This window comes from Malus domestica, chromosome 13, assembly GCF_042453785.1.
Source record: "Malus domestica chromosome 13, GDT2T_hap1".
Lineage (NCBI taxonomy): Eukaryota > Viridiplantae > Streptophyta > Magnoliopsida > Rosales > Rosaceae > Malus > Malus domestica.
Window position 1 is genome coordinate 13,884,177 of NC_091673.1, and position 69,094 is coordinate 13,953,270.

At 37.6% G+C, this 69,094-nt stretch overlaps 9 protein-coding genes across 13 annotated transcripts in view; 4 read left to right on the top strand and 5 right to left on the bottom strand.

Moving 5' to 3' along the window:
- The window catches only part of LOC103452995 (uncharacterized), a 2,985-nt gene extending 274 nt beyond the window's left edge, over positions 1 to 2,711 (bottom strand). The window contains exons 1-9 of the mRNA XM_008392522.4: positions 2,446 to 2,711; positions 2,233 to 2,336; positions 1,963 to 2,135; positions 1,589 to 1,682; positions 1,279 to 1,389; positions 1,073 to 1,162; positions 854 to 939; positions 277 to 341; positions 1 to 178 (exon numbers count right to left, since the gene is read on the bottom strand). The exon at positions 1 to 178 is cut by the window's left edge and continues 274 nt beyond it. Of these exons, the coding sequence (XP_008390744.2) occupies positions 72 to 178; positions 277 to 341; positions 854 to 939; positions 1,073 to 1,162; positions 1,279 to 1,389; positions 1,589 to 1,682; positions 1,963 to 2,135; positions 2,233 to 2,336; positions 2,446 to 2,635 (1,020 nt within the window). The 5' untranslated portion in view covers positions 2,636 to 2,711 and the 3' untranslated portion in view covers positions 1 to 71. The remainder of the gene's footprint in view (positions 179 to 276; positions 342 to 853; positions 940 to 1,072; positions 1,163 to 1,278; positions 1,390 to 1,588; positions 1,683 to 1,962; positions 2,136 to 2,232; positions 2,337 to 2,445) is intronic.
- Positions 2,712 to 6,931: 4,220 nt separating this feature from the next.
- LOC103452994 (probable serine/threonine-protein kinase At1g54610) lies at positions 6,932 to 10,972 on the top strand. Its single transcript, XM_008392521.4, has 7 exons — positions 6,932 to 7,767; positions 8,079 to 8,363; positions 8,487 to 8,804; positions 9,004 to 9,231; positions 9,414 to 9,514; positions 9,929 to 10,040; positions 10,370 to 10,972. Exons 1-7 carry the CDS (start codon positions 7,387 to 7,389, stop codon positions 10,664 to 10,666), a joined length of 1,722 nt encoding a protein of 573 aa, XP_008390743.2. The 5' UTR covers positions 6,932 to 7,386; the 3' UTR covers positions 10,667 to 10,972.
- A 16,644-nt stretch (positions 10,973 to 27,616) lies between these two features.
- LOC103452992 (inactive beta-amylase 9) lies at positions 27,617 to 30,183 on the top strand. Its single transcript, XM_008392519.4, has 3 exons — positions 27,617 to 28,045; positions 28,454 to 28,936; positions 29,037 to 30,183. Exons 1-3 carry the CDS (start codon positions 27,821 to 27,823, stop codon positions 29,916 to 29,918), a joined length of 1,590 nt encoding a protein of 529 aa, XP_008390741.2. The 5' UTR covers positions 27,617 to 27,820; the 3' UTR covers positions 29,919 to 30,183.
- Positions 30,184 to 31,477: 1,294 nt separating this feature from the next.
- On the bottom strand, positions 31,478 to 34,653 carry LOC103452991 (tubby-like F-box protein 3). Its single transcript, XM_029091594.2, has 6 exons — positions 34,136 to 34,653; positions 33,360 to 33,447; positions 32,973 to 33,102; positions 32,705 to 32,884; positions 32,000 to 32,473; positions 31,478 to 31,765 (listed from the first exon to the last, which is right to left on the bottom strand). Exons 1-5 carry the CDS (start codon positions 34,442 to 34,444, stop codon positions 32,002 to 32,004), a joined length of 1,179 nt encoding a protein of 392 aa, XP_028947427.1. The 5' UTR covers positions 34,445 to 34,653; the 3' UTR covers positions 31,478 to 31,765; positions 32,000 to 32,001.
- Positions 34,654 to 39,204: 4,551 nt separating this feature from the next.
- LOC103452990 (uncharacterized) lies at positions 39,205 to 46,144 on the bottom strand. 2 transcript variants are annotated; one of them, XR_003767902.2, is made up of 13 exons: positions 45,719 to 46,144; positions 45,219 to 45,441; positions 45,002 to 45,088; positions 44,680 to 44,726; positions 43,402 to 43,459; positions 42,822 to 42,935; positions 42,268 to 42,393; positions 41,696 to 41,807; positions 40,903 to 40,991; positions 40,346 to 40,429; positions 40,011 to 40,132; positions 39,664 to 39,816; positions 39,205 to 39,521 (listed from the first exon to the last, which is right to left on the bottom strand). XR_003767902.2 is itself a non-coding variant. In XM_008392514.4 (13 exons), the coding sequence occupies exons 2-13, from the start codon at positions 45,298 to 45,300 to the stop codon at positions 39,469 to 39,471; spliced, it is 1,188 nt and encodes a 395-aa protein (XP_008390736.2). In that variant the 5' UTR covers positions 45,301 to 45,441; positions 45,719 to 46,144; the 3' UTR covers positions 39,205 to 39,468. The 2 variants fall into 2 exon arrangements, 1 of the variants encoding a protein (XP_008390736.2); XM_008392514.4 differs by having other exon boundaries at positions 39,664 to 39,877.
- Positions 46,145 to 50,270: 4,126 nt separating this feature from the next.
- LOC103452989 (sodium/hydrogen exchanger 1-like) lies at positions 50,271 to 55,013 on the top strand. 4 transcript variants are annotated; one of them, XM_070811139.1, is made up of 16 exons: positions 50,324 to 50,444; positions 50,542 to 50,617; positions 50,941 to 51,184; positions 51,400 to 51,518; positions 51,962 to 52,059; positions 52,294 to 52,353; positions 52,436 to 52,482; positions 52,570 to 52,764; positions 52,867 to 52,913; positions 53,084 to 53,150; positions 53,252 to 53,352; positions 53,469 to 53,570; positions 53,695 to 53,833; positions 53,924 to 53,986; positions 54,206 to 54,289; positions 54,390 to 55,013. In XM_070811139.1, exons 3-16 carry the CDS (start codon positions 51,008 to 51,010, stop codon positions 54,768 to 54,770), a joined length of 1,680 nt encoding a protein of 559 aa, XP_070667240.1. In that variant the 5' UTR covers positions 50,324 to 50,444; positions 50,542 to 50,617; positions 50,941 to 51,007; the 3' UTR covers positions 54,771 to 55,013. The 4 variants fall into 4 exon arrangements, with proteins under 4 accessions (XP_008390734.1, XP_070667240.1, XP_070667242.1 ...); XM_008392512.4 differs by having other exon boundaries at positions 50,271 to 50,617; XM_070811141.1 differs by having other exon boundaries at positions 50,426 to 50,617; positions 50,941 to 51,302.
- Positions 55,014 to 55,498: 485 nt separating this feature from the next.
- Positions 55,499 to 59,015, bottom strand: LOC103452987 (vesicle-associated protein 2-2-like). The gene is made up of 8 exons (XM_008392511.4): positions 58,614 to 59,015; positions 58,392 to 58,462; positions 58,109 to 58,190; positions 57,599 to 57,714; positions 57,335 to 57,517; positions 56,665 to 56,997; positions 56,084 to 56,161; positions 55,499 to 55,817 (listed from the first exon to the last, which is right to left on the bottom strand). Exons 1-8 carry the CDS (start codon positions 58,666 to 58,668, stop codon positions 55,701 to 55,703), a joined length of 1,035 nt encoding a protein of 344 aa, XP_008390733.1. The 5' UTR covers positions 58,669 to 59,015; the 3' UTR covers positions 55,499 to 55,700.
- Positions 59,016 to 62,320: 3,305 nt separating this feature from the next.
- On the top strand, positions 62,321 to 65,058 carry LOC103453004 (acyl carrier protein 1, chloroplastic-like). The gene is made up of 4 exons (XM_029091884.2): positions 62,321 to 62,549; positions 63,593 to 63,700; positions 64,328 to 64,450; positions 64,778 to 65,058. Exons 1-4 carry the CDS (start codon positions 62,493 to 62,495, stop codon positions 64,904 to 64,906), a joined length of 417 nt encoding a protein of 138 aa, XP_028947717.1. The 5' UTR covers positions 62,321 to 62,492; the 3' UTR covers positions 64,907 to 65,058.
- Positions 65,059 to 66,127: 1,069 nt separating this feature from the next.
- On the bottom strand, positions 66,128 to 66,556 carry LOC103453003 (classical arabinogalactan protein 27-like). The gene has a single exon (XM_008392534.2). The coding sequence runs from the start codon at positions 66,554 to 66,556 to the stop codon at positions 66,128 to 66,130; it is 429 nt and encodes a 142-aa protein (XP_008390756.1).
- Between the last annotated feature and the right edge of the window lie 2,538 nt (positions 66,557 to 69,094).

Genomic DNA, 69,094 nt, shown 5'->3' on the forward strand with positions numbered 1-69,094 from the left:
GGGTTGCCTTAAACCAATGCTTCTCAACACTAAATCAGATCCCAACAATGCGGATAGATGCTGGCAGTAATTCAGATGCTCTCGAGGAAGTGTGCGAAACTGGGGTACTTTGGCTCCCACCCTATTTCCTGACGAGTTTTTGAGTTGTTTAATCTCTTACCCAAGGGATCACTGGTTCCTGCACAAACAGCATCGATTGGTGTGAGGTGTATTTCAAAATATCCTAAAACCGGAATCCCCTTTATATTCTTAATGGAATATTAGCAAGAAGCTTACCCGTAAAGGCCTCAAACGTGTTCGAGAATTTCCCACTTTTAGCAACCAAGTCCATCACTTCTTGCCTGCAAAGATATTGGCATGCCCACAAATGCTCGTGTCACTAGTTCACGTAGATAATTAAGAAGAAAATAACAAAATGACAGTATCTGGGTATCAACTGTGATCTAGCAGTCAGTGTGTGTGTGTTTGCGCGCACGCGTGTACGTACGTACAACTGGTGCAACTGGGTGCTTTGCAGGCAAGTGTAGGACAAGATCAACTGACATCAGTGCAAAACTTGCCAGTTTTAGGTTTGACTCAACCATTGGATTAGCAGTTTAATCATGCACATAATATGTACCGACTTCAAAAAGATACAATATAGAAAACCATTATATGGAAAAGATTTTGACTTAGGGGTTATTGTTTAAGCCCAAAAACAGAGTAATCCTTCAAAAAATTAAAAATAAAAGTGAATTGATCGTAGCCCTCACACACACACAGAGAAGACCAGCAACAGTTGATCCTGTTGACGATGTGATAAAGTCAATGCAACTGAACAATATTGAAAGATGCAATGTTCAGATTAGAACACCTGGACAATGGATGATTGTCACAACCCAAGAAGATCTGGTTACGTATTCTCTTCTTCAAGATTACAACAGAGAGGGAAGCTGCATCCTGGCAATGCAGTGAACCAGGAAATATATTACTGACAGTGACAAAGTGTAATCATCTAAAACATGATTTGAACTCCTACCAAATTTAAATAGAAAAGAAATTATACACAAATACAGTAGGATGATTCTATCACCTCATAATGTATAAGATTCAGGAAATGATCTGGACGAGCTTCTACGATCCCCTTCTTTAACCAATAAACATGTGCACCTCTATCTGATTTGTAGGCATAATTAAGGACACTTTCAAATATAAAAAATACCAAAATCCCCCAAATCCTGAAATGTTTTCCTTTTTGGTACAAGTAATCTTTCAGAGTTCAACTTTCATAAAGGATATGTAAAGCCCCGCCAATCTAAGAACAACACCGCCAAACTCCAGCACAACTTCTTCTGCTTTAAGTAGGACATCGGTCCTGGGGCTCCTCCCTATTGGCACTACTGGAGTGTCCTGCAAAAAGGAATACGACCACTATGACAAAAGAGAACACTCCAAATTCCAACTCCAACATGACTATGAAATCCAACAAGTTTAAAGAATATTGCTAAAGCAACTTGGCAGATTGAGTACAATAATGTAGACACGGAAACCTCTCTGTGCCAAAGAAGAAAGTAAAGAAATGGCAACACCACCAGAAATAAGTGTCTACCTCGTCACATGGACCATTGTCGTTGCAATCATAAGGTGCAGAGCTTGATGTAAACAGAAAAGAACCTTCACCGTTCCAGTTCAATGCAGCCATTCTGCTTATTAAAAAAAAAAGTCCAAACCAAATCTCTTACACTAAATAAACCATTTCCAGCATTACAAGCTATTCTACTACTTACTAATAATTAAAAAAAACCAATCTCTCACTACCCAGGTATCACTTCCACGAGCAATTGTTTAGTAAGACCGTCACACTGTCATGCGAGCTGATATGTCTTGTACTTAAGCAACAGGCTAGTACACATATATACTTAAAACGTGTCGATTGGTAATAAAACTTGACGGTGTGAGGCTTGAACTGGAAAAATTACTCACCTAACATCACCAGGGTAGTCTGAGGTTCTCGATGGTGGCGCACAAAAGATGACATAAGGAAACTTGTGGGTCATTTTAGTCCCCTTCAAACATGGATTAATACCCTCCTCACTCAGCTCCTCGTGGTGATCAACGGTCACTGTTTGCCCATATATTTCACACCCAGGATGCTCCTACAAACATTAATACTTAACCCACTAATTCATTACTAAATTAACTTAATCACTGAAATAATCACATACGGATAGGCTAAGATAATGAGATCAGTACCTCCCGCCATTTTTGTGCCACCAAGCGCCCAAGAACTCCCGGCCCCACAATCAGCAGGTCATCGGCTCCCACCTTCCCAGAAGAAGTTACCCCCTTCTCTTCACCTGGCTCCGACCCATCAAAAAATTACCATAAACAAATACAAAATTACTGAAAATTCACAAGCTTGGGAAGAAATTAGGGGAAAATGTAGAAAGTAAAGTGAGATTATACCAATGGCGGATGACGGCGACGATGCGGCGGCGGAGACATGGAAAGGCGCGGCCGCCATGGCTGTGTGGGGGGTGGTTCTGAATTGGGAAAATTTGAGGGAAGGGCAGTGAAGATTCGGGAAATTCCCGACGAGTCCTCGAGGTCTTGTCAACGGAGTTGTTGTGAGGATAATGCCAGCAATGGTGCCCATCGTCTTCCAGCTCGGAGGCTTCTCGGAGGATTTGATAATGCAAGCCGAGGTGTGGATGGGTTATCCGGCATTTCTCACCACCAATCACTGATCGCAACGTGGTGGAAGAGGAGGTGATCGTGGCCGTTGGTTTGGGAGATTTTTCATCGGACGGTATGGGAGGTATGGTTCTCTATCGTTTTGTTTTTTGGTAGGTGGGATGGGTTAGTCGACCGGGACCCACAAACGACGTCGTTTGATCTTTGTTTAATTGGGAACGTGGCACTTGGTTCTTGGTGTTAGTGTTTGCCGTCACGTTCAAAGCTCGATTAAGATGGAGTGCATGTCAAAACTTCAAACTTCCAAGCTAGAAATCAAATATTTTTTGCCTTAATTTTTTTAGCTTAACCTTCTAAATTTGAATTAACTCCTAGTTGTTCATTTACCAAATTTTTTAATCAAGACTATATAATAAAGTTTTTTTTAAATGTAATATATATATCATCACACATTGATGACATATTAATCTTGCTTCAGTTTATTACTCATTAAACAACAACGTACTTTTAACCTTAGGGTCAAATGGTAAACCAAAACAAAGTCGATCACCCCAAAAAATGTCTTCGTATGAGTTCAAACTTGAATGGAGGGTTTCAAACTTGAGGACCTAATAGGGACTTGAATGAAGATTTAAGTATTAGTTGACACAATGTTAAAGCTTATTTGAGCATATGTTGTTAGCTTAAGTGGTGAATATGAGCCCGAATAAAATAAGGATTAGTTAAGAGTTCATTGTCTTGCAATGATCCAAACCGTCACTTCTTGGGATCTTCTTTTGAGAAATAAATCAACCAATTCAATTGAGACACAGATGAGTGCTTGTGGTGAAAATTTCAAAAGGTGATTATGGAGGGAGACTTTGGTTCAAGATTTTTTGTTAATAAAAAAGTCTTTGTTTTACATAGCTCAAGAATAAATTCGGGCAAAGTTAACTGGAACCATGTGTGTGAATATTAATAAAAAAATAAATTCACGTTTATAATTTAAGTGGAATTGTAACGCTACATGATAATATTTTAGATACATCGAAAAATTACTCAAGTTCTTTTTGGCCGTAATGTTATATTAAGTAATTGATATGCATCTTTTCTTTACTAATATTGGAGGAAATTGTAGGAATGATTTTTTAACTTTAACTCAATTGGAGTAACCTCAACCAAAAATCTATGATCCTTGCTACCTTTACTCATCATAACGTGCAATTATGTTTTTTTTTGTCAACTCTGTTAGAACTTCCGTCAAAATGAATCATGTGTCACGATTGTGAGGTTGAATCAAGTGGCAAATATAGAAATACAAATGAAAAAAATTGTAGTTTCGTCTCTCAACTTTGACCCAATTGGGGAAATGGTTCATCAACTTTAACCCAATATGAGTAATAGTCTCTCAATTACCAAATTGTAGCAATGATTTTTTCTAACATAACTCATTTTCAGAAAATTATGATGGAGTTGACGAAAATGATTATAGCTACACTTTTTAACGAGTTAAGGAACCAATAGCCATGAATTTTAGTTGAGGGATCATTACTCTAATTATGTTAAAATTGAGAGACAATTTCTACAATTTTCTAGTGATTGTCCTATTTTTTGAGTAGGTCTATAAGCTGCTTCAAAGTCAAGATTTGATATCCTACACCTAGCTACCTTAACAACCTTCTTTCCATGTCTCTTGTACTCTCCTCTGCAAATAGAATTTAGTCCTCCCTTCAAAATACAAATTAGTAATCTGACTAGCGATGACCTCAATTTAATTAGGTGGAAAATTTCCAAAAAGTGATTTTGGGGTGTTGGGGGGGGAGACTTTGGCACGACTTGTGATGTTAATTTCGTAATCCTCAAGTTTACTAACGATAATTAACATCTAATCTCATTATTTTACGTAATAAACTCATGCTGTTGTTTTGGCTTTGGTGTTAAATGAGGTTTCTTCTTTGGTGTTAAATGAGGTTTCTTTGGCAACAATTAATCTCGTTATTGTCCTGTGTTTTGTTTACGTCTAACTTGCTTCAATGTTAACATCATTGAAAGGGATAATTATATGTTCACCTATTACCTACCTTAACAACCTTCTTTCCATGCACGTCCTTGTCTAACCCTCTTCCTTTTGAAACTAGAAGTTAGTTTTACTCCTTTGAAAATACAAATTACTTGTCCTCCCTTCGAAATAAGATAATCTTAATTACATAATTGCATATATAAACATTATCAATTTAATCACCACGTGGCGACTTCGTGGTTGGGGACGAATTCCAAGTCTGTCTTTCACACGGCACATCTTGAGTTCGATTACTAGCACTGGTGTATCGCACGATGGTGGTTAAGGGAGGTTGAATGCCTTTGTGAGTCTTTCCGACCTCAAAATGGTGGATTGCCGTGACCAAGCCACCAGCTAGTTTTTTTTTTTTTTAAAGGAAAAAAAAAAAACATGATCAATGCAAAAACTTGGGTTTGACGATCAAATTGTCACGTTCACATAAAATTATTAATTTACATTTTTTAATGTGAATCGTCGATTTTGTTGATATTAACAGATCACGTGAGATTATACAAATGTCTTAATGAAAAATGTATATATCATACCATATAACAAGAGTGACGTTAATGAAAATTGTTGTATTATCTACACTCTGTAAAAGGCTTGTAGTTGGTAAAATATATGAATGTGTTCGTCACACAATCACATGACTGTATTATTAATTTTATATTTTAGGTTGAATTGATTTACCTTAAAATTCCTCCTTGTAGCGGATACTTGTTCCTTAATTATAATTAATGATGGATCATAATATCATGCAGCGAGATTCCCATGCAATACGGTGGACTAAATAATTGTGTGTGTACGTCAAGTTCTTTTAGCTTTTAGTAAACTTCACTGTACAAAAAAAATCTAAAGATAAATTGTAAATTGGCAAGGAGTTTGCTAGGCAGACTGGCCTATAAAGCAAGTCTTGAGGACTCACCATACACGTGACTATTGGTGTAGAACAATTCATTTAGAATCGATTTCGGTGAAGTTGATTTTGGATTACACAAGCACATAATGTGTGTTTTTGAAAGAAGCATAGTATATGTGTTTCTTGCAAGATACACTTAAAATGTTTTTTCTGGGATCCACTTAGATTTTACTGAGGATAAGTTTAAAAAACTTTCACCAAAAACATTTTTCAATCGTTTTAAAAACACTTTTAACGAGCCCTGAATTCCCCGTTTGGACAAAAAAAATAACACAATAAAAGGGAGTACATTTTTACCTAATCAATCTCAAACAAATTAGATGAGCATTTTTATACGTATCTCCATGAAGAGCATTTGAATATTTGGCAAGAGAGTTCAATCAACATGGGACATTCATGTGGAACCCATCGCACCTTCTCACCAAACTACAACAAATGACATTTAGCTAACCTTGACATGAAACATGATTTGTTATATATAGATATTTATCAGATATTTTCGAAACTTGATCTTATGTTTAGACCATTCAGGTTAGGAGTTGTTTAATACGTCAAAATTTTGACATTAAGTGTGCAGGTCAAGTGATCAAATCTTTACCCTTACACAACGAATTCAACATGATGTCATATGTGTGAATTCCTTTCTCTAATATCGTTTGTATAAAAATAAATGTTTGCAATAAACCAGCAAAGAATATAGACTCCCTTAAAAAAAACCCATAAATTGGCTAGAATTTAGACATTTTGCTACCAAATACATCAGAAGGAGATATATATTGATCTGATAAATTGAGAGAGAGAGAGAGAGAGAGATGATAGAGACAGAGAGAGGGTCAAAAAACACAGAAAGAGAAAGTGCATAAAATTTGAAAGGAGGATCCACATGAATCCATGATCTTTTACTCTTTTCTAACATTCTCTTTTACTAAATCTTTGAAGTCCAACTTCACCAACAAATTAAATTAAACTATACTTTAATTTATGAAAAAAATATATACAAAAATTAAAGCAAAGTACAAAATTTTAATTAAAATATTTTTTTTTCAAAATTAAAATGAAAGTTAGAAATACTAATCATATGTAATAAGCCTTGATTAAACTACAATTTGACGTCAGTTTGTTATCAGTACCATATTTAGTGGAGTAATTTCTGCATTCCCTTTTCACCTTTAAGTAAAAAAAAAGTGTGAGAATCACTTCTCATCAATTCAAATACGAAGAAAATCCAATAAACAAAATCGTCATCTTTCTTAGCCCCACTCTATCATGAACATCTTCTTTGTAACATGCTCTACATACTCGACCACGGAATGCTCCTAATGAAATTTCTCTCTCCAAAAACACAAAAACAAAATCAACAAATTTTTGGTCTCAAAAACAAAATCAACAATAATTCTACTCTTTTTCTTCCTTTTGTTTTTCCTGCTTTTATTTCCTTTTTATGTAGTGTTTGTGTCCCCATAAATTGTGGGCAGCTCAGCTCTCTCTCTCTCCTCTCCTTCCAAATCATTGCTCACCTCCACTTTTGTCTCAAAAAAGCTAAGCCCTTCTCCTCAATTCCCACTCTCTTTAATCAAAACCCCTCTTTTCCCCTTCTCCTCTTCCTTCCTCCACACACCCCACATCCCACACCCCATTCCTCCCCCCAAGTCATTAGGGTTTTTTCCTCTCCCCTTCCCCTCCTCTGCTCTGTTCTGACTCCATAGCTGCAGAAGCAGAATGTGCAGAGAGGAAATGAGTCAATGACTGAGAGGAGATGGGGTGCGTCTTCAGCAGACATCCGTCCGCAAACCCTGTTGGGAATGACGGAGATGGTGAAATTAGGGTTTCCAGGAAAGCAGAGTCCACTGCCGCCGCCGCCGGCGAGGTCAGTGAGGTGAGGAATGGTGTGAATAATAGTATTAGTAACGATGATAGTAACAGTAATCGGAAGGAGAATGAGGAGGAGAGGAGTTCGAGGCCTAAAGGGGAGAAGAGACGCTCCTCCAAGCCCAATCCTAGGCTCAGCAATCCGCCCAAGCACCTCCTTGGCGAGCAGGTCGCCGCCGGTTGGCCCTCCTGGCTCTCCGCCGTCGCCGGCGAGGCCATCAATGGCTGGACGCCCCGCCGCGCCGATACATTCGAGAAGCTTGATAAGGTGAGAGCTTATATAGTGTTTGATGGTTTTTGGAGCTTCTTAATTACCGTTTGGTTGTAAAGAAAATGCAAGCAGACAAAAAGGGTTAATGTGAAATTATACGAAACAAAAGTTTGAATCTTTCTTTTTTTTTTTTCATGGAACATGTTTGGTTTCTAATAGTAGCAAGTAACTCAATTTGGTAAGTTTCATTAGCGAATGGATTACTTAAGCTTTAAATTAAGTATTTAGCGATTTACTTATTAAGTTCTTACCTTTCCCGGAAATGAATGGCTTAGTAGTTGTACTTATACATGTACTATCTTGATCAGATTGGGCAAGGGACGTATAGTAATGTGTACAAAGCTAGGGATGCTTTGTCGGGGAAAATTGTTGCGCTGAAGAAAGTTCGGTTTGATAATTTGGAGCCCGAGAGTGTAAAGTTCATGGCCAGGGAGATCCTCATTCTGCGCCGTCTTGATCATCCTAATGTTGTAAAATTGGAAGGTTTAGTGACCTCAAGGATGTCATGTAGTTTGTACCTTGTATTTGAATATATGGAGCATGATTTGGCAGGACTTGCTGCAAGCCCTGCAATCAAGTTCACAGAGCCTCAGGTTTTGCAAAAGTCTCTTGCTTTTATTTTATTTAGTTTAGTTGCCATATAAAGAAACCATTTTTTCCCTTGTGCTGGGAAAATGAGCAACTTCTCTCTTATCTGTTATATGTAACTATGGCAGGTTAAGTGTTATATGAACCAACTATTATCAGGGCTGGAACACTGTCACAACCGCTATGTGCTTCATCGTGATATCAAAGGGTCCAATCTTCTTATTGACAATGGTGGTGTCCTGAAGATTGCTGATTTTGGATTGGCTTCCTTCTTTGACCCTAATTATAAGCAACCAATGACTAGTAGAGTGGTCACTTTATGGTATCGACCACCAGAGCTTCTTCTAGGTGCCACTGATTATGGTGTAGGTGTGGACCTCTGGAGTGCTGGCTGCATTTTAGCTGAGCTGTTGGCCGGAAAACCGATCATGCCAGGTCGCACAGAAGTATGTTTTAAATGCTTCTGTTTATTCACTGAGTTCCTTCACTTCACTGTATTTGGCATCGGAAGATCCTTTGCTTAGGTTTTCTTTGATGCTTTTTTTATTTGATTCATGGAATTATTTAAATTGTTGGTGTTCTGACTATGTTTGTGCATAAAAGGGATGTTTCCACTCCACCTAATTTATCTTTTACTTTAAATAGGTGGAGCAGCTACACAAGATATTTAAGTTATGCGGTTCACCTTCTGATGATTACTGGAAAAAGTCAAAGTTGCCTCATGCAACCATTTTTAAGCCTCAGCAATCATATAAACGATGCATTGCCGAGACATTTAAAGATTTTCCACCATCATCATTGCCACTAATTGAGACACTCCTTGCAATTGACCCAGCTGAGCGTCGGACTGCCACTGCTGCATTGAGGAATGAAGTGAGATTTTATATTTCACTATTAAATTGATCTTGTTCAGTTTCCTTTCTTCTTTAGTGCCTTGTATGGGATCTTGAGTAGTTTCTCATCTTAATGTAGTAGTTTATCATCCTGAGCCTGTATCTGCTTACAATTTGTTATATGTTGAATATTTTCATGTGACGGTTGTCTGTCTTTTGCAGTTCTTCACAACCAAACCTTATGCCTGCGAACCTTCTAGCCTCCCAAAATATCCACCCAGCAAAGAGATGGATGCTAAGCTACGGGATGAAGAAGCTAGAAGGTTGAATTATTTTATTTTTCTTCTAACCAATTTTCTTTTAGTTAGATTAATGGCGCACAGCTCACATGAACCTTTACAGTATTATTTAGAACCATTGCAGAGTTTTAAACCACCAAATCTTAAAATGTACAGAATCATCCACACTAATATTTTGTTGAAGCGAATGTATTGCCTTGACCATTGAATTTCCATGTATGATTGTATGTTGGTTTCCACATTTGTCCCTTTGGATTATTGATTCGTTTTTATCTGGGTTAAATTTTGATATTTATCATCTCAATGATGCTATTATTTTCATGTTTCTTTATGAGGTAGTTGTTCTTTCATCATTTTTCTAATCGCTCTAATTCACCTCCATCCAAAAGGGAAAAATTGATTGTTATATGCAACCTGAAATGAGTTTCATGATTGTAGATTGAGAGCTGCTGGCAGAGCTAACGCAGATGGTGTGAGGAAATCTCGACCACGTGATCGCAAGGGAATTCCTGCTCCAGAAGCCAATGCTGAACTTCAAGCCAATCTTGATGTATGTCATCTAATCAGCTTCTTTAAGCTACAATATTTGCTTTTGTAGGTTTAATAATTAACATAGAATTAAGTTTGCGACGGTAAATTTATCAAATGGTATCTCATACGTTTCTCTCGACAAGTGAAAAATGTTATCTAAAATATCCTCTTGGCGTGCTTTCAGATTTCATACTTGAAACTAAAATCAATGAACTTGGTTCAATATTCAGTTACTGCAGCTGATGGTGACCTTTGACTGTGTATTCACTACTTGGGGAGTTAAACTGGTTTTTTACCTAAACTTGAGCACTTGCTAGTTGTCATTCTTTATGTTTCGTCTTATTGCAGAGGCGGCGTCTAATCACACATGCAAACGCAAAGAGCAAGAGTGAGAAGTTTCCTCCTCCACACCAAGACGGAACACTTGGCTATCCTTTGGGTTCATCAAATCACATTGATCCTGCTTTTGATCCTCCGGATGTTCCATTTAGTTCCACAAACTTTTCGTATTCAAAAGAATCCATCCAAACTTGGTCTGGCCCATTGGTAGACCCTGCTGCAGTAGGGGCTCCAAGGAGAAAGAAACACTCATCCGGACAAATTCATTCACTGTCGAAGCCCTCGAGGAAAGACTCAAAACGATGAGGGTTCAGCTCGGATCAGTTAGAAAAAATGGCATTTAGAACAACTTTCTGTCATTTGGTGAGACAATTTCATGAGGCTGCAAATGCTGCCGATTCGTCCGAGCCGGGAAAGCCATACAAATTGCATGGAGAGGTGATATACAATTATGTATCTTGTAATTCAGTTTCTCATTTGTTCTGTATTTTTTTTGTACGAGATGCTTATTTATATTGTATATTTTTTTTCCTCATATTTCTCTCTCTGCCTTCGAACACTTGTATTTTAGGATATAGTTGTAATTCCAATAAACTTGTCTTGGTAACTTAATTTTTTGTTTCATTTTCGTCCCCAATTTTGTTATATGTTGCAAGATGTGAACTACATTTTCTAGACTCGGCACAAAATCAAGTGTAGTGGCGTTTTAGGATTTGTACAGCCGACGTCATTTAGTGAGATAAAGTAATGTTATTGTTGGTAAAGAAATCTCAAGTTCAGCCTGTTAGACTAGCCAGATTTTGGTTCGTTTATGTGTAAGATGTCAAATTAATCTCGTGGTGAGGGAGGGGAGGGTAGGGTGAATGGGTCGGGATTAAATTTACACGAGATTCAATTAGAATTGATTTTTGCATTCTTGTATTCGTTTTTTGCGTTTCTTTATGTGTTTATATATATTTTTTTATTCTCTTTTGATTTATTCAATTAAACAACTAAAAAAATGCATGAACGTAGAAAAAGAGTGCGAAAATTATTTTTCTTATAATTTGCAGTTATGTTTATTGTGTATTTTAATTGTAGTGGCATTAAAAGTGAATGAGGTTTGAGAGGACAAAGTGTCGTACAAAGGGAAGAGGATCCTCTCTTGAGCTCAAGATGGGGATCCTCCGGATCACGAAATCCAGACCGTTCAAATTTAATCCAACGGTTGCAATTATTATAACTTTTAGAAGGTCCCTGTTTGGAGCCGTTGGATTAAATTTGAACGGCCCAGATTTCGTGGTCAGAAGGATCCCCATCCTAAGCTCAGGAGAGGATCCTCTTCCCATAGAAAGGAGGAAACATGTTGAGTGGTCATGCTTAACAAAGCAAGAACAATTTGTCAGGGTTTTGCCAAAGCAAAGCAAACACATTAAGAAAAGAATGAAGGTGATTTTCTAATTCATAATTGTCATCAACATGAAGGAAAGCTGACCGGACAACTAACTAGAGAGTAGTGTGTTCTTTTTTCTGCGCCTAACTTCGGTATTAATTTAGTATATACCGTCTCTTGTATCTGAAGAAAAAAACTGAGTCGCTTAAAGCATCTCCAATGGAAGTCCCTACTTAGGGACTCTGACCACCACCTTTGAGGACTCATTTATGAGCTTTAGAGGAATATTCGAGTCTCTAAAAGAATATTGTCTACAATAGAAATTCCTTATAGTATAATCCCTAAATATAGGGACTAAAATATTAAAGAATTATGATTCATTTCATTGAAATATTATAACCATCAATAAAAATAAAAAACTATTTTTACCATTGATTTTTCAAGAATTAGAAAAAAGGTAAATGAGAAGTTGCCCCACTTGTGTGGGGTCAAAAAACAAGGAAAAAAACATAAAGAGCATCGCCATTTTCACTCAAAATTAATATGAGTAAATTGTAGGAATGGTCCCTCAACTTTAATCAAATTGTAGTAATGGTCCCTCAACTAAAAATGAATTATCATTGGTCCCTCAACTTATCAAAATGTGTAGCTATAGTCTTTTTCATCAATTTCGTCAAAATTTTGTCAAAATAAGTTATGTTGGAATAACCATTTATATAATTAGGGTCCCTCAACTCATCAAAGTATGTAATTATGGTCTTTTTCGTCAACTACGTCAAAAATTTTGTCAAAATGAGTTATGTTGGAAGAACTATTGCTACAATTGGGTTAAAGTTAAGGGACCATTTCTCCAGTTGAATTCAAGTTGATGGACCAATGGTAATAGATTTTTAGTTGAGGGACCATAGCTGCACGTTTTGATGAGTTGAGGGACCAATGGTAATGGATTTTTAGTTGAGAGACCATTGCTCCAATTCAGTTAAAGTTAAGGGACCATAACTATAATTTACTCAAATTAATATGGAGTCCACTATTTGAGTCCTTATAGTCCTTTTATTTGAGAATTCTTTTGAAATATCCGACGAGTCCCTATGTATTGAAATACTTTGAGGACTTCAATTCTGGCCAATTAGAAGTCATTTGTCCTTATATTTAGATACTATATGGTTGTAGGGACTTTATTGGAGATGCTCTTGGTACTATCTCTAGTGATATTCTACGTTATTTGAAAGTGTGAGGTTGTGAGTTCGACGCTCACTTGTGGCAAGTTTACTACTAAATTATTATAGCATGCAGGTTGTGTGGCTTAGTCTAAATTTCTTAATTTTTCTTAGTAAATGTATTATTGGATAAAAATAAAATAGAGTAAATTACATAAAATTACTTCAACTATTGGGCCAGTCACAATTTTATACCCCATCTTTAAAAAAATTCAATGTCATACCTCATCTTACGAATTTGATACAATTTCCTACCTTCCGTCAGTTTGTCTGTTAATTCTTTCGTTAAATAATGACATGGCTTGATACGAGGCCCACTCTATTTAAAAATTAATTAGATATTAAAAACTAAAAAAATTAAATCATTTAATTTTTTTTTTGCATGGGGGACCCACCCCTTATCCCCCTCACCCTTTCTTCCCTGCTCCCGGCTTCCCCAAACCCAAAATTAGATCCCACCCCTCTCTCGTCTTCTCTGCGCTGATCACTACCGCCACTCTCCTTTAGACCTTCCCCGCCACATCTTTGGCTTTGTTGAGCACCTTCAGCTGTCACTCACCCACCTCACCTGTGCCACGCCTTATCCCACTCACCCACCCCTTATCCCCTCACCCTTTCTTCACCATTTCTTCCCCAATTTCACAACCTAGAATCTGATTGAAAACCCCCAATTTTCAAAATTCACATCGAATACAAGATGAACTGACGTCACCACTTACTGTGAAGTGAGCTTGCTTCATGTCTCTGGAAAGATCGATGATCTTCTTACGAAGATCGATGATCTTCTTACGAAGATCGAATAGGTTGAGGTCCTGAACCAGCGGCGTTGAGGAGGGCGAGCCAGTCGAAGATGGTGATTGTGTGGTCGCAGAGGGAGGAGCAGAGGGAGAGGCAGTTGATGAAGATGAAGATTTTGCCCTTGGTTTTGTAAAATGATAGAGTTTCAAGTGCAAAGGCGAGGTCGACTGCGATGCCCTTGAGGGTGGTGTGGACGAAGGAAGGGAGATAATCGAGCGATGGCGTGGCGTGGGTGAGTGGCAGTTGAAGGTGGTTAGCAAAGCCATAGAAGCAATGGGGGAGGTCGAAGGGATAGTGGCGGTAGTGGTCGACGCAAGATATTTCGGAAGCGGGGTGGGATTTGGTTTTGGGTTTGGGGAAGATGAGAGCTGGGAAGAAAGGGTGGGTCCCCCATGCAAAAAAAATTATTAAATGATTTTATTTTTTTAGTTTTTAATATTTAATTAACTTTTTAATAGAGAGTGGATCCTGTCTCAAGTTACGCCACTATTTAACGGAAGAATTGACAGACAAACTGATGAAAGATATAAAATTGTAACAAATTCGTAAGATGAGGTATGACATTGAAATTTTTTAAAGATGAGGTATGAAATTGTAACTGACCCAATAGTTGAGGTAGTTTTATGTAATTTATCCAATAATATAAAAAGAAAAAAAGCAGTGGTTACCTATCTCATCAATCATCATCCAGTTAGGGCTTTAGCCATCATCCTCAACTGACTGGCTGGCCCACTTGTCTCCCACTTCTGGCCTCACTTTTTGATTCCCTTGAGCCACCTGGCCCACCTACTCCTCCTTCTCTGTCTCATGGGTCGGGATCCTTCTTCATTGCTTTACTTGCAATAAATACAGAAAAATGATCACTCTCATGGAGGGAGAGAATGATTACACTTGCTCATTCTTTTTCTTGTTCCCCTAAAGTATTCTAAGTTAATTACTTAGCCCTATTTTCCAAATAGGTTAGTTTGATCATTGACTCATGATCGTTGATTGATGTGGATTTCATAGATATTAAACTTGGATGTGTGATTAATTGTTCACACGCATATGAATAATTGTCAACAGATGTACGTGAGATTTTAAAATAGTAATGAAGCTAATATTTGTCTAGAAAAGTACAAAACTAGCCACATAATGATATATTTTAAGCAAATCCAAAATCAATTGGTAATTGGTTGAGAGACTTAAGATCTTTTAAGAACTTAATTCTTTAAACAAAACGATGTTCTTATTAGAGCAGTTCCAGCATTGGCTGGTGCTCAGGGGAAAGGCTGAATAGGGCTGTAGAGCCCGAGTGAAGTGCTCCAGCATGTGGGAGCCTGAAGGACAGGACAGGCCAGGCCCGAGCAACAAGCATGTGAGGAATTGCCAGCCCGCGAGCCCGAGTGGATGTGACGTCAGAGCTGACGTCATCTTGGCGTCAACCCAATTTTATATATTTTTTTCTGTCAGGTGCGTGCACCTCATCCGCGCGTGGGGGCGCGTCAGCCGACACCTTTTCAGAAGTCGAGCCCGCGTCGCAGTCTGCCGATGTTACCGTTAGGAAGCCACGTGGCTTACCACGATCCGTTCGATCTCAACGGCTCTTTAAATTGGACCGTCCGATTTGCAACGGTAATAAAAATAAAAATAAACTTATTTAATATGAACCGTTGGATCTGAGATCAACGGTTGATATTATTTTGCTTTATAAATAAATAAATAAAAGAAAAAATAGTTTTAAAATTAAAAAAAGGTACCGTTGTGACACGTGGCACTATCTGAAGTGTTGGAATTCAATTTTTTTTAAAATCCAACGGCAGAGATTAATTAGTTCAATAAAAAATTTTAAAAAATTGTTTTTACTTTTCTATAAATACCTTCTCATTATCATCTACCTTACACCACAATTTCATATTTTCTCAACTACTTTCAATCAAATTCCTATCTTTCTCTCAAAGTTTCAATCCAATTTTTTTCAACAAAATGACTACTGCTACAGGTACGAATTGGTCGCTTCTTGAAGATGTTGCGTTGTGTACTAGCTGCGTTAAAGTTACTCATAGTTCACTTACGAGTAATGAGATGCAGTTGCGAGAAATGTGGAGTCTTATTCATACCAATTATCTTAAGAAAATGGGTGGGACAAGAACCAAAGAATCGATGTCCAATCGTTGGAAATTACTTAGCCAATCGTTTAGTACGTGGACGCCTTGGCACAAGCTAGTACTAATCTTCGAAGTGGGGAAAATTACACAGATCAGGTAACAATATATTATTTATTTGTTTGTACTATACCCAAATTTACATTATAATTATTTGTTTGTATTATTTATTTGTTACCTACTTTCATTTTAATTATTTGTTTGTATTATTTATTTGTTACCTACTTTCATTATAATTATTTTTTCTTCCGCATTGTGTAGCAACTTCAAGCACAAGCTTGGTATGGTGCCAAAACCAAAAGCAAAAATAAATCATTCAACCGGTGGGAATGTTGGAATATTGTCAAAGATTGTCTTAAATTCAGAGTTGTGTTTGTCAGTCCAGAAGTTTTCATGAACAACACCCCTCTACACTCTACACCCGATCATGGCTTGCATGTTCATGAAGATGATGCATAAGAAGTGCCCGAAACGCCCCTCCCTGAACAAGCGTCGAGTTCAACCCGTTATCCAATTAGGCCTGAAGGTAAGAAGGCTTCAAAGAGAAAAGGGAGTGCTTCCAAGAATGATTATGCAAAATACATGGAAGAACTTGCTTGCCAAGGTGAATTGACTTTGGCGCAGGAAATGACGAAGTTTGAGGCTGATAAGGCTAGAGAGGAAGCAAAAGCTGCAGCTATTGTGAGAGAATTTCAAGCTAATCATAGAGAAAGAGAGCTACTTAGGCAAGAAATGGAACATGCTAGAGAAGAAAGAATGGCTCAACGAGATCGTGAAATTATGAACACGCCTTTAGAAGGGAAGTCTCCAAATTCTAAATATTTTTGGAAGTCAAAGAAAGTGGATGTGGTGCGAATGAGGCGTGCAAGAGAAGCGAGAGCAAGAGAAGATGGTCCTAGCACGACAAGAGAAGATCATCCTAGCACCATAAATTGGTTAAGTGATGATGAATACAGTAGTTTTTGTAATCGGAGCCCATAATTTTCCAATCACTTTGGGTTGTAATTTATTATTTATTGAATAGAGTACTTTATGTTGTTTCCAATTTATTGAATTCAGTACTTTATTTAAAGTGAGATTAAATTTATTTAATTTGGTAAGTTATTTTTACTAAGAGAATATTTATTCAAATGACAACAACACACCAAATAAAATTACATAAACATACCAAATAATAAAAAAAATGAACTAAAAATGAACTAAAAAAACACACCAACTAAAATTAAATAAACACAACAAATAAAACCAAACACACTAAATGAACTTAATTATCTTCAGCTTGTTTCAATGCCTACTGGTGCTCTATCAAGTCATATAGCCGGGCATTGTGCATATATTGTGGAGCCAAAAATAATCACAAGGCGACACGTGGATTTTTGGACAAAAGAGGACAAAAATACCCTTGAGGTACAACAAGATTCCTACGCGCGAGCAGCGGGCAATCATCTCTCAGCCAAGTCAAAAGTGCCCAAAAAAGGTAACAATTCAAAAACCATCTCATCAAATCCCTCTTCAAGGTAATTCCCAAAACCTACCTCATTCCATATATATTTACCTCTTTCTTTCCTTCTTTTATCTAATTAATTAAGTTATCATTACATAACCTCCCAAAACCTCCCAAAACATTTCTTTTATTATGATAATTAGCCAATTAATATATTTATACCTAATTAATATATTAATTGCTAATTGAATCACCAAATAACACCCCAAAAAACACTCAAATGCCGGCCACCTTTTCTCCAAAGGGGATCGGCCACACTCCCCTATAAAAGCCATATTCTCTTCTCCAAAAGACACTTCCAACTCTTGCTAAAATTCTCTAGAATTCTCAAACACTTTTCTCTCTAAATTCTAACTTTGGCATCGAAGTTTCTTCAGCCAAAGCCCCCCTCATTCATCGTGGGCGCATGAGGTTCTTGACATTGACCGACGGTGTTAATCGTTTTGAAGGTGCAATTTTGTCCAAGATCAAAGAGGAAGAAATTTGCATCCACAAATTGGTGCTTTCATTGAAAGTTGAGATTCATACTCGTAGAAGACTCTCGCGCAAAAATGTTTTTTTCTCTATTTTCTAGTCCACTTGTATTTTTCGTACGTTCTTATTATTAGAATTTTTTCTTTGCAAAAATTCTTTGATAAAACGTAAAAGAGAAATACAATGGCTAGAAATGTAAAAAACTCCACAAGTGAAAATTCCAATATTCAAGAAACGGGACCACGGCAATCCACGAGACTAAATGCAATCTTAGGGGGAGCGGCACCACCACCACAAGGCTCCACCATGGCAACCACCACGATGGCCACCACGGCAATCACCCGCTGCGAGGTCTATGGCTCCACCACCACGGCCCAAGCCGTGCTATCCAAGGCCCACGCCACTAAAGCCATGACCGGAGCCATGTCACTCCATGCCTAACACGAGCCCAATGCGTTGCCAAGCCTCGCTCAAGCCTCGCATTCGCGAGCATCGTACGCCGAGCAGCCCACTCTCTTTGCCCAGCCTGCTCCCTCCGAGCATCTCATTTTCGTGGCCCAGCCTGCTCCCGCCAAGTAGCCCATTCTCGTGGCCCAGTCTGCTTTCGCGGCTTAACCTGCTCCTGTGGCATTCCAAGGAGCCCAAATCGGCCCAAGACTATCTCAACCATCCGAACCAACCATCGAACTGGGGGCATTTCCACCACGTTTCTTCGTAGATTTGACATTTCCCAATTCAAATCTCGCGCTCGGAGCCTACCACACTTCCACTGCTCAATGAGGCACATTCCTTCCAAGCTCTTCCAATCTAAATGGCGAACAACACTTGTCTCGACAAGTCATAGAGTTGGCGAGCGCCCTTACACAACAGACGACTTTGATGAATCAACTCTTGCAGCGCACCAAGATGCAACGTACCGCAAACGAGGTGTCCCAAAGTAGGACAATGGCAGATAAAGAACCTTTCCAGCAGCATCCCGGTAAATAGCCACTCGACCATTCATGAACCGAGCGTTTGGGCAGAGTACACTCCCGATTGGGCCCTCGAGATAACGTATTCTTTCATCTTAGCGCGCTAAGGAGTGTGCACTATCGATTAGGCCCATGGATAAGCATACATTCACGGTTGAGGACGCACTCCGATAATCAACATGAGCAGTCTTCCAAGTGAAGTATTCGTTCGCAGCTAGGCCCGCAAGGAGTATCCTTCACATCACATCGGAGCAGGCAGCACAACAGAATGAAAGAAACAGCCACTCAATCCGGCTTAAGTTCAACCAGCAACCTGTGAATTACACGCTTGGCTACTAAGAACATACCACACCCACCGCAGCCGTGGCATAGACGAACCGAACATATGGAAGAACAGCTTAGACCAGCACATCACGATCGGGGGCAGTCGAGAGCTCTGCCACCCCAACAAAGAAAAATTCAGGAAGAAGTAGAAAGGCTCCTAACCAAGCTATTACATAATTTCTCGCACCAACCAAGCCTAAAAAAGGCACAAGATGAAGCACCTAATGATGGTACAATAATTCAAGGAGCAGCTCACTGCGCTTATACCCTTACGTGGATTCCACAAACAGTTCGAAGTCTCAAGTAGTTCGCCAAACAAGACCTCGCAACATGAGGATTAATTCAGTTGTCCACCAGTCCAGCTTTCATCAGCTGCACTCACGACAACGACTTCCATGCTCTCTAGTGTGAAAGGATAAACTAATTGCTCTCAAGTGCGAAAAGGTAAACCAATTCCCTGACACCAAAAAGGGTCTATTCTCCAGTGCGAAAAGATAAACTAATTGCTTTTCAGTGCGAGAGGGTAAACCAATTCCCCGACACCCAAAAGGGTCTGCTCTCCAGTGCGAGAGGATAAACTAATTACTCTCCAGTGGGAGAGGGTAAACCGATTCCCCGACACCGATTCCCCGACACCCAAAAGGGTCTGCTCTCCAGTGCGAGAGGATAAACTAATTACTCTCCAGTGCGAGAGGGTAAACCAATTCCCCGACACCCATATAGGTTTGCTCTCCAGTGCGAGAGGATAAACTAATTGCTCTCCAGTGCAAGAGGGTAAACTAATTGCTCTCCAGTGCGAGAAGTTAAACTAATTGCTCTCCAGTGCGAGAGGGTAAATTAAATCCCTGACACCCATCTTGGTAAGCTCTCTAGTGCGAGAAGGCCACATAGTTTAAAAGATCGAATGCTTGAAGATCAACTAGGCAGCAAACGGTCAGGGGGCAGCATCCACTTTTGCACTTAACAGTTCACTCATCTGACACTTCATCTTCAGCAGCTCCGATCTTGGCAGCTTTATACTTGACTGCTCCATCTATGACAGCTGAGAAATCAAACTCAAGCAGTTTCCTCATTTTTAGCAAGTAGCCCATATGTGGCACCCCAAACCGTTACCCATGCCACGCCACTTTCTCGGCCCATGTAGAGCCAATCTTTAGCTTCAATCAAGCCGAGCAGCATAAGTAATGGCCCATGCCACACCACCTCATTGGCCCATGCCAAGCCGACTCCTGGCCCCTGCCAGCCGATGTGCCGCGCCACCCTGACGGCTGCCCCGTGGCAGCAGCTCCCAAGAAGAAGACAAGGAAAATTAAATTTTTCTTACGTTGGTGCGGCACGGAGAAGACAAAGCAAGCAATGAAAGACGATTCTTTGCACAGGCAAGATGTGAAAGATGGCTAGAGGAGGGGGAACAAATATCCTCTAAGCTTTTTCTCTCTTGTATGGTAGAATAAATCGCTCTTAAAAGTTGATTTAATAATCGACTTAAGGTAGACTTAAATAAGATTTGAGAGAAATTTATTTCCATTTCCTAGAAGGATCTAATTTCATATTAAAAAGGGAATCTACATCAAAACAAGAAGCAGTCATAAGTTTCCTAGAACAAGAAGATCTTTACACATGCTGCGCTTTCCTATGAGCAACCCAGCAGGTGTAGGGGCATTTGTGGAGCCAAAAATAATCACAAGGCGACACGTGGATTTTTGGACAAAACAGGACAAAAATACCCTTAAGATACAACGGGATTCCTATGCGCGAGCAACGAGCAATCATCTCTCAGCCAAGTCAAAAGTGCCCAAAAAAGGTAACAATTCAAAAACCATCTCATCAAATCCCTCTTATAAGGTAATTCCCAAAACTTACCTCATTCCATATATATTTACCTCTTTCTTTCCTTCTTTTATCTAATTAATTAAGTTATCATTACATAACCTCCCAAAACATTTCTTTTATTATGATAATTAGCCAATTAATATATATATACCTAATTAATATATTAACTGCTAATTGAATCACCAAATAACACCAAAAAAAACACTTAAAGGTCGGCCACCTTTTCTCTAAAGGGGACCAGCCACACTCCACTATAAAAGCCCTATTCTCTTCTCCAAAAGACACTTCCAACTCTTGCTAAAATTCTCTAGAATTCTCAAACACTTTTCTCTCTAAATTCTAACTTTGGCATCAGAGGTTCTTCAGCCAAAGCCCCCCCATTCATCGTGGGCGCATGAGGTTCTTAGCCTTGACCTAAGGTGTTAATTGTTTTGTAGGTGCAATTTTGTCCAAGATCAAGGAGGAAGAAATTTGATCCACATATATGGCCTTTAAAGTGCAGTATATTGTTGAATGACCAATTCATTGTAACGTCCATCCATTTCTAATGGCTCATGTTGCACGGGTTCTTCGGTGCCGTCATGAGCATAATATATATGTGTTCTTGAATTGTTCATCGTGTCTGGCTCATATTCATCAATAGGATCATAATCGTACTCATCTTCCACAATCATGTTGTGAAGAATGATGCACGTCATCATGATGGATCGGAGCGACTCTACATCAAACATTTTGGCAGCACCCTTGACAATCGCCCATCGAGCTTGGAGGATACCAAAACAAAGCTCCACATCCTTCCTGCACCCTTCCTAACAGCTCGCAAAGTGTTTTTCCTTTGCACTTCGTGGACGTGGCACTGTTTTGACAAACGATGTCCACCTTGGGTAAATGTCGTCTGCTAGGTAGTATGGCCCGTCGTAAATACGTATGTTGACCTAGTACGTGACTTTTGGTGCCTTTCCTTGCAGGACATCGTTGAACACTGAGGATTGGGCGAGGACGTTGAGGTCATTTTAAGCTCCTAGAACCCCGAAAAAGGTGTGCCAAATCCATGTATCAAAAGATGCCACCGCCTCCAAAATGATACTTTTTTATCATTTTCTGTCCCCAGAAGCGCCTTGCCATGCACTTGAACAATTTTTCCAAGTCCAGTGCATACAGTCAATGCTTCCAATCATCCCTGGAAAACCTCACATCTCTCCCTTCTTCATAAGCTTTTCCAAGTCCATATTAGTAGGTGTCCGGAGGTACTATGCGGTGTAGATAGATTCGATTGCCGAGCAAAACCTCATTAGGGACTCAAGAATGGTTGATTTTCCCATCCTTGCTATCTCATCCACTTGGTCTGCAGATGCTCCATATGCAAGCATCCGCAAGACAGCAGTAATTTTTTGCTCAGGTAGGAGACCCATAGCACCAAAAGCATCCAACTTTTGCACAAAGTAAGAATCATGGTTGCAAACAGCGCCCATGATTTTGTTGAACAAATGATGTTCCATTCTAAAACAACGTCTAAAGTACGGATCAGGGAATGCACTGTTACGGACAAAATAATCGTCCAAGAGAGTTGCCTATCTCTATGTTTACAGCACGGCTGGGCCTGCAGATCTGAGCCACAGCTTGGATGACTCAACGGGAATGTGAGGCTCTTGCCATTCTTGATTCGTCGTCTCTCCGTCTACACTCCTCATCCTTTTCCCTCTCATTTTGGGCCGCCTGACATTTGAACATTCCTTCTGATTGGTTAATCGATTCTTTCTCTTACTAATCGATTTCCCACATCATCCTTGAGGAAGAAGAAGACATTGTAAGAAGGAAGCAAAAACTATGAATAATGATAGAGATTTAGGTGAATAAGGAAGCATAAACTATGAATAATGATAGAGATCTTGAGAAAATTGGTGTGAGATTTGTGAGGATCGATGGTGGATTATATGGAGGATTCAGAAAGAATTAGGTTGTAGATAATGCCACGTGGCATTCCGTCATTCGTTAAAAATCTGATGGAAATCTATCCTCAAAGATTGTAAACATATTATGACATGTGGCGCGATGTGATTGGTTAATAATCTTATCGGAAATCCATCATCAATAATTGTATTTTTTGGATAATGACATGTGGTGCAACGAGAACGATTAAAAATCTTATCGGAAATCCATCACCAATAATTGTCTTTTTTGGATTATGACACGTGGCGTAACGAGAACGATTAAAAATCTTATCCGAAATTACAAATAAAATTATTTTGTATTATTTTATAACTTTTCGGATTATGACACAACGAGAACGATTAAAAATCTTATCCGAAATTACAAATAAAATTATTTTGTATTATTTTATAAATAAATAAAATACGAATATTTTATTACCTATTACCAGGGGAAGGGCTCCCACACTACTGTTCACTAGGTGGATTGAATAGTGAATTGCTTGGAGGGAGGGCTCCCACTCTGGAACTGCTCTTATATACATAGTAATTTGTATAAAAATGATTCGAACTTGAATACAAAGGATCACACACTGCCATAATCAACTGACTCAACTCATATTTATTATAATATTTTAAGCACTTAATGCAAGACTTTAATCTCTTAGTTCGATCGCTCTCACTACTAATTAGAACAAGAGAAATATGAAAGATGATACATGCTTTGCCATAATATGTGCATAGAAGAAGGAAAGCGATAGTTACATTGCATAGAAAAAGTACTAATGCAACATTTGCCGACAGTTTGCCAATCCCTTATCCAACGTAAAACTCGTGTCAAACGTCAGAGCTTACCTTTCTTGACGTTCTCGTTGTCACCATTGCAATTGGTGTTATATCATTTTCATCATGAAATTATTAGAAAGACGACTCACGTTTTGCATCACAATCAAAATTATAACGATAGAAATCAATCAGCAATATGCAAAGTAGCAATGCAAGTTTCCTTTGCCTCTCGCTATATGTGATTTAGCTCCCAACACATATAACCTTGCATTATTTGTACCAAGAAGTTATCATATATTGTAAGCAGAATAGAATCTCACATCTGGTATATGACAAAATAACATATAATTAATATATGGGAGATTCTACAACTGCTAACACCAAACCCTATTATGACAAACCTTACATGCAGCGATAGGTAATTAAGTAAAGACAATACCGATGATGCTGGTGATAATTGAACCCAGTAAGCTAGAGATGAGGAGATATGGTAATTAATACAACTTTTTGATCCTAATACTCGTGGGTTAGCTAGATTTATATATATGATCTCGAAGAAAGTTCAGATTTCATCGCATTGATAGTAAAAACAATGCACCAAACCTTCCACAAACACGTCGAAAACAAGTGGCTGATCGAGGCTGATATCATGTCGGAGTTTGCAAGTTAAGGCTAAAAATACATGTTCCAGAAGTTTCACTCAAAACTGCAGGCATCAGTTGGGCTAATTGCAAGCATTATTTGCTTTGTGATGACTGGATATGTGTAACCAAACAAAATCCAGATGCTCTCTCTTTTATTTATTCCTACTCCGATCCCAACTTTTCAAACCCACAACCACAACATCTCTGAGGGCTGGTGATGCTGTGGGTCATGTGAAAGTGAATTTTTCTTTTACAGATTTTCTTATGTGCGCATGATCTGAATTGATGACATATCACTACTATATATATTATTAATATGGTCAGAGGTGGAACCAGGATCGTTTTTTAATATGGTGGAGTTACGGTGTCAATACTTTATTTACATGGATCGTGCGCAAATTATGCACACAATTCATATGCACAAATGAGTAAATCATAAAAAACTTATATTTAACGCATTTCATTATTGAAACAAAGCATCATCATAACGATAGTATATCATACACGTTCTTATCACGGAGACGTGTGCGGTTGGCAATTAATCAAACTCATCCGAAAAAGAGAAGGAAAAAAACAAAAACAAAAACTGAGCATCAAAAATAGGAACTCAGTGTGTCCATGAAAATAAAATAGGAAGCAGTCTGGCTTGGAGCTGAGTCAGCACCGCAAAGAATTGCTTGGCTTCCTGAATTATTTACCAGTTGCGACGCCACGCCAATCCAAACATCCATTCCAATATCCCAAAACAAGATACAATGATTGAATAACTTCTGAATAAAAATAAAAAGAGAAGAGAAATGGGTTTTTTGTGGTTGATGGAATTTGGAATGAGGTGGCTGCCTAGTATTCCATGTAAACCAAGACCACCACCCAACTCAACTTAAAATCTATTATTACGCTGGATAAATGAGTCGTGTTTGTCGTGTTTATGTTGTTTTTGTGTCATATTTGTTATTTTAACGGATCTTGTCGTGTCAAACATGTTATCTTAACGGGTTCTTAACAAATGACCCCGTAACTACGCAATTTGTTAATGGGTCGCGTCAGGTTAACTGTCATGCAAGAAATTGATATGCTTAGTATCTAAATCAAGCAAACGATATCGTATCGGGTGAATCGGTAACAACCCGACTAGTTAACAGGTCTTAACGGGTGACCCGATAACAACCAGACTCCTTAACAGATTAATTCGAAACATATTATATTTGTGTCAAGTTAACGGTTCATTCAAGAAATTGCTCAATCTATATATGACTACTTGACTGAGCTCTCTGTCAGAGTGAGAGCCTTTACTAAAAACAGCGTCCTAATTTCAACCCATCCCGACTTCTCACTTTACTTGTTCTTTCTGAAAGAGCTCCAAACCCTAGCATCCATGGCGCCACTGGCCCTTGCTTCGGCTTAGGCTAGTGGCACCCTCTCCTCTCCTCCTCCTAGCCTCCTCCCCACCTTCCTACACCTTCCTCAGCCGTCTTTCTTGATGTCCTCTTCTTTTTTCTTCCTTTCCTCCACCGCTCCAAATCGGCTCCGCCGGTTTGTGGGTCCTTGGCATGCCTTTTCGTTTGTGATCACCACTCAAATCTCTGAGTTTTTGTCTTAGATCTCTACCCACTTCTCACCCAGAAGCTGCTCTCTGCCTCCCCATTTTCCCTCACCTTCGCACCCACTTTTTCGTCCTTCCTCTGGCTCCCACTCTTCTTTTCCAACTCTTAACCACGATTTAGATCATGGAGTTTTGGGCTCTTCTTTTACTCAAGACCAAGCCTTCCCATCCCACTGCCGAACAGGCTTGCAGGAAAATTTGGGCGAAGTGTGGAACGATTTTCTTCGGAACAAGGGTGTTTTACACACCCCCTTTGCCCTCCCCCTCCTCCTGTTACATTTTGTGACATTCCTTGCAGGTGTGGATGTGGAGGCTTTGTTTCTTGGTGGACAGATTCTGCACAACCCTCTCAGATCAAGTTTATGGTTCGGGTTTTCTTTTTCTTTTAGGGCGACGGATTTTATTGCAGTGGAAGCTGCGGTGGCGACAGCAGCGGTCTTTTAGATGTTGAAGATTAGGGTTTTTGTTGCTTTTCTGCTTTTACTGCCTACGAGCCTAATGATGTATGGGTCTCCCTTTGTGTTTTGGGTTGGTGCTCTACTTGGTTTGGGTTTGTTTTACCTTTTATGTCCTGCTTTGTTTTATGTAAGGCTTTGTATTTTGTTTGAACTTAGGTCCATCTCTCACAAATTGTATTTTCCCTTACATTAATGGAATGTTTTCTTTGTCCCAAAAAAAAATGACTACTTGACTATGACTACTCTCCCTCTAATCTTTGTCCATGTCCACAAATGATATCTCTCCACATATCTATGTATTCCACACCTCAACTCACAAAATTATTAATTAATTCGAATTCTAGTATGGGATGACAATTTCAGAATTTTTGGTTAAATATATTCAGTTTTTCTTACTGCTTAGTTGTATGAGAAATAAATTGTGAAAATTGACTTTAAAAGATCGAACAATGAAAAATATTTAAAAAGTCAGACTACTTGGTAGACTATATTATCAAAGACAATGGGTTCTTACGCATTACCTTTGCTTTCTCTTAGGCTGGCGATGTTAATCCTCATTCTTTAGCTTTGTCTATTCGTTCTATTTTTCTCACTCTATCATATATTTCCAATGTATCACAGACAAAATCTGTATAATATCTCTTTATATACCATGATTGACAGATGACAACGTGAATTCTTAATAATAGTATCAAGATCCATCAGATGTACACAAAATTTTGTTGAAAGGATATTATTTGTTTTTGGAATGACAGAAATGGATAAACCAGTTCTAAATCTTAAATGAGATAACACATAATCTCAATGCCACATATCAACACACCCACAACCACATGACTGTCCTATATTATTAGTAACCTAACAATACCATTAGGATTGGATAACCAAAATTTATGTGGAATATTTTTACTCGACACCTTCAGGTGACGATAATGCTCACCATAGGTGAATTTAAATTGGAAGATTATGGAGATATGTGTATTAAATAGAAATAAATAATAAAATTTAAACTCATCTAACGATGATAAATAAGGTGTGAGCAAAAATGCATCCAAGCACAAAATTTTGAAAGATAAAAAAAAGTAAAGATAAAAAAGAAATTTTCAAACCACCTATATGGCTTCCTGTGCGATCGACACGTGGAAGATTCTTTTGGCATTTCAATTTTTTTCTTTAAAAAAAAAAAAAAAAAAAAAAGACGCGTATACATTTGGGGTGTATATAAATATCAGCTTCCAGGTTGCCGTTACTTAACTTCTCAAAACTCGTCATCATCTGCATTCGGAAGCTCTCAAACTTTCTGGATTTTCAGAAGTTAAAGCCACAAAAACCAATCTTTCAATTGTTTCTTTTCTGGGTTGTGAAAAGTTTGAGTCTTTCGGATAGCCGGGTGTTTGGGAAATGGAGGTTTCGGTGTTTCGCGGCTCTCAGGCGGCAATCGGAAAGACCGAGTTGGAGCGAACGGAGCTTGGGTTTTGTGAATTGAACGGAAATTTGAAGACCAACGTCTGTTTTGGTCAGAGCACGAGCTGGAAAAATCCCCGGCTTCAGTTTACTGTGAGGGCCGTACAATCCGAAACGGTTCGGTCCGGTAAAGTTTCGGGACCTGCCAGAAAATCAAAACCGGTAAGTGGTTTCTTCTTCAATTTTGTTGTGTTAGATTTTCGTTTGGTTTCTGAGAAATTGGAGGAAAATGGAACAGGAATTTAAATTTCAAATAACTGCTTAGGTTGGAGTTGTTTTTGTGAGATTGTGGTTAAATTTAAAATTTTGATTCATATAATTGACCTTTTTTTATAAAATTATATATTTGATCTTAAATTATGAAATTATAAAAGGAATTTAAGGTCCTTAGTTCGTTTGAAGACTAGAATTTCAGTTGGAACATGTTTTCGAAGCAAACAAAACAATCCTTAATTTAACTTTAGTATATAGTTGTTCATGTTTGAGAAGTCTAATGTTTTATTTGTTGATTTTCCGGCATGATTTGTGTAACTTAATTGACTTGTTTTTCTGATGTGCTATACTATGCAGAACGATGGAGTGAGATTATTTGTTGGGCTACCTCTAGATACGGTTTCAGACTGCAACGCGGTGAACCATGCTAGAGCGATTGCGGCCGGATTGAAGGCTCTGAAGCTGTTGGGGGTGGACGGCGTTGAGCTCCCGGTCTGGTGGGGAATGGTTGAGAAAGAAGCCATGGGGAAGTATGAGTGGTCAGGCTATCTTGCCGTTGCGGAGATGGTTCAGAAAGCCGGCCTCGAGCTCCATGTCTCACTCTGCTTCCATGCTTCTAAACAACCCAAGATCCCACTCCCTGCGTGGGTATCTCGCCTTGGCGCGTCCCAGCCTAGTATCTTTTTCAAGGACCGGTCGGGGCAGCATTACAAAGAGTGCTTATCGCTTGCTGTGGATGAACTTCCTGTACTGAATGGAAAGACTCCAACCCAAGTTTACCAAGACTTCTGTGAAAGCTTTAAATCTTCGTTCGAGCCTTTCCTGGGTTCCACAATCGCGGTAAGAAGCCATGATGCTTAAGCTTTATAACGAAACATTAGTTGTCTCACGTTTTGTATGCGTACTAAACTGTCAATCTCTCCCGTTTTGTCAATTTCAGGGCATCTCAATGAGCTTAGGACCAGATGGCGAGCTTCAATATCCATCTCAGCGCCGGCTAGGCAAGAACAAGATTCCCGGGGTTGGAGAATTCCAATGTTATGATGAAAACATGCTTAGCATTCTTAAGCAACACGCTGAAGCAGCCGGAAACCCTTTGTGGGGTCTTGGTGGTCCTCATGATGTTCCTAGCTACGATCAGTCCCCAAACGCAAACAACTTCTTCAAGGATGATGGCGGTTCATGGGAGTCTCCATATGGTGATTTCTTCCTTTCCTGGTACTCAAACCAGCTTATTTCTCACGGAGACCGCCTCCTCGACCTTGTCTCTTCAACTTTCAGTGACACTGAAGTGGAAATTTGTGGCAAGGTCCCGCTAATGCACTCTTGGTACAAAACAAGGTCTCACCCTTCTGAGCTGACTTCTGGGTTCTATAACACATCCTCTAGAGATGGTTACCAAGCAGTTGCCCAGATGTTTGCAAGGAATTCGTGCAAAATTATATTGCCTGGAATGGACCTATCGGACGAACATCAGCCACAGGACTCCCTTTCGAGTCCCGAGTTATTACTATCACAAATTAAAACCGCTTGCAGAAAGCATGGGGTTGAGATTTCAGGCCAAAACTCATCAGTTTCGGGAGCTCGCGAAGGCTTTCAACAGATAAAGAAGAATTTGTTGGGAGAGAATGCAATCAACCTGTTCACTTATCAGAGAATGGGAGCTGATTTCTTCTCGCCCGATCATTTTCCTTCGTTTTCTGAGTTTGTTCGGAGCCTTAACCAACCGCAGCTGCAGTCAGACGATCTACCAATTGAAGAAGAAGCTGTTGAGTCCGTACCTACGAATTCGGAATCAGTCGTCCGCATGCAAACCGCTTAATACAAGTTAGAATTTGTGGTTGTATTTTTATATATAAAACTTGTCTCCTATACGTGTATCCGACTCAGAATTGTATATAATTCAAGGTCTTAAAAACACGCTAGGCGCTAGTCGGGCGGGGATTAGGGCCTAATGCCTAGGCTCCTAGGTGGACTAGACGGATTTAAGTAAATGTATTATATTTCGTGTAAATAATTGTGTGTCTATACTTAAAATATATATAATTTTATCGTAAACTACAAAATAGAATGACATATATTATGAAGTATTGGAACATAATGAAAACATGGAAAACAAGCATATAATGTGTGTTCATTTAAGTATTCAACAAGTCTCTTATAATTTATTGAAAAAATAAAATACAAAATGAAAGTTTTCCAATTTTGTCTAAGTGAGTTGCAACCGAGATGAGTTTGGATGCGCTAGGCAGGTGCCTAGGTGGTCAAGGTGGGCACCTCAGCAGGTCTAGGTGTCATTTCTTAATTTTTAAATGTTAATTTTTAAATGTTTAAGCATTAATCAAAACGGTGATTAACCGCTTAGCGCCTAAGTCGGGCCTAGGTGGCGCTAGTTGGGGATTTGTAGAACAGTGATATAATTCAAATCATAACAAGAACAGCAGCATATCACAGCATTACGTTGTACCAAAAACTATGGTCATATGAGCAAATTTAGGCTTTTATTCTCTCTGGTACAAGCTACTATTGGAATCCCACATTGGTGGGTGCAAAAGAAAATAATGGGTTTAAATATGATTACCCTACTCTAACTAATACCGAGATCTTTTGTGGTAAAACTCCACACCTGACAGATTAGGCAGGTAGTAAAGTTGGGAACAGTATCAATGTTATTAGAGTGAGGCTCTCCCGGGCCTGTCAATCTAAAATTTTTTAATATGGTATTAGAGCCAAGGTTCGGGCCCCACTCAAATCAATGAACTTGTCACCAAGAACAAGCCAGGACTATTAACAGAGAGCCACTCAAATCAATGAACTTGTCACCAAGAACAAGCCAGGACTATTAACAGAGAGCCACTCAAATCAATGAACTTGTCACCAAGAACAAGCCAGGACTATTAACAGAGAGCCAGCCTCTAAGTTTCATTGAAAACAAGTCTGGACTCTTAGCATAGAGCCGACCTGAGTTTCAATTGACGATGTGTGGATCTTCACGTGTGAACCACTAAATGGGATTACACGTGAGGATGAGTGTTGGAATCCCACATAAGTGGGTGCAAAAGAAAATAATGGATTTAAATATGATTACCCTACTCTAACCAAATGGCATGCAAACACTTCACAAATGCTGGAGTTTGATCAACAAGTATGCTGTGCCTCATCACTCCATACAACCCAACTCAGTGCTGTTCAGAAAACTCGCAAAATCGGTACCACTGTCAGAAACACACGTCGTTCCATTAACATAGCAAAGACTACAAGAAAAGACGGGCAAGGTTTGGGACAGCGGTGGAAGAGCCACAGTCCTTCATCGACGAAGCTTTGCAAAGCAAACTAGTTATAAGGAAGTCTGAATCCAACGGGGGATTGAACAGCCTATACTTGGACGAAACGAAATGTACATATAAAATCAAATGTGGTCAAATTTCAGGTAAACAGGGTTTTGTAAAAATAGGCTACTATGTACATTTAAGAAGTAAAATTTACAGCAAATGGTGGATGACAAAGGACCGAAGCTCTCCACCTTCAAATTCCGGGACTCCTCCGGGGTTTGGCAAAATCATGATCCAAGAAGGGCTGGGGCGTCTGAGCATGCTGCATGCCTGCCAATCCCAGCACTACGACACCTTCAGCGAACAGCCTCATTGAATCAACCCACTATAGCTGCTCCTGGACCGCAAGAAAAAGATAGGGTTAATCATGCTCGTTTAAACAGATATTGGCACCTAAAGATCAACCAACTCCATCAACATTACAAACACAAACAATCGTATGGACTCTGGAAGTGTTACGAGTGTCTAGGGTGAAAGAGTTGTGTTCAAGCATATAATAGTTGGTGAAGTTAGGTTCAAATTTAACTAATTACTATCACAGAAAATAGCTTTCAAATTAATAAATCAATACCTTTATTCACAAGCAATCTTGGTGTCAAAGCTACTGAGGCAGATTGAAAATGCCTGGAATGCTGATATTGGATACCGGTAATCCATGGTAAATAAATCCTTGCCAACTTTCCCAAATTGGAGGATGATCTTCTCGTGTTCTGGTCCTGCGGGTCCATTTTCTGGAGAAGCCACCAACTGAAAGTTTTTCACTGAAGCAACTGTTACTCGTCCATGAAAGTTCAAACACCAACACTGAAGTTGCTCATGCCACCGAGGAGACTTGTTTCTTAACACCAGCACCCCATCTTTCTGTCTGGCCAAAGGCCCTGACAGGAAACTCTCCACGCGGTTTGATTTCGATCGGAAAAATGGGAGGGATGGAAATAATTCTGCATTATTATGTGAAAACTCTGCCTGTGTGGTGGCCACTCCTCCAGGTTCAACTGAAGAGGATGGAATCGAATCCATGGTACACTGCATTCTCCTTGGACCCCTGCTTATAAATATTTTCTTTAGTATCCTCAGTTTGTAAAAAAGAAAATGCACCCTAAGTGTACCGAAAACATTATGATCACACACAATGTTGTTGTGAGTATTGCGAAGAATTATAGGAAAAAAAATGAAAGCATCACCTATGCAGATGGAATACTAGATCTAGATGTACTCTTATAATTTCATTTCTAAAGTATGGTTCAATAACTTGTCATAGAAGCATAAATTTTACCTGGAGCCCATCATATTTAGTTCATACTGGATTTGAGCCACTGGATAGTTGCCAGCAGGGACCCTAGGGGAAACTTGTTTCAAATTGACAAGCCTAGTGGAGCGGCTTTTTGCAATCTTGTCTCCCAAATGACTCGGCTGCCCATCAAAGATTGTGAACTTTGTTCCCAAAAAGTTTGATCTTCACAGAGAGAGGGGGGAAAGTGTGTCAACAATTATGTTCATGGGGAACAAGAAAAAAGTTAAATCATATACATCTTTCAGCACACCTCAGTTTCCCGATATAGTTACTGCTCCCCTTAGACATATTATCAACATGTAGTGAGACGACATAATCAGTGCAGGTGGGGCGTTTAAACTTTCGCGCAGCAAGTAAGAACTTTCCTTCGTCAGTTAGAGCTGCCATTGACACCAGACAAACAAAACAGTTAACAAAAACTTATAGCTGAATGAGGAAACCAGAAGAGGACAGGTCCACTATTTACAGAAAGCAAAATTGATTTCTTAAGAGAGGAATCAATACCTACAAGACCTAACAAAAAATTAGAGCAAATATGGAAAATCTACATCTTTGAAAGACAACCTAGAAAAGTTTCACGTAATTCAAAATGTACTCAAAACAATGGAACTTCCTTTTTCGGTTAGAAAATGCTCACCATGGGTCAAACCAAGAAAAAGATAATATGTTTGGGTGGAACGGTTCCGTTTGATAAAGCATCGGACGAGGTCATCCCTCGGACCAGGCTGCAACCAGAAAAGAAAAACATATACTGAGCATATGTACAACGGCGATTACGAAGGTAGTAAACAATAAATCAAAAAATTGGAAAACCCAAGATTTTCCAACCCGAAAATCCAACATAATTAGAATTCGGAACATGATTCACATGATCTTACACCCTTCCACTCGCCTATTAATCCATTTACACTACATGGTAACTAAAGACTAAAAATTGCAATTTTAGCCACTTAAAGCTAGAGGTGGCAAATAAACCCATATGGTTGTTAATGGGTAGCCGTTAAGACCCGTTTAATTTGATATCACCATGATATAGAGGTGAGATTGGTAGTGGTGATGATAGTCATTAACAACCCAATGGGTTGATTTGCCACCTCTACTTATTGGCTAGAAATTTGCTTTCCAAACATTACAACGACTGAAAATTTGGCTAAATTTGCATGTAAGGGCCAAGAATTATGCTAAAAGTTTCACTCCAAATTCCAATCACACTCCAGAAGCATCCCAAACAAATCAAGTAATGAAATTTCGACCGAAACCCAATTGTAATGCAGTCATAATCAATAAATCAATAAAATTTGCACCCTAAATGTAAATATTGGACACAGACTCAAACAATTAGAGAAGAAAAAGAACTCAATCAATATAAAGTTTTTCCTTTTTTTCCTAGAGAGAGGGGGGAGAGAGCGAGACCTGCTTGACGGAGATGGGGAAGGTCAGCTTCCCAGAGAGCTCTGGCGCCTTGACGATCTCCTTGGTAAGGTGCCTCCAACTCCGGCAGACACCGGCGCAGGCGACCACGCTCTTCCGCAGCGGCCAAGCGTCCTCGGAAGCCTCGATTCTAACCAGCACCTCTCTGAGCAACTCCTGAGGCATCTGAGCCCAGCATACCTGAATCAACGGCTCCCCCACCGCCTCGCCGGCCGGCCTCCCCGCCGAAACCTGCACCACCCGCTGCGACCGCGAGAACCTGATGTCCTGGATTAAACTCCTTATCGACATTTCCCAACTGATTCAAACTCCAGGACAAAGAAGAAGACGATGAGATGAGAAATTGGACTTGGATTTCAAATGGAGGATGTGGGAATTTTGAACAAGAATCCAGCGGGCAGAGCACCTTAGGCGTATTTTTTCATAATTTTTCTCAGTTATCTTATACTGTTTCTAATTTGTTGTTTGGTGAGTGGGAAAAGCTTTTGTTTTTCTTTTCTGGGGTCCATATTATTATACTCTCTAATTATTATTATTATTTTTTTTTGGGTGGTGGGGGGCGGGGGATTTTATAATTTAATTATTCAAAATTGTTCAACAAAAAATGAAATCTGTGAAATGGAAAACGTGATTTTGTTTTATATTCTTCCTGATGTGGGAAAAAAATGGATTAGGCAATGTCAACCATATTTTTATCATGTCACAAATAATTTTCTTTTATATAACATGCACCTTTCAATTTCTCTTTTTCTTTTATTTATCCAAGTATACGTATGTGAATTTTTGGTGTAACCGTCATAACCAACATGTTACAAACTACTTATGTTAGAATGCATATTTTATTTAGGGACAGTGGTACGTACACCAAATTCATGTACCAATTAATGTAGCACATTCGACATCATATAAATTTCAAATTCCAACTTAAATTGAAGTATCAATTGGCTTTGTGCCATACTATTTGATGCACAAATTTAAAGTGAAATTTTTTGTGACTCGCATTATTCTTTATTTATTAAAATCATACTCTTAAATATAAAATTTTGTTTACCATTATGTAATAAAGGAATTAGTAACATCAAATGATAGCACTTGTACTCTAATTTTATTCCAAAAATGAATGGATGTTTAATTAGGTTGGACTTCAGCGGTAGGTAAGATTATTGAAGTCCAATCAATTTAACCAAACTAATTCACCAAATTAAGTGCTATCTAATCTAATCTAATCGGATTTGGTTAACTTTGGTTTGGTGTTTGAATAAATAATCAGTATGTTTTAATTTGGGGAAATTTGTTTCAATGCAAATTAGTTGATTTCCTTCCTACTTTAATGTTAATGAAGAATATCTTCCCCCTAAAGAAAAAAATTAATTACATTTTCCCCGTTTGTAAGACCATCTCCAGTAATACTAATTAATTTTTTTATTATTGTAGCTAGCTAAATGAATTAAATGTTGTCACTTAATATTTACGGTTTAGTGATATTCCTCTTCATTTGTAAGTGAAGGGTCTTATGTTCGATTCTCGCTAAAGACGAATTTGAATCACATTATTGTTAGTCCATTGTGAAGTTATACCCAATCCCTCCCCTTAGTGTAAATACAATCGTTTATTCAAAAAAAATCAAATGTTAATTTGGGTTTCACCAATTTCAGCAATACTAGCTATTTTAGCTTAAGTTAATGTAGTATTATATTTTTTTCAAAACTTGACAACCAGACCCCATTTTCTTCTCTCGAAACCCACAAACAATCTAATTTTATAGTTTTTAGATATTTAGCAAAAAATTAACGATCTCTACTCATAACAAAGTCTAAAATATTGATGATATCAGAAATATCGATAGTCTAAAAATATGAAAATTTCGATAAAAATATCGGGATATTATTGATATCGATAAAAATTGAATAAAAACCACGGAAATTGTAAGAAAAACTTGGTAATTTTTATTGAAACTTTGTAGGATGTTTATTTAGTCAATTATCTATTAGTTTATCATAAAAAATTGGAAGGAAATGCATTGCATGATGAATTTAACTGATTTAAGTTGATTATATAGCGAGCTGGCAAACATTGTGAGTGTAGAAAATATGTAGTAATTAATGAAAGAAGTTTAAACACATCATAATCATTTATATATAATGAATTAGTACAATATTTTACACTTTATACATTGCATGATAAGATACATGAGTGACTTAATACCACATAGAGTTCCTATCAAAGTCTAAAATATCGATGATATTGGAAACATCGGTAGTCCAAAAACACGGAAATTTCGAAGGAAATATCGGGATAATATTGATATTTTAGACCTTGCTCCTAACTATATAAGATAGCTAGTCATTTACCTAGCCCGTTGGAGCTTGATTTTTCTGCATTTTTTTGTTAAAGCAGCCAAAAGGCCTCATTTAGCCAGGGTGTTGAAAATACTCTAAGCAAGACAAAGCCTAACCCATATTTCAACTAATAATTTGGTCTCCAACCAAATAATAATAATAATAATATGGTCTAATAGCCTCATTTAATTCAGTTGCTGCCTGGTGAAAATGCAATTCAAGAAGTCAGATGGAAATTTTCAAATTCAATTCGTACTTTATACATCTTGTTAAGTTCCTTGAAAATGAAATCCGCAAGCTCGGTCAGGCGATAAAATCTTAGGCAAGATTATCGTGAGAAAGTCGTAAGTAAGGTTGTCACATGGCGCGGAGAGACACAACGCCCAAAATGGATATATAATCACAGTCTAACTCGATGGGCGGAGCCGCGGATAGCACAAAGTTGCCGGCTGATCAAGTAGGTGGAATCTATGCAATATAAAACAATTTCTACAGACTAATCCACAAATTGGCTTTCCCTTGCTCTTTATACACACAAGAATTTTTGTTTTCTTGCAAAAGTAGCATCCGAAATTTACGTACTCTACGAGTGTGACAGCCCTTATTTTTGTTTTTCATATTACCTAGGACCCTAGTACAAATTCTGACGGGAATCTCTAACCTAAATTCCATATTTTATCTTATTGTTTAATTTCTTTTTATGAATTTTAAACTCGACCTTTGTTCTCACGGGAACAACTTACATAGAATGAATTCATCACATCTTTAGCACCTCGGTCCAATACGGATTGTCACGTAAGAAAAAACTTACGCACGGCAAAGCATATTGTTACGTCGAAATCTCATGAACCAGGGAACTAGTTCTATGTAAGTTCTCTCCACAAAAGACTTAAAACGGAAAACAGAGTTCGTAAAGATAAAGGGATGAAACAAAAGGAAACACATGAGGGGAAGAAAAAAAACATGTGTAAATGAAGACACTTGAATTGGAGAGGAACACGTAGTTTGTCGGTTGTTAAACGGAGACGCTTGAAATCAGAAACCACCAGACAAACAAACTGGCAAATGCTAATGCTTTGAGACACATATGAGATCCCCTTTGGGAGGAGCCAAACCTGATGTGAAGAGGAACAAAATTGACCTTTTTCTCCCATGAGAGGATTTAGGATTTAGGATTTACACAAAGGTTTGTATTTTACTCTTGTTTAAGAATATTACATTAGAGACATCTGCAAATCACAGTCAGATGCAAAAACAGGTCATTACGATCACAAAAAGAAAAAGTTACAAAAACAGGTCATTACAATCACAAAAAAAAAAAGTTTCTAACACGTCAAATTGTGATTTGTCCACAACATAAAGGGGTGTTGATACCCTCAAAAACCACCCACTCTTCATTTATTTGCTCACAAAAAAAAGTGAGAGCCCCACATAACAATTGGTAGGATTAGGAAAGTGACACTCCCCAACTTTTTAAATGGGGGCACTATTGCAAAAAGAGGATGCCAGTCTTATTAATCACATGACCAGCATGATATTCTCAAAGCATCCTTCACCTACACCTACATCAGCCTTAAATCATCTTTCAATCACTTGGTATAGAATTTAAGGAATTCTTATTGACACTCCAAAAAATTCACCATGCACTCTCTGAGACGCAACTTCTCCTGTGTGTTTTCCCAAGTGAAAAACACAGGATAAATTTTTTAGAATGTAAATAATTGCTCCTGCAAGTTGTACTGATAAAGATGTTGATTAACAATTTCTTGTTCCAATAAACAAATGAAAGCATCAAATTAAAGAGATCCAAGACATGATTAGCATTTCTAGGTAATTCTTTTATCTTGATATCTAGACATGCTTTTGGAAACAAGATCCATCACACACCTAAGAATAGGGACGGCCATAATTTAGCATTACTTTAACTGACATGCCATTATATCTAAAGAATCAAAATATCTAGAATATAATTATGGCATATTTGTCGATTTGTTCCCAAACTTATATATAGCTATCCATTTCCTCTTTGAACTTTAATTTTAACCGAGTAACCCCTAAACTTTTGTAAATAACCAAATCTTCCCTTGATGCTAGATTTTCAAAAAATTTCATCCAATTTTCCATTCATTTTGATCACGCAGACAACACATGACAATTGTATGAGGGCAAAAAGAATGAAAAATTGGATGAAATTGGTTATTTATAAAATTTTAGGGGCGTAATCGATGAAAGTTAAAGTTCAAGGGGAAAATTGGCCAATTATAAAAGTTCAGGAGCGTAATTAGCTAAAATTAAAATTCAAGGAGAAAATTGGCAGCTCCATACAAATTCATGGGGTGGGGGAAATTGACAAATACCTCTATAATTAAGCAAGATATTTAAAAATATCGTACCACAATAACAAGAAGCAGCCTAAATCTGTTGCTGTCACAGACGTCTTGTGCTGTCTGCTGTTATCACGGATTAGGCCTGTGCGTCTTTCATTGCATAAATGTCAAATGGAAACTTACCAGGGCCCCACCAACTGAGAATTCCCACTTAATTTCAGATTGAATTGGAGCAACATGTCTCCATCTCCACCAAACTTTCCATACCCACAGGCCCACGGGAGAGGAAAAAAAACCGATGAGGTGAAATGTTTCTCCATGTAACAGATCGAAGAGTGTACAGAAGAATTGTAGTAAAAGGAAGACGATATTAACGAAACTAATGTAACACAAAGAATATTGCATCAATTAAAACATTCCAAGCAGTCATATTTACAAATTCAAGAGTAGCATTTGTTCGACGGAAACTTAGGACAGCATGCACAGCAAGTGATATACAAACATGGTTCAGTGTTGACTATTATGTAGAGGCCTAGAATGAACATTTTAATGATGAGTTTAGTCAATTTCGAAATGAAACCTAAGTCCTAGCCTCAAGTATTAGGTCAAAATTAAACCTTAACCGAGGCAAAAATTCCTACCAGGACTCCTATATAACGGGAACGCTGCCAGTTTTCTGTTGCATGGTCCCCAATGATTGTCCTACAAAACCAATGAAACTGTCTGGGTGAAGGATTTATTTACCATTGTGGAAGTAGTTACAGAACAAACAAGTATGATCGAATCTAATGTACGCTTCTAACGAAACACTAGACTAAACATCTTACAAAGGATTCAAGAATACCTGAGTTACCCGCAAAAGAATAAGGTTTTGAAAGAATTTTGCTTCTTGCTAAACCAACGCCAGCCACCTGAGGCCTTGGAACATTATCCACAGGAAACTGATTTGAGAAATCACCATCAGGCAGGCAACCTATTGAGTTCTCCAAACAAACTTCTGAATTTTGTGCGAGAATTTGGTCAGGTTTCCGCAAAGAAGGCAAAGGTTGTGAGTCTCTCTGTTTTACAATAAGTAATTATATCTCAGAGTAGCTGCCTGTCACTAAAAAGTTTGATGGAAAAAGGAGAGGGGAGACAATTTTGCGTATCTTGTTTTGATACTCATTTAACACCTTAATACTAGTGACTCACCATGTCACCACAAAGCTCCTCAGTTGATGCCATTGCCTCATGGTATAGATGACTAAGATCTGATCGGAGCCGATTGCCTCTTTGAGAGTAATATACTTTAGTAGCCAGGGGAAGAGGACAATCTGATTAACACAAAACTCTTTGTCAAATAGTGTGAGCAGAGAGCACGTACAGTAGATTATTGGGAAAGAATGGTCATCAGGATAAACTTTCCCAAGAAGTTGATTGAAGTTCAAAATGTACATATGATGATCCATCTTTAATCCAAGACCTTATTGTTAATCTTTGCATCGAAAGTAAAAGAACTGACCAAACGGACACTATTATTAGCATACCTTTAATTGGCAGGCAGCAGTCAAGGGCTTGCCCGGACTTCTTATATTTAAGAGCAGAAATGGCTCCTTTTGGAGAATCCCTATCTGCACACATTCAAGAAATACATACCTAGTGAATACACCATAAATTTAGAAGCAACTAGAGAATCAATAAAGTTTTAGTTACGCCAGAGGTGATAGTTACCATATTTATGCATATATAAAATAATGAAACAATGAAATCCATTTGTAGTTTATTCCCTATTTCAGTTCTTCGTTTCCTCTAGGGTGTGGGGTGGAAATCAAAAAGTTCTTTGAATTAATGCGTAATGAGAATCAAACATCAAAATCAATTATATCCAACTTCTCATACTATGAAAAATGGTTGCGATATACTCATTCCCAAGTAATGAGGATAGCTATACATGAAAAGTTATAAATGCAAAGACCCTCTATTTTAAATTTTAAGAGTAGGGAGGATTTAAAAGTATAATATAAAATACAGTGATTGGATATTCGATAATTGACAAGCTACATAAAAATGTAATATAAAAATTCCAAGAATTAAAGATCCTCACAAGGATATGCATCCTCAGTACTTGCAAGTTTTGATACAGCAGATGCTGTTCCTATATCATCTGATAGTGGCAGCTGATGACCTGGTATCCTACAAGTGGGGAAAAAGGCATTTTGCATCATTTAATGGAAAAGAGAGACAAATATCTAACAGCATATAAAGGCTTCTTCTATAATAAATACAAAAATAAAAAATAAAAAGAAATAGATCAACTGAACATTTCCAATAAGCCATTGCATTTGACTTATATAAAGGATGCAAGAATGTATCCCACTTTTGAAACTTTGCAATGTCACCCTACCCACCATTGGTAGGTAGCTAATAAACAAAAATAAATAAAGATTAAAAAATTTGCAATTTAAGGCATCAACAAAAGTAGCAACTCGGCCCTTATCTCTAGAAGAAGCCAAAGGAAGCACAGGTTCAGGAACGATTAAAAGAAGAATTCACCTAGATCACATTCCTAAGCGCACATTGTCTAGACATTATTCTAACCCCACTACAGGAAATATGTCAAAAGCCACTAAAAGTCCATTTCTCTAAATTGCTCCAGAAACACAATGCACAAGTACTCAAAATCCTTAAAAGAGGGAAAGAAAATTGACTGTGGTTCTTGGCCGTGCATAAGATCAGAGGAACTAGGGAAGCAAAAGAAACTGACTAAAGGAAAACAGTGAGAACAGTAATGTGCAATATATGTTCAAAGTTCAAATAGAGACTTTTTAGGTACTTAAGATATGTATATATAATCATAATGCAAAGATGATTAATGGTTACAAGAATAAAAAACATACATTTTAAATCGTTTTGTCGGTGGAAGGGTCACAGATGTTGAGCCATTGGTATTTCCTGGACTAACTCCAGAACCATCCATCATGTACGTTGCGTCCGCATAAGCTGAATTCACTGTATGAAATGGTACATAATTGAACAAATCTTTATGCAGAATAGCTGTATAATAATTTATTTTATTGCTTTATTTGGGAGATCTTTTTTGCACTCTGAAAAAGTCATTATGCACTCCTCCCTAGTGAAGAAAATAAAGGAGGGAAGAGTGCAGATTTGAGCAAATCAACTTAAGAAAGTGACATTGCTAGATGATACCAAGAATAGAACTAAACTCCAGGGAGAATCTTATATATACACACAATCTGCAATACGCCAAATACTTCACATACCAGGCCCTAAGTTATAGCCTGATTAATTTGTTGAGGAACATGATTTAAATGCCAAATTGTACCCTAATGGTGAAAAAGTAACAAGTGGGGAAAGGAAAGGAAAAACGTGATAAAACAAAGCAGAATTTTGAAATGAGGAAAGTCAAGATATCAAATTGAAGACAAGAATAAGCGCAAGAAAGAGTTACTTTTTGCCTCCATAAAAGAGCCAGGATTCATTCCAATTTGCCCATCCAACTGGAATTGTGACACAGAGTTATCGTCTGCATCTACAGATTCAGATCGTTCTAGCTCTCCAACTAAAGCGGACTGGTCTAGAAAAGGTTAAGAACCATTGAATTGTTACGCAATTAGAAAACGGTATCCTCTGATTCAGAAAAAAAAAATACCACCAAGATGCTACTTGCAGAACACTCAGAAAATTGTGTTAACATAATAACTGCTATTAACTCTTCCATAACACTTTACTACACTTTGGTTCAAGTAGAAATGAATAAGAGAAATGAGATGAGGCATCAGTAAGAAATGTAAGAAAGAACAAGGAAACACTAAACTTTACTATTAAAATAAATAAAAAGAAGGAGTGAGCTAGGTCTAGAAATGGCTGCTGTAGCCAAATCCTATTGGGATTTTCCTTTCTAATATAGTTGGTGGACTTCTTATCCACTTATGTGTATTTCTCTATTCTTTAATAAAATTGTTTCTTCTCAAAAAGAAAATAAATAAATAAAAAGAAGGATACTAGCATGAGCAGTTGATGACTTTTTCCTCTCCTTCCTTGGAGGCTTCCTTTGCCCCATACTTCCATCAAGCTCCAAAGTAGTTTCCTGCGTAGAATTTAATAACCTGCAAAGTTCTGAAAATTTCGGGCTATTTCAGCACCAGGCTAAACCAGCAGACTTAAAGAGTTAGGAAGGAACCAATTAGCAAACACTACATGCAGTCCAATAAACATGGATAAGGTCTCTGCCACATTGAGAGATCCTAGATTGGAACGTGAATATTCATGCAACACATTTTTTCTCCATCAAGCATGCAACACATTTTTTTTCTCCATCAAGCATGCAACACACCACATACAAACATTTGAGCAATAAATATTGTGAAGAGAACTACTTCACATCCAAAGGTTTCCATTGGGTGCTAGCATCGAGTACTTTTTTACATGGTAGCATGCTTCAAATTATAACGCGCAAGAATACTGCGCTGACACACATACACATATAACAAGGGGGAAAAAACATGTGTGTCTGCATATAAAAGGTTTAAGTAACACAAAAAAAACTATTTGAAGGAAATAACAGAAAAAAGGACCTCCAAACCTGCATGAGCTGCATACTGACTGGCCTTGACCGGTTTTTTACAAGCATTGCAACATACCTTCACAGTATGTTAAATAATCAAATTGGATAGAGGTTATGCATAGAGATATAACCACACAAACACATAGATATAAACAATTACACAGATCAGTTAGGTAAAGTTAGGTACCTTTTTTTATTTTATTTTTACTTAAAGTAGATAAGTTATATAAAACGCAAAAGTATTCATATCTAACACAATCCATCTAGTAAAGGCACCTTGTGCATAATCAAAATATCATGTTTTTTTTTTTTTTTTTTTTTGAAGATTCTACCATGGCATTTTGATACTTAATAGACCATAGAGAGACAAAAGGCGCAACTTTAAGTACTTTTGTCCCTTCGGGATCAGATAAAGATTTTAGTCATTATATGCATTCACATAAATACTTGGAGTAACAGTGTCTTCAAATTATAGAAGCAGAGGTCTTATAGTTGCCACAAACACTCTCACAGGCTAAAGTAGTCACTAATCGGGTGATGATACTTGTTTGACTTATATAAATCTAAACCTGAGAGAAATGTCTTAATTTCTCAGTCCAGTCAAGGACGGTGGATGGTAGTCCTCTCCCATCCACAAGACCTCAAACCAAGGTAAAGGCCAGATTCAACCCCTGGTCCCTGGATATAAACCCCAAGGTACTTTACCTAAATTTCTGCTAACCACAAAATCATATTCCATATTAGTTACTGTATCCAAGAAGTCATAAGGTTCCTACAGCAATCACACAGAAAACTGTATAAAGTTCCACTCAGCCTCTCACTGCACCATAATTCATATCGACTTATTTATACATAAAACGAATTATTTTTTGTTACAGACAGAGACCATAGTAATTGCTGATCATCACACTGATCCAGTGTACTCAATTTGAATTTTGATGACTTCGCGATCATTTACTTTCTTCAATGTGTTACTGCAACTATCCACTACTTGAAGTTTATTCACCCCCAGAAAATAAATTCATGTTCATTTATTAGCAAAAGAAGTCACTAGAGACTTAGATGGTTAAGGTCTCCCTTATTTCCAGTTAAGAGGAAGTTATGAGTCTTATGACCGCTATTTTATTACAAGCACACAGGTAGTAAATATAAGTTTCTAATGTTTATGACTGGAGATATAAAGAAAGTGCCAGCTTGAACAGTATTACATACGTACATGATTAGGTACAAGTTTGTTCTGTGCAAAAGCAGAAATACTCAGAATACATGGGCAAATCCATGTAATCTAAGCCTTACCAAATGTAGAGGATCATCCATCGGCTTCAAACCAAACACATGCATATCTGCAGACCCATATGGAAATCATTAAACAAAATTGAACCAAGAACTGTGATGCATATGCATCTGGAAAACTAAATTTTTAGAAACAGAATGAAAATAATTAAAGTTGCACATTAATCTGCTAAAGTTGATCAAAATGGTCTTAATTATGTTTATGGATATATAGTATTTTAATGTCGAATAAAAGATGTTCCTAGTCGATTATCATTAACCTCGTGACCGTAGAACAAGTACACTTCTTTATTAAAGCCGTGTCCGAATTAATTAAAGATATCACCTTCTTCATCAAGTAAATTAGCTTCATTTGCCTCACTTAATTCTCTGCAGATTATTTGAGCAGCAAACTTGTGATGGCCAACTCCTTCTGTACGGAGCATACAGGGAATGAGGTTAATAACAAACCAAACAGGCAACGCAATGCCGTAGACTATAGTGAGGCAGAGTGTAGAAATCCCACATAATGAACAAGACTACATGCAAAGGTCATATAGTACCTGTTATGCTCTGTGAGACATTCACGCCCGCCAGAAGCCTTGCCATGACGGCCATCCTCCCATTTCCAAGTGGACAGACCATCGAGACTCGTATATTTTGGTAGGTAACAATCAGCACTACTCACTTCCACTGTCGAAAAAATGAGTCCATGTAAAACCGTACGAACATTATCCAGCCTTGCATTACCACAGAAGAACCGAAATCACTACGCGGATTGTGAGCCTGCGAGTAAAAATAAATTCATATAGCAAGCACATTTCAAAATGCATGGCCAATTCACAATTACAAGCACGAAAGAATCCATCTTTTTTCGCAATTCAAATTAACCCGTACTCTAAACCCAAATTTAGCTAAAAATAAATAAAAAAGGGATTCATTAATGTGCGACCGCAATCCAAAACCCTATCAAAACCTTCAACCTAAAGATCAATTCGAATAAATGCTTAATCAACCACTTCAAACAATCGAAATAAAAAATAAAGCAGCCGATGAGCCTCACCTACACCTCAGTCCGTGCTCGCAAGATTCCTCCGAACAAAAGCCCTCGCAATTATCGGAAACGACACCGAATCGGAGAATCCAAATCGGCAGCAATCGAAAGTCTCCGCGAGCTCGGAGCAGGCAATGCTCGCAGTGGCGGAGCAGGAAGAGAATGCGCGAATGCGGAAACCCTAGAACGAAAGGGGAGAGAGAATTTCACTTTTCTTTTTTGTTTCTTTTTTTGGAGTGAGATTTGAAACTGGAAAACGATGATTGAGTGTAGGTGGGTTTTCTGTATTTTCCGTTTTCTGCTCCTCCGACAGACAGGGGGAGAAGAAAGGAGGGAGAGAAGAAGAGGTGGCAAAGCTGGGGACGGCCGAGAGATGTTTGTCTTTTTCCTGAATTTGTTTGGCTGCGCGTTTGAAATTATAAGCCAACTGCCGACACGTGTACCTCGGCCCCCACGGCTTTCAAACAAATATCAGGAGAAGAACCACCAGGAACAGTGGTTAGAGATAAATTTGGAGAGTTTTAACGAAAAATCCACGGTCCTGTTCACTTTAATGAAAAATCATATTTTTACACTAAAAAATCAAACCTGTTATTATTCATTTTACCCTTTATTTTGTCCTTATCGTTGAGTAGTTTTCAAATCATTTTCATTAATTTTCCTATAAATTTTAGCCCATATTCTATACGGTGCATATTGAGTTTGATTCTTGGAGTTAGTAAATCATATGATGGTGGCCAGCAGAAGGCTAAAATGCTTCTGTGAGTCTTCCGGCTTTTGAAGAGGTGGATTGTCATGCCAAAATCACCGGCTAATCTTTTTTTTAGAAAAAATAAATAAATAAATTCAAGAGAAGTACCGATACACTATTACTAAACTTTGATTTTTAGCTAACCAAGCATCAATTTTTCCATATGTTTCTGGTTAGAAATATTCTTGATCCTATTGATAACGAGTAGGACCAAATAATTCAATCAAGATAGTTGTTGAACCATACCACATAATTTCAGCAACTACAAAAGTGGCAAAAAAAGATAGCAACAATCCTATTGGGTGATGTTTTGACTCTCATGCCAATACAATAAAATATTTATAAATATTTATTTTTTTATATGCCCTTGTTTCGTTGCAGGAGATGTATGACAGTGTATTTGTGACATGTAAATTGTTCTCATAGTAATAACATTTGGTAAGCTCTTTTTTATCGTCTCCGCATTATACACAGCGCTTTTGTACCCATAATTATGTTTTTGTTTTAAAATTTGCATTGATTTATTCAATTTAAAAATAATACTAATAATAAAATAGTGCAAAGAAACAATAAGGAAGCGCAACGATTACTTCTCGTAAAACCTTTTTATCCTAGCATTGTTTTGACACCATAATTGATTGTAACATTCTTCGCGATAAATTTTACCTTCACAAAAGACCAAACTTATGTAATTGCAAAACAAAACTATCTTCATATCTTTACATATTACTCTCACTAGGTGACTGGAGCAACCTATCGAATGTCACAATTTTAACATTTTACGTTGTTTCAAAGTCTACCCAGTTTTATACATCAACGCCAACTTTTCTTTTCTTTTTTTCTTACCTTCATTTCTCTTGGGTTGAAAACCAAATTGAGTTTATTGGAATTTGAAGATGGTGGTAAACCAACCCAACAAGTATCCATACAGGCTTATTAGACATGGAGTATGGGATCCAAGCCCATTGAAGATGGTGGTAAATCAACCTTCTGGGCTGGTTAAGGCCATGGTGACGAAGTTATGTTGAATTTGGTCTTCGTGATGTTCCTCTTAGGCCCATTATGATAAGATCTAGCTTTTGGGCAATCTTATTAGTGTCATATTACAATATGTTTATATGATTAGGAAGAGGATCCTCTCTGGATTCACGTTGTCCTCATATTCTAGCAGTTTATCATACATCGTGTGGTCATTTTTCGTCAGATACTATTTATATTTAATTTTAAATAAAAAAATTAAATGATTTCTAACCGCATGATACACGATGAATGACCCCACAAAGTGAATCCGGATAGGATCCAATTCCATATGTTTATGACACTGTTATTCTCACAGTCGTTTGATTTCAGCATTATACGTGAGAGGTATAGAATAATAAAATAGTGTATTTATAGTTGGTTGGAGCAGTCCAGATGATTGACGACTACAAACATGCTACATTCAAGTGAAATTATATTTTATTATGCGATGCAAGATTTTACTTTCATGATGTGAGATAACCCTCTCAACGTACACATTTTTTACGCCTTCAGAAGCTAAAGTTGAATTATCGAAGTCTTCTTTAGGTTTGGTCGAAGAGATCGAAGCACTGGATTTTAAAATTCTGACATCATGCACAAAAAGGGGAGATAACTTTTAATCTCACGCCCCAACAATGAAAAAATTAGGAGTGTTGTCAAAGACAAGATCAACACAATAATCATGGTTAGGCATATATCCATGCTAGAAGCATAATTGGGAAACAGAATCAGTGAGAAGGGTTTTGGTTGATATAGGGTACCCCTCATGGTATACCTTGGGTAGGAAGGAAACTCATGCAAACAATGGGTCCATGCATGATGCAATGTAGTATGTACTACTATTGGTCTATTAGAAGAGAGAGACTTATATGAAAGGAGTTCACCGTTACAGTGACATCATGAGTCAGCGGCGTCATGAGTCACTAATACAAGGTTATGGGTACAACTCTCTTATCTTTGTATTAGTGGTTTGTAACACTGTGACAATTGTGAGCCCATTCCACCTAAAGCCATTCTCCCCGTCAAAAATTTCTCCAATCGAATTTTCCTTTATGTGATCTTTACACATTTTTATGATGTATCACTATATTCTAATGTGAGTATTTCTATAGCACGTTATGTGATTAATTAGTAGCGGAGTTAGATTGAGGTCAATAGCTGCTCATAACCCCAACAGCTTCCTCATCCATGAATTCTTTTTTTTTTTTTTGGTATATTTATCTTTGACCCCAACCAATGAGAGTGAACAACGTTGAATTACAAACCTATTGTTGCTTCTTCATTCTTTCCCATGTCTTCCTTCTCCTTTTTCTTGTGTGCAACCTAGTGGTGCACACCACATTCTCCACATAAAGCTTCCCTAGAAAAGTCTTGGCAAACAGGTCTTGACAGTCTGCTATCTTGGGCACACCTTGACAGATGCAGATGTTAGAAGAACACAAGAGTTATTGATAGCTGTCATCACAAGCTTTTGACGAATGTTGGTAAATTTGGATAAGCGATCACCAAATGCTCGACGGAATAGTGCAATGAAATTTTTTTTCTTGGTTGAAATCATGACCTCATTGTTTTAAAATTATGACTCTGCCATTGCATGTGATAGTGTGATCGTCTGAAAATTTTTCTAACCCAATGACGTGCATACGTAACCACGTGTCAATTGAATGGTTATGATTGTGGACCATACGATTGATTGATCCAATATAATGATGATTCTTCTTCTTCCACTACTCGATCGGCCACTGTATATAAATATATTGATCGATCTTTAAAGGTTCCGGCATTAAGCTAAGCAGTTATCACAGCTTTGCACCCACAAATGGGGCATCAATGCATCATCAAGCAGCATGCACCACAAATTAATAAACATACAATTCTCATTTTAGGGTATCAGCTTCAATTTCTCATTTTTTACCGTCTTCTCTTACCTTAGAATATCAATGTCACGGCTCACAATTTATAAACAAATTATTTGAGTACACAAAATCGACACATTTTTTAATACAGATAAGCTTTATCATGGTCTGATATCTACGTAAATTCCACTATATTAGAGTCCGTGTTAATAAACGTACTAGTTTTGTGTGTTTAAATAATCTGACCGATTATTTAACCACCAAAGAATAAGTGGGAAATATTTTGATGAGACTGGTGTGGGTATTATGATTTCTATGATGGTGGCTGTACGAACCCTCCACCAGCATCGTGCCTTGTGAACGTGCGGAACCCGTTAAGTGGGGGAGCAAGGCTTGGCCCATACGTTAAGATTCTTCAATGGTTCTACTCAATATTTTCATACATACTTTGCAAATTAGGCATTAAAAAAAGCTATTAGTACCTTTATTAGTTTGTACTTGATAATTTAGTTTATAGTGATTGCCACATTGCCTACTCTATAATTTAGAGAGAAAAACCTACTTAGATTTTGTTAAGATTTTAGGTAGACGAGTCAGTTGTCTACTACTAAATACATTGATATTGTATTAAATTTACGTCTTATTACTTGCACAATATGATAAGCGAGAGAGCATTTAGCGTAATTAGAATTAGAACCACTCAAGACAAATCCTATTAAAATTTATCAATTATGATTGCTTTTGACATAAAACAAAAGCATATTACCATGCACAATGAAATGAATAAAATAAAAAAAAAAAAAAAAAACTTTTGAAGATCCCCATTTCATTCATTAGACTGCGCAGATGGCAAGCATGAAAACGAACTTTCTTAAAAAAATAATTTAATTTAATCTCTGTTTTGTCGACATGCAAAAACAAAAAAGTGACCTACCAAGAAAATAAAATAAATAAATAAAATGTAAAAAGATCCTTCGTTCAAGGGAACACAAACACAATGAATCAATGATGCACAACAGAACAAACAACTTGAAATATTTCCTGTTTGATTCCATCTCAATACCGCCTGCTGAATCAACGGTCACTTTTGCTCCAACTCCCCCTGGCGGTCTCTCCTCCTCATCTTAACACTCCTCCTTTTCCTGCTCTGCTCTTTCTCTCTCTAAAGCTTTGAAATTTGATAGCTTTTGCGATTGGAATTTCAGAATCCAGATCCAAATTTGGATCGTTTGTCTGCTCAATTTTCTTGTTCAAGATCAAAACTTTGAGCACCAAAAACTGGTGAGTGAATAAAAAAACTGAGTTTATCTGTTTTTTTAAGCTTTAATTGATTGTTTTTTATTCAATTTCCACAATTTAAGGTGAAATAGTTGTTCTCTGTTTGGCTGGCGAGAAAATGGAGGAAAATTTGACTTGGGGGTTATCAACAGTCACAAATGGAGATATTTTCCACTGATAAAATATCTGATTTCAGATTCTCTTCCTTTTTGGGTTGTTCAGATCAGCATTACTCAAGTTCGAATAATATAGATTAACTTAGCGTAGAATATCGCTCGAATAAAATTAAAAGTTTTAAGATTTTCTTACAAATTTCCACATTTCAGCTTCCCTGAAGCGGAGGCTTGACTTGGAGTGGAACTTGAATTGAATTGAGCTCTAGTACTGCCAGTAATGGCGGTCGATGCGAGCTCAATTGCAACGGAATCAATGGGAATTCTGATGTCCTCTGACCACAAATCGGTGGTTTCTATGAACCTTTTCGTGGCGCTTCTCTGCGCTTGTATTCTACTCGGTCATTTGCTGGAGGAAAGTCGATGGATGAATGAGTCCATCACAGCCCTTGCCATTGTGAGTCGGCCTTGGTTTTTCGATATCTGTATATGATTTTTTGATATATGTTCAGTACAACTGCCGGAAATAAAGAGGGTGAGCAAGGAGAATAAAGGGATGTGCGGAAATCACTTTGGTATCTTTATATGTATTATGTATTTGTGTGTGTGTGTGTGTGTGTTTTATGGAGCATTGGAAATCATACTGTTGGAATTTTTTATTTTGGTGGGCAGGGACTGTGCACTGGAGTTGTGATTTTGCTCACAACTGGAGGAAAAAGCTCACATTTATTAGTGTTTAGTGAAGATCTCTTCTTTATATATCTGCTTCCGCCTATCATTTTCAATGCCGGGTAAGTTAAATTCGGTTTTATGGATGTAATTGTTGGAATTACGGGTTTGTCTAATAGGTGTAATTAGTTTCACAAAGTATACAATTGGTATATGGTTTGCTAAACAACTAGACAACTTTCTAATTAACGTAAATGGTATGAAATGACCAGAGTTCTGTTCAAAAAACAGGAGCTTCCGGCTATAAGCTTAACATGTGGCATGATTGAGCCGCGAGCGATGAGTCAATGAGGGGTATCTATTTTTGGGAAAGAGGCTACCAATGATTTGTCATCATTTAATCATGCAAATTAGAAGTGCAAATTGACTGTTACTGCATAATGAATTGATCAGTATAAATCTTTCAAAGAATAAATTAATGGACTTTGTAAAAATCTAGTTTTGAACTGTTATTCAACAGGTGGTAGTAGATTATAATTGATATTTCTTTCCAATATGTCATCAGGTTCCAGGTAAAGAAGAAGCAATTTTTTCGTAACTTCATGACTATCATGACTTTTGGTGCTGCTGGCACTCTCATATCGTTTTCCATCATATCCTTAGGTAACTCAACAACCTGAGGATTTTAGATTTCGTAGTTAGGATATTCGTTAAAATATGAGTATATAACTATATATATATACACTTGTTTGAAACAATACATCATTTAAGGTTTGAGCAGGACTGCCTCTTCACTATAATTGGTTTCAAACAAGCTTCTTCGATTTCGATTGAACAGCGGATAATTTCAATCATGGTTTTACTTGTGGTCATGAATTCTTTTCTATTTTGAACCAGGTGCAATGCACTTTTTTCACAAGTTCAATATTGGTTCCCTCAAGATTGGAGATTATCTCGGTATACTTTATGACTTCAATTGGTTGCTGTTTGTTTTTCTTTCATTACTTTCTGCTTAAGTTGATCGGTCCCTTGGTTGCAGCACTTGGCGCAATATTTTCTGCAACCGATTCTGTTTGCACCTTACAGGTATGCATGGTCTTGTGTCATGTGAAGATGTGCTCCTGTTTTAGACTTAGTAACGACCACTGAATTGATCTAGACTGTCGAATGCAGGTGCTTAATCAGGATGAGACGCCTTTGTTGTACAGCCTGGTTTTTGGGGAGGGTGTCGTTAATGATGCTACATCAATAGTTCTTTTCAATGCAATCCAGAGCTTCGACCTCTCTAACATCAATACAAGCACTGCTTTGCAATTTTTTGGAAGCTTTTTGTATTTGTTTGCTGCAAGTACAATGCTAGGAGTCGCAGTAAGACTCTCCCTCTCCCTCTCCCTCTCCCTCTCTCTCTCTCTCTCTCTCTCTCTCTCTCCCCCTACACATGTCTTTTTTTCTTACGCCATTTTCCTGCAGGCTGGACTATTGAGTGCATATATCATCAAGAAGCTCTACTTCGGCAGGTTTGTAAAAATTAGTGTCTTACTGGTATTTTTCTTCTAATAGCATTTTCAATCAATGAGAGCAAAAATAACAAACTCAAGTTTGTATAATTTTACGCTGAAAGACTTAGTTTTCAATGTGACTTTGAGCAGTGCTCTTATACTTGTTTTTTCTAATTTACAATAATCAGGCACTCAACTGATCGCGAAGTCGCTCTTATGATACTCATGGCTTACTTTTCATACATACTATCTGAAGTAAGATTTCTGACAACTTGTATATCATCTAATTTATTTATTTATTTTTCTTATCGAAAAGGAGCTCTGACCATAAAATAAAATGTTGATCTATCTTGCAGCTATTTTATTTGAGTGCCATTCTCACTGTGTTCTTTTGTGGAATTGTTATGTCTCACTACACATGGCATAACGTGACTGAAAGTTCAAGAGTGACAACCAAGTACGTTAAATATCCAGAAACATCTTCCTGGACAATTGAGAGGCGTTCTCATTCGATCCGTCAACACCTATGGAAATCATTTCTGATGTTTCAATTCTCTGTACAAACTAATGCAGGCATACTTTTGCCACTCTGTCATTTGTGGCTGAGATCTTTATCTTTCTTTATGTCGGCATGGATGCCCTGGACATTGACAAGTGGAGATTTGTGAGTGATAGGTATGATTCATGCATAAAATGGAAACTGGCATCCTTCTAAACTCATTACGTCATGTACATCATGTTTACTTGTTCTCCGATATTAGGTTAATTTTGCTTTGCTTTGCTTTATTTCTTTGTTCAGCCCCGGAAAATCCATAGCAGTGAGTTCGATTCTGTTGGCGCTGGTTCTGGTTGGAAGAGCCGCCTTTGTTTTCCCCTTATCTTTCTTATCCAACTTGACTAAAAAATCTCCACAAGACAAGCTCAGTTTAAAGGAACAAGTAAGAGTTTATCTTATTTGATCTCTTTTGGTGTACATTCTTTGAATCAAATGAAATATTACAGATCTCCATGCATTTCCCGGTTTTCAGGTTACAGTTTGGTGGGCGGGGCTTATGCGTGGCTCTGTTTCTATGGCACTTGCTTATAATCAGGTAAAGGTTGAACGTTACGCAGTCCTTTCTGTTGCCTATGAAACTGATATTTATAGTCTTCGGGAGTTTTAAGACAGTTGGACGAAAGTGAGAATAAATTCATGACTGTGTACTTGTGATCTTTGTTCTATGCTGCTCTTACAATGTGGTTGAGCAGTTTTAGGCTTGGGAAAGTTTTGTCACACTAAAGTTGATATTTTGTTGTGAATGCGTACGCAGTTTAGAAGCTCTGGCCACACGGACCTGCGTGCGAATGCGACCATGATCACCAGTACCATCACAGTTGTTCTTTTCAGTACAGTGGTAAGACACCGGCGACTTAAAAACCAGACTCATTCGGGACACATTTTGTATATAAACCCGCAAATGACTGGTTTCGTATATTATCCTTTTGTTTATGCAGGTGTTTGGTTTGATGACTAAACCACTTGTGAGAATCTTGCTTCCTGTATCAAAACACGTCTCGAGTATGATATCTTCTGAACCATCTAGCCCTAAATCAATCACTGCGTCACTACTCAGCAATGGCCAAGATTCAGAAGTGAACCGCGGGGTGGAAGATTCAGAGGCAAACATAGGGCCCGTGGACATCCCCCGTCCAACTAGTTTACGAATGCTCCTAGGCGCTTCCTCTCACACTGTCCACCATTACTGGCGAAGATTTGACAATGCCTTCATGAGGCCTGTTTTTGGCGGGCGGGGTTTTGTGCCTGTCGTTCCAGGCTCACCTGTTGAAGAAATTGGTCATCATTGGCGTCGAGAAGGAACTAACACACGTGTATAACTATTTACACGCGTTCACAAATGAGCACTAATTTATGTAATTTATAGGTCGGGCTTGGGAGTGGCTGCGCTGTGCATTTGTTTATCGAGCTGCTGGTTTCGTGTGGTGGTTTTGAAATTTTCGTGTCTGCATAGGTTGCTGATTAGGTTAATTCCGTAACACAGCTGATGGCCTTGTAAGTTGTGCGATTGGTGTTGTACTGAATATTATTGTTATGATCTTTCAAATTTTCGATTTCGGAGATTGTATGTGCGTACTACTGAGTGATCTTAAAAATCAATGGCTAGATCGTGCATATAGGGATCTAATGTATCTTGACAACCGTTATATGACAAATAAGATAAGGCTTGCGGCTCGTCGCCATCATTTGCATCGTGTATAGAAGAGATTAATGTCGTTTGTACACATGAGTTGTCGTTTTCAGATATCGTGATATCAAACAAATTGCCCCTTAGTTGAATGCTTGAGACTTGTCGTTTTCGGACATTAGTTCTATGGTTGAATGCCAAGGCACTCTGTAGTCTGTACCAATCATCAATGGACGAAAATGCCCTTTTGGCCGAACGTCTTTGCCGAAAAGAGAGATTACCGACTAACTCTTAGTTTAGTGGTACTTCTCAACCCAATTTCGAATGTTTATCAACTTTTTTTTATTAACATTCAAAAAAGTAATCACACTCATCTGATCACTCGATTTCTTGCAGCATAAGCTTCAAATAAACTTGGCATCCACAGAAAGATATTTTTTACAAAACAAAACATTATTTAGGAGCAGTTCTTACATGGAGAATTCAGATGGATCCATATATTACACATCACATTGAAGAACATCTATGGCGTCAGAAACATGCACGCAGATCCTTCTAACTCAGTCACGGAAGGAGAAACAACTTTGTTTTACTGTCTAATATTCGGCACAGAAAATTTTCTCTACGGATGGATGTAGTATCCGAATGCTAGACTGATAAGGGCAACCATACAAACATGAAAGAGAGGGAAGCCAACCGTAACCCTTTTTAAATTGTTCTTCCTCCTCCTCAACGATTCCTACAAAGAGAAAAGGCGAACATCATATCTCCAGACCGGGGCACAAAAGAGCAGCAAGGTTCTGATTATGACAAAAAAGAAGACTGAAACAAAATAATGAATTGATTGGATGGAAAATGACTACTCATCCATATCTCTCCCATTCTTCATTCTATTTGATTCAAAGGCAGTTATGGGCGAGAGCGTACACTACATTTACAGCTTATGCAGCTATCCTCAGATTAAGATAATAGAAAAGCGAAGGATTCACGGAATAAATTACTCACCAATTCATGTTTAAGCATACTCTTCTCTCGAGAGGACCTGCTACTCTCTTCAGTTAACTTCGTGATGGTGAGTTCAGCCTGCAAAGAATACATGACAAATATGAAATCACTTCTCTTTACAGTTTCAAGGAGGGGTTATACGAATTTTAGCATTACAATGAGTACTAGAAAGTCGGCTCCACCCAATGGAAATTTGAGGAGCATGCACACCTGGAATTGGGCCCTGTATGGGATAAAATCATATGATCTTCCTACCCAGGAATGAGAAGAATTGATGCATTATAAGCCTAGTCCACCACAATGGGATATGGAATGCGGAAGAGGAAGGACGAGAGGGTGAGCGGGGTTGGGAGGCTGTGAGAAATCTTAATGTCGAATGTATCCTCAACACTTCGCATATCAGTTAACTACAGCACTTCAACGTGTTTAAATAGTAACCTCTTCCCACATTATTCCTGTCAGCTTTCTTAAATTCAGATCTTTTTCCAACTATCCTTTCATGAGAATTACAAGACCTTTTATCAAAAATAAGTTTTTCATGGTTACCATGCTATAAAGATATCTAGATGAGAAAAACAGACCTCTTTTAGCTTTGAATCCACCGTATTTAGCTTTGATTTCAGTTCCTCAAAATCCTTTGTTAAATTTAGTACTGCAGCACCCCTAGTTGGTTTCAATTCCTCCGTATCCTTGGCTGGTTTCGACTCGTCCATATCTTTCGTTGGATTTGGTTCCTCCATATTTTTCACTGGTTTCAGTTCCTCCATATGTTTAGCTGGTTTTGATTCCTCCACATCCTTATCTGGTTTCAATTCCTGCGCATCCTTAGCTGGTTTCGATGCCACCACATCCTTAACTGCTCTTGACTCATCCATGTCCTTACAAGTTTCAAACACGTCAACATCCTCAGCAACCTGGCACAAGGAAAACAGATTATGGTGCGAAGGTTATTACAATATGAGAACAACTCTTTTTTGACAAGTCTAATTTCAGAACTGATTACAATACAAACTGATCTTGCTAGAAAGCAGGGTTTGGATCTATTTTTCTGCCCACCACATCAAAATGTTACTGCAGATATCGTTTGGCGCTAACAGACACACGCACATAATCAAGATAAATGAATATTCGAACACATACACACAGAGCAAGTAAACTATAAATAAAAGAGGAATACCAAACAAATAAAGAAGTACAAGAGATCAGTCAAGAATTCAGTTCAACGAACAACGTTATTGCTTTTGCTCTTACCCCATGACTCGGAGGTATGTTTTCAACTTCAGTCAGAACTCTATCCTTTTTCACCGATGTTTCATAGCATGGATCTTGCTTCGACTCCCCATTAACTGGTACAAATACTGGGGATGGGGGCGGGCTAACGAGCACCACTTTTAGCTTCCTTTCTTCAATGTATCGTCCACTACCTTTTGAAAACTGCCAGAAAGGAGACATTAAAAGGAGAATTTTACCAAACAACTTGGACCAAGAGACACCCAATAATTTGTAACTTCTTACCATCTCGGATGTTATCTCCTGTTCAGTTGTCCCAAATGGAATAACGGTGCACTGGATTAGGAACTTGTCTTTGCACTGCAAATCAGGTGGAGCAACACGCTGAGCTTGCATAGTAACTGCATTGAATAAAAAGGTGAGAGTGAAAATCCATTTAGTTTCAACACTAGATTTTAGGTCAGCCATAACAGGCTACAAACAGTGAGGATGTAAGTTTCGGCTTGACATTATTTTCTACTAATTCAGTACAGCCCTTGATCATCTACTTTAATTATAAAAACAAACTCATTACAGTACATGTTGCACGGTGAAACGCTGCTAGGCCATCAATTCCAATCAAGTAAATTTGTGTTCCAACATTTGATCCGTGTTAACAATCAAACAACATAACGGATAATGCTTTTGCGTGAAGCAACATATCATCAATGTATGCATTGGGATTGAAACCACAGCGACAACAACACATTACAGAGAAACACAAAAACCCAAGATGAAGAGAGATGAACACAAGACCTGTAAAATCACACGTTGTCTTGGGCTTTACAATGCCTGCATTCGGCCGCACACAATATTTCTTTGGGGAAGTGGTTTTCACCTGCATATAGATTTTGCCAATTTTCAAACCAAAACATTAAGCACACCCAATTGATCTCCTAAATCTCAAATCAAACCCAAATTTATCTCAATTTTGGCCACATTTTCATGAAAAGTGACTAATCATATATGTTTCCATGCACACAAAACACAAGCTACAAAAAACAATAAATAATTCAAAAAATTGAAGCAAGTGCAATACCTTGAAAGCAACATAGTGGTCGGACTTGTTTCCGAGTTGAATCGAGCACGTACTCTGCTTCTTCACTTCAACTGCAATCGGGAAAGAAAATTAAGACACGATTAAATAACAATAATAGTAATAATTAAACAAGAAAGTGCAATCACTTGGTTCTTGGAGATTATACTAATTTACTAATTAAAGTTATGAACCCAGAAAATTAAAAGTGGGGGTGGAAATTACATGTGAATTTGAGCTCGCGGGGATGAACTTCCAGAAGCTCTGGCGCCGTCGTCATCGGCAGTTCTTGAGAGAATGCAGGCGGATGAGAAGAACCCAGATGAAGAAACTAGAGAGAGAGAGAGAGAGAGAGAGAGAGTGTGTGTGTGTGTGTGTGTGGGGGGGGGATTCTAGAGAGAGAAAGTGTTGGAGTGGAGGAATGGGTTTGGTGGGTTGGTGATGGCGAACGACTATTTGAAGAAGGTGAAGCAGAGCAGTGAAAGGCAAGTAAGGATTTGTGGGGGAGATGTTGATGGTGGTGCTGTTGCTGAAATATCACCACTGAACACTGCCACTCTCTCTCCTCTCTCTCTCTCTCTCTCCTCTCTCCTCTCTCCCAACTGTTGAAGTTGAACGGTTGTACCCGCTTTTCCCTCTTTCATTTTCTTTCTTAGCAAACGCCCAAGCAATCCAAATTGACCCAATTGCCCCCCCCCCCCCCCCCCCCCCCCCCAAATGGTGAGGTAAATGCTTGAGATTACGTTTTAATTGTAACCAATGCATATAGTTCAAGTAGCATCACTCGTCTATTGAATATTTGTTACTTGTTCGAAAATTACTTCAATCTTTTAATATATGTTCGTCATGTAGCGTCACTTGTTACGCAAGAGTATTTCTTTATATATAAGCGAATATAGTATGCTTATATAACTTATATAGACTTATGCACTTGATCGAGAGTTTTTCTACTCTCTTGATTTAGATGAGTTTAAAATAGAATATCGCTTGAATAAAAGATATTACTAAACCTGTTGGATCTTAAATTTAGACTTGCATCGACTTTTTACACTTAAAAGTGAAAGAACATATTGATCCGAATTGGAAATCATTTGAATGGAAAGTGAGACGAAGAAAAGAAGTTTACCACACGGACATTGTTAAGAAGTTTTTAACCACAAATCTTAACGTTGCCTTATTCAAGGGTAAAAGAAAAGTAGCAAGGCAAAGCCACCAAACTTAGACAGGACAGCTGGCCAGCGTGCACCACATGGACTTGTACAGCTCCCTTGCCCTTTTTACCCCACCGAAAGTAAAAAGCTTAAAAGGAGAAGCCATAAAAAAATAACAATGCTTTTCTTCTTCTTTTTCTGCCCTTTTTCCTCTCCTTTTTCTAAGGAAAAGGCTGGAAGTCAAAAATTATATAATTTCCTCCTTTTCATTTTCCTTATTTTTGTGAAAATGAGGGATAATTTAAACACAGGATCTCAAATGCAGAGATATACGTTCATAATTACTTGAGCTACAAATATTTTGTCATTTTTCTTTGTTTTGGAATGGATTGAAGTTGTGGCGGTACTCATTTGATGACGAAAGGGTCGCGAGGGAGGGTTGGATTCCAGACAGCAGTGACTACATCTTTTGTACAACCCCACATGGTAACTCAATGACTTGTATGTTCACAAATCGTCAAATCCTCCGTTGGGTTTGTCATATTGGCACACAGACGAATTTCGACCATTCTCTGATGATTTTCCCAGCTTTCCTAATGGCTCCATTATAATACTCTGCAGAAGGTCATCCAGTCATTAATTCTCCACCGTTAGATGAAATTCAACAGTCCATGGATTGGTGTCGTCTGGTGTCATGTAGCACCCAATAAAACTCGGTTCAAAAGATATTAATTCATTAAACTCATGCAAGGTGCTAGTTACACTCAATTTTACCTCCCACATACCCTTATTAATTTTTTATCATTAATTTTTGAGTAAATTGTAGTTATGGTCCATAACTTTAACTCAATTAGAGCAATGGTCCCTCAACTAAAAATCAATTACCATTAGTCCCTCAACTCATCAAAATGTACAGTTATGGTCCATCATCTAAAAATTCATTACCATTGGTCTCTCAACTTTAATCCAACTCCAGAAATTGTCTCTTAACTTTAACCCAATTGTAGCAATAGTCCTTCCAACATAACTCGTTTTGACAAAATTTTTGACGTAGTTAACGAAAATGATCGTAATTACACACTTTGATGAGTTGAGGGACCTTAATTATATAAATGGTTATCCCAACATAACTTATTTTGACAAAATTTTGACCAAATTGATGAAAATGACTATAACTACACATTTTGATAAGTTGAGGGACCAATGGTAATAAATTTTTAGTTGAGGGACCATTGCTACAATTTTCTCTTAATTTTTTTCTATTTTTTCGATTCGACGATTGAAAATTAAAAATGGTGCGCGTAAAAAATAAAAATGAGTATGTAGAAAACACTACCTAAACTCATATGTGTTTTTATCTCCACTTTGATGCTACTTCACATTCTATATGTGCAAATTGACTTGTAGATTACAAATCCAAGAATATTTAAATTTGTAAAAAAAAAAAAAAAAAAAAACTCAAATTATATATTTAATTAAGCAATGCTTTACCAAGAGGTACTTATGTGGACAAAAGAAGCAAATCAGTTTTGGATCCCTTGCAAAGAATAAAGTATGCAAAAGACAGCAAATGTAGCAGCGTCTCTAAATTTTTTTATTACATCCTTTCATTTAACTATATATTTTGTCTAATAACAAAAAACTATTTCCACACAAAAAAATAACACACTTACTAACACTCTTTGGTATATCTCACAACAAAAAGCATCACCCTTTATCGTGAAGATTGGAGAGTGAACAGAGTGAATTATGCAGCCATTTTATCGTGAAATTTGACGCATGAAAATTGATGTGCGCAAGGTTTTTTTTCATATGAATTTGCGATTCTCGTCATAATTAAAATTGTGAAATTTCACCTATCTAAACGAAAATTAAACTCAGAGATTCTTCGTCCCCAATTTTCACGTTCTTTTCCCCTTGAAATTAGCTTTTTATCTTACTACAAGTTCCCAAACGAGCCAAAATTGCTTTCCCATCATAACAGACTGTTGTGGAAGGAAGCGGTGGCAATGTATGTAGGCAAGTGTAGGCAAAGTTAGGCGTTCCTAACAACTAGACAATCTTCCTTAACATTTAAGCCATGGTTCAGTTGGTTAATTAGGAATTTTATAGCTAAAAGCAACCAAAAGCCAAAGGCTACACACCATATAATTCTTGTTTACCTAACTTCATTGTGCTCTAAAGCAACAAATTATATGCACCCACAATTTGAACTAGGCAAACAAAAGTATGTACATTTATTGAAGATTTTTAAACAATTTATGTGCCTAGTGTGAATATATCACCGACTTGAATCAAATTATGTACACATGAAGGATATATGACGAGGAGAGTGTTGATGGTGAAGTGCAAGAGGATAGCACAAATCATACTCACCTCGTGTGATTAATTTTTTTTCACTAGGTTTGTTTGTTTGCTCTCATACTGGAAGGTTAGGTTTGAAATCCTTCGGAAACTGAATCGCTAGAAAGATCACTTCTTTCGTTTAAACCAAGTAACCTTAAGCCAAAGCTAACATCGTTGCGCTCCTCCTCATTGATAGTCCTTTTACCATAGACCACTTTAAATGATTACTTCCCTTTATAGTTAGTACTTGGTGGTGCAAATAGGGAAGATGAAGGGAGCCAAACAGAAGATCATGATATCCATATAACCCTCCCTGAATCCTGAACCAGGAGCCAAACAGCAAGAAAGAAAATGAAAGACCAAGGGCCCAAACATCCCCCAATTTCGATGAAAACAGAGCGAGAAAAAGGCCCAACAAATCCCAACAAACACAAACAAACAACCAGTCCACTGCATTTATAAAACCCTGTTTAAAGACTCCCTTTTTCTTCCAAATCATAAACCCCCACTCTCTCTCTACAGTATACTCACACTCTTCGTGCTCTCCGCCCCTCTCCCCTCCATTTCTCACTTCTTTCGATATCAGATCTCTCCTCTGTCGACTCCAATGGCTTCCCTCGCCCGAGCTTCTACTGCCCTTTCCACCTCCTTCAAGCCCGCTCTGGTAATTAGATAAAGTTTCCGTCTTTCTTCCCCCCTCCTCTTTATTTTTATTGTTTTGTGTTTCGGATTTGGGTTTGGGTTTGGGTTTGTGGGTGTAGATTTGGATCCTCAGATTGTGGAATTTGTGAATCTGGGTGTTGGTTGTTTTTGGTCAACTGTAAATCTAGAAGCTTTTGCTTTCATTTCTGATTGACTGAAATTGATTTGATTTGAAATTTTACTTTTTCTGATCACAAAGTTTGAGCTTTGAATGATCTGAGAGTAGCTTGAGTATAACGTTTATGACTGAATTGATTTTTTAGAATAATTTGATCTGCTAATTTGAAGTTTGGAAATGGAAAATGTTTGCATGCTCCTAGTTGGGTTAGACATTTGATGGGTCCCGTTGGTGATTTGAAGCTATTTATCAGTCTTTGATATGATGGTGCAGCTTTTGAACTTCATGATTTTGTTTTAGTTCTAGCTCGGGCACAACAGTAAATAACTTTGTTTCGAAAATCGTTTATTGGATTGTGCTGGTTACTGTATGCATTGAGTTAGATTAACCAAAACATCATATTTGGTTTACACAATTCGCTCAGTTGGTTTACACAATTAGTTCAGATTAACCAATGCCAGTGATTGATTTATCGAAGCTAATGATATCGAAAGACAGTTGCATGCGTTTTACTTGGAGAAACTCATGGTACAAGTACTGCTGAACGGATATGTTGTGTTTCTCGTGTTTTTTTACTTTAATTAGTTCTAAAAGGACACTTGCGTGTATTGAACTTGGAGAATCTTATGGTACAATTACTACCGAAGGGATACATTGTGTTTCTCATGGTTTTATTACTTTAAAGAGTTCGAAGAGACAGGGAAGATGGTATTGAGTTGGTTTTCTTCCACTCCATGAGTTCTCTCCCTCTAGAACTTTGTTTGTAGTTAGTTTGCTGTTTTGTTTAATTCAGATTTGCAACATTTCTTAGATGCTGCTCTTTTTTCAAGTTCATACGTTACATTTCATTCGTGACATTTTGTTTTTATGGTTGAATGTTGAATCAGGCACCCAGCAGCAGGAGCTCTGGTTTGAAATCAGTTTCCTTTTCCATTACTGGAAAGCGCTTTCCATCCATCAGTTCTCGACCTGGGCGCTTCCAAGTTTCTTGTGCGGTAAGCTTAATTGATCATAAAGCTACTGTAACTTTTACTTTTGTTGTCATCTGTCTCGTGCATAAATTTCTGCATTCTAGATGTATCTTCATTTCCTGTGATGTGGCACTAGATTATAATTTATAAATGTACATTTTCTTTTGAATTGGTAAAATACAGTGCTGGTTCTACATGTTGGAAAATCCATTTTTTGCCATAACATTTCCGCTCCACATTTTAGAAGATTTCTGTAATTAAAGAAATTATCCATTGAGGTCCTCTTAAGACACAGAGTGCTGTTTCTTCTAACACAGACCTCAGATTGTCTTCTTTATTTTGCTAAAGGAGGGCCTGATAACAAATATTGGCATAGCCAGTGCTTTGTATCTATCTGCTCTTGGCTTGCTATGATTCCTACACTCTTCCATAGTTGTCTTTAACCTACGAAACAAATTATTGTTTGAATATCATAACCACGTGATATGATGCTTAGCCTTGTGTTGTCTAAGAAAGCTTCTGTGTTCTTTAGAGGTACTAACTCTGTCGAGTATAAGTTAGGTAACAATGATTAGCGGTCTATGATAATGAAATATCTCAGATGCCTATTGTGTAATAATTGTAATAATATGGTATAAAAACTTTTTGCAGGCCAAACCGGAGACTATCACCAAGGTGTGTGGCATAGTGAAGAAGCAGCTGGCCTTAGCTGAAGACATCGATGTGTCTGCTGGCTCAAAATTTACAGAACTTGGCGCCGATTCTCTTGACACAGTAATTACCAATTATCTTTTGTTGCTCTCATTTTCTACGATGTTAATTAATCCTTAGCTTTCTGTTCTTTTTCCTTTTCTAGAATGCAATTAGAATTATAGAATGATAGGGGTGTTATAGCGTGGATGGATACATCAGGCTATGGCATCCGATTTGCTCTAAACCCTCTCTAATTAGTTTTAGAGAGTAAATTTCCTTGCAACTTTCAGATTACAACGTCCTTTGACGTGTTTCTTTGTGCAAAACTGGTTGCAACTTGCTACAGATGTTTGTTTTTCTGTGTTTACTTGGTTATCCTGATTGAGATATTCCCACCCATTGATACAGGTTGAGATTGTGATGGGACTTGAGGAGGCGTTTGGCATCACCGTGGAGGAAGAAAACGCCCAGACCATCGCCACTGTTCAAGATGCAGCTGACCTGATCGAGGATCTCGTTGCGAAGAAGAGTGCTTAATGAATTTTAGAGAGAACCAACACAAACCTGTGGACCCTTTTTTAGTTTCTTTGTTTGAGTTTTATACTATGATTTTGGTACTTTTATTAATCTTTTGTTATGGATGTTTTAGTGCTCATAATTTGAAGGTTGATCGTTAGTGGCGTTTCTAATGTTCTGTATTTGTTTACTTTTATCTCGATAAAAACAATGAAAAATTGTTTGAGTTCAAATCTCATGGACGAGACAATTCTCAATGCGATAAGCACCAGCTTGTACGATTTAATAACAAACACTAATTTGTGCAAATTCAGAGTCCCTTCAACAAATCAAATTCTTATTTTAATTAATTACGGGGAAGGGGATCTGAGATTCAGACTTGGGTGCAGAATGACGAACAAATTACCATGTTGACTAATTGACCATGTTAATAGGAAAGGAGTTTGCGGAGTTCAGATTCGGGTGCATAATGACAAACACTCACCTTGTAAGTAACATGATTTTGAAAATTCAGACTTGGATGCAAAATCGTTGACTAACTAGCCTAACTCATATATGCACTTCAAATTTTACGCAAGAAAACTTTCTTAATCATTGGATGAATCAAGCCCCATGACCCACCAAGTTGGACATTTTCTTTGCTCAAATTTGTGCCCCCACCCACCCACTTTGATTGGCGTCTGACAATTCACTAGACATGCATTCATATTAAAATTCAGCCGTTACTTTTTGGATCAACAAATCTTATTGGTATTTAAGGATCAAGACAGCAAAAACAGACAGATTAGATTACCTAAAACACCAATATTATTTTTTCTTTTGATTAGGACAACATATGACTCGTTAGCTGTTGTACATCTTAAGATGTCACATGCACTTTCAAATAGATTTATTTTCAATTATCCGATTTCGATCTAGTTAAAATTATGTGTCACTTTACTTTTTGGTGTTGTAATTTTCTCACGTGTGAAAATATTTAAAATATTTTTGGCTATCACTTACGAGTGTTGTTGACTCATAGTCTTTGGGGAGTGGTGAGAGTACACCAGGACACAAAACATTTCTGTTTTATAGAATCGATGTCGAAGAATTGGATAATTGAATGCAACATCTCAAACACAAAAATAAATTCTCTTAATTATTCGAGCTACAAACTCTAAATATTACTCAACATCAATTAAAAATTCTTAACCTATACATGTATATATTGGATAATTTTTACTACAACCAATGACAATTGAATCATGTATCCCACAACAAATACTTACACCCTAAGAAACTAACTGCATGAACCAATACACATGCAGCTGAAAATGCAAAAGTAGCAACCTTTAGAGTCCAAACTAAATCTGCAGATGCTCCTGAAGAAGCTGGCAATGACCCAAATGGTGAAAGTGCAGGGTAAGGCGGGTCGTCGAGATTCAGAGGGCTCGGGTTGGAGGGAATGGTGGGTATGGAGGAATCAGTTGGAGTGGTAGGCACCTCAGGACCTGGAGATGGCAAAAGTGGAGCTATTTCTGGAGGTACGAGTCCTTGCAGATTAGAAGATGGAGGGGAATTGGTGAAGAATGCTGGGGAAGCTGAGATGCTTGACGCTTTTGAATTGAAGGAAAGAAGAGGTGAGGCCATGAGAGCCATCATGAGGGCTACATTTAACCAAAAAGAGGCCATTTCTAATGATGAAGATATCAATTCTCACAAAATTTAGTGGAGTGTGGTTTATATATTTGTGTAGTGAAAGTGCTTTTGGAGTTTAACCAAAGAAAAAAGTACTTTGGGTGGAAGTTATGATTGGATTTTTTAAAGGATGACTACAAGTTGTCTTAGTGGTTAGTACTAGCCATTTATTTATTTTCAATTATAAGTAAAAAGTCTTACGTTCGAATTTAATGCTTGACAAATTCTAACTAATTTATTCTTTCACCCCTTAGGTAAATATATCATTTGTATACAGAGAAAAAAAAAGATAATTCTCACTTTACTCTCTCAAGTATTGTGAAAATTCGCACTTTGCAATCCTTAGTTTTTTTCTTCTCAGTTTCATACCTAAACTTTTATTTTTCTGACACTTTAATATTTCTGTTAGGTTTTTTGTTAGTTTTCCATTAAATAATGACGTGACATAATTTTGGCCCACCATATTTGCCAAGAAGTGGTAGCCCAAAATTATACACATTATCACTTAATGGAAAACTTAATGAAAAGAAGATTAACTGAAGTATTAAAGTATCATAAAAATCAAAGTTTAGGTAAGAAACTAGGACAAAAAAAACTAAGAGTAGTAAATACGAATTTCACGACACTTAAGTATAGTAAAGTTAGGATTACCCTAGAGAAAATAATGATTATAAATATTACTTTTTATATTTATATACAAAACTATTTGTGAAAAAAAAAATAATTGAACTTAAGAACCCTGGTGCGGGTAAATGCACTTAACAATCGAGTAGCAAGTACCTTGTAGATGATTAGAAGTTTTAGGTGGGACCAATGTGCCACATGGGTAGAGTGGAGTTTCGATGGATTTGAGCAAAACAGGTTGGCATTTGTAGGGAAGAGACAAAGATCAAAGATCGGAGATCACTTGACCAGATTTTTTAATTGGAATTAGATGATTTTTTTTCTTTTTTCCCTTTTGGTCTGTGACCTTGCTGTCCCCTTGCTTTTCTGATAATCCGAAACCCTAAGTCCTAATCTACTTGATTACTTCAATGTTACAAAACAATCACTCACCCCATATTGCACGATCATCAAGTTGATTAACCTCTTGTTTGGAACTTTTAGATATGAGTAAATTGTTGATTGTTGTGCATCTCATAGATCAGAAAGATTTTGTTATGGTACAACCGATATAATGCGTATTATAAGCACAAATGTTATACAATCGTTATTAGGTGAGTTAATTTTACTCCATCTAATCATATTATAATTTACTCCACCAATCATATTATCATTTACTTGACGATTATAAGGCATGAGCATCGTAGGAAAGTACTAGGGAACGTTTGAAGGTAACACTTCATGGAAAAGTTGATTGATGTCATAATTTGTTAATCCATATAATCCATCTTAAAACAAGAATTGCAAAAGCGAAACAATTACCACACTTGTATTTTATTCATTTGCGCTTTTTCACTTGTTTCAAGCTACAAAATTAAATAAATTAACGATAAATAGGAGACAAAGACAAGCATTGGGAAAAGTGCAAGAGAATAAAAGGCGAGTGAGAAAATTATTTCCCTTATAAATTCAGATACAACAAAGAGCTAAACAATCACTAGATTTCCTTGAGACAGTTTATATTTTTTTAAACATAAGAAATTTGAGTAAATTGTAGTAATAATCCTTTGACTTTAATTCAATTGGAGCAATGATCCCTTAACTAAAGATTTATTACCATTGATCCCTTAACTCATCAAAATGTGCAGCTATGGTCTCTTAACTAAAAATTCATTACCATTGGTCCCTCAACTTTAATCAAACTGGAGAAATAATCCCTCAACTTTATCCTAATTGGAGCAATGGTCCTTCAACATTAAACCAATTGTAGAAATGATCATTCCAACATAACTCATTTTGACATAATTATTACGAAGTTGACAAATAGAGCCATAGCTACATGTTTTAACGATTGAGGGACCCCAATTGTAACAATGGTCATTCCAACATAACTTATTTTGACAAAATTCTAACAAAGTTGACAAAAAGGACCATAGCTACACATTTTGATGAGTTAAGAGACTAATGGTAATGGATTTTTAGTTGAGAGATCATTGCTACAATTTACTCTAAGAAATTTTAATGTATAAAATGAACATAAATCATGCCAATCACCCCAAACCCCCCCCCCCCAACAAAACCCCAACCCCAAAAAAAAGGAATAGGATCCTCTCCATATTCTTTTTGTGTGAATTCGGAAGATCAATTAATCGTGTTTATTTATTGTACATCGTGAGGTTAGAAATTATTTTAAATTTTAAATTGAATATAAATAATACTTAAAGAAAACTGACCACATGATATACGATGAACAGATACGATTAATTGATCCCCGGATCCCCACAAAGAGGATCCGGAGAGGATCCTTGTCCAAAAAAGATAAGATCAAAGGAACCATTTACTGACAACGGACGTTCCAATCAAAGGAATTTTCCCGGATGAAATCGAAACGTTGCATGAGCAGTGGATCTAAATTTTGTAGGTTGTCGA

Bases quoted from the DNA above. Each gene is read 5' to 3' on its own strand.
- LOC103452991 (XM_029091594.2), bottom strand. From the start codon at position 34,444: ATGTCGATAAGGAGTTTAATCCAGGACATCAGGTTCTCGCGGTCGCAG. The intron at 33,448-34,135 runs GTCTCGCTCTCT...TTCTGGTTGCAG, and splicing joins TCCCCATCTCCGTCAAGCAG to CCTGGTCCGAGGGATGACCT. The intron at 32,474-32,704 runs GTAAAATTTATG...ATTTATAAGCAG, and splicing joins CTAAATATGATGGGCTCCAG to GGGTCCAAGGAGAATGCAGT.
- LOC103453003 (XM_008392534.2), bottom strand. From the start codon at position 66,556: ATGGCCTCTTTTTGGTTAAATGTAGCCCTCATGATGGCTCTCATGGCC.
- LOC103453004 (XM_029091884.2), top strand. From the start codon at position 62,493: ATGGCTTCCCTCGCCCGAGCTTCTACTGCCCTTTCCACCTCCTTCAAG. The intron at 62,550-63,592 runs GTAATTAGATAA...ATGTTGAATCAG, and splicing joins CCTCCTTCAAGCCCGCTCTG to GCACCCAGCAGCAGGAGCTC. The intron at 63,701-64,327 runs GTAAGCTTAATT...AACTTTTTGCAG, and splicing joins GCTTCCAAGTTTCTTGTGCG to GCCAAACCGGAGACTATCAC.
- LOC103452989 (XM_008392512.4), top strand. From the start codon at position 51,008: ATGGCGGTCGATGCGAGCTCAATTGCAACGGAATCAATGGGAATTCTG. The intron at 52,060-52,293 runs GTAACTCAACAA...ATTTTGAACCAG, and splicing joins GTTTTCCATCATATCCTTAG to GTGCAATGCACTTTTTTCAC. The intron at 53,987-54,205 runs GTAAAGGTTGAA...ATGCGTACGCAG, and splicing joins TGGCACTTGCTTATAATCAG to TTTAGAAGCTCTGGCCACAC.
- LOC103452994 (XM_008392521.4), top strand. From the start codon at position 7,387: ATGGGGTGCGTCTTCAGCAGACATCCGTCCGCAAACCCTGTTGGGAAT. The intron at 8,805-9,003 runs GTATGTTTTAAA...TACTTTAAATAG, and splicing joins TCATGCCAGGTCGCACAGAA to GTGGAGCAGCTACACAAGAT. The intron at 10,041-10,369 runs GTATGTCATCTA...GTCTTATTGCAG, and splicing joins AACTTCAAGCCAATCTTGAT to AGGCGGCGTCTAATCACACA.
- LOC103452987 (XM_008392511.4), bottom strand. From the start codon at position 58,668: ATGACGACGGCGCCAGAGCTTCTGGAAGTTCATCCCCGCGAGCTCAAA. The intron at 58,463-58,613 runs GTAATTTCCACC...TCCCGATTGCAG, and splicing joins CCGCGAGCTCAAATTCACAT to TTGAAGTGAAGAAGCAGAGT. The intron at 56,162-56,664 runs GTCTGTTTTTCT...TATTCTTTGCAG, and splicing joins TGGATTCAAAGCTAAAAGAG to GCTGAACTCACCATCACGAA.
- LOC103452992 (XM_008392519.4), top strand. From the start codon at position 27,821: ATGGAGGTTTCGGTGTTTCGCGGCTCTCAGGCGGCAATCGGAAAGACC. The intron at 28,046-28,453 runs GTAAGTGGTTTC...TATACTATGCAG, and splicing joins CTGCCAGAAAATCAAAACCG to AACGATGGAGTGAGATTATT. The intron at 28,937-29,036 runs GTAAGAAGCCAT...TGTCAATTTCAG, and splicing joins TCCTGGGTTCCACAATCGCG to GGCATCTCAATGAGCTTAGG.
- LOC103452990 (XM_008392514.4), bottom strand. From the start codon at position 45,300: ATGGTCTGTCCACTTGGAAATGGGAGGATGGCCGTCATGGCAAGGCTT. The intron at 44,727-45,001 runs GTGATATCTTTA...ATGGGTCTGCAG, and splicing joins TAATTTACTTGATGAAGAAG to ATATGCATGTGTTTGGTTTG. The intron at 43,460-44,679 runs GTAAGGCTTAGA...CATACTGTGAAG, and splicing joins TGGATGATCCTCTACATTTG to GTATGTTGCAATGCTTGTAA.